This window comes from Phoenix dactylifera, chromosome 9 (genome assembly GCF_051530095.1).
Source record: "Phoenix dactylifera cultivar Ajwa chromosome 9, Ajwa_hap1_PhDact_Kaust_v1.1, whole genome shotgun sequence".
NCBI lineage: Eukaryota > Viridiplantae > Streptophyta > Magnoliopsida > Arecales > Arecaceae > Phoenix > Phoenix dactylifera.
The window spans coordinates 21,097,808-21,168,428 of NC_143198.1; the positions used below are offsets into that span (position 1 = coordinate 21,097,808).

At 39.9% G+C, this 70,621-nt stretch overlaps 3 protein-coding genes and 2 long non-coding RNA genes across 7 annotated transcripts in view; all 5 read left to right on the plus strand.

Moving 5' to 3' along the window:
* Positions 1-88, plus strand: part of LOC148702509 (uncharacterized) — a 3,618-nt gene extending 3,530 nt beyond the window's left edge. Inside the window, exon 2 of the long non-coding RNA XR_015968828.2 lies at positions 1-88. This exon is cut by the window's left edge and continues 291 nt beyond it. This is a non-coding gene — a long non-coding RNA (uncharacterized LOC148702509).
* A 6,184-nt stretch (positions 89-6,272) lies between these two features.
* On the plus strand, positions 6,273-15,535 carry LOC148702510 (uncharacterized). The gene is made up of 2 exons (XR_016396454.1): positions 6,273-14,981; positions 15,082-15,535. It is a non-coding gene; the product is annotated as an uncharacterized LOC148702510 (long non-coding RNA).
* A 2,189-nt stretch (positions 15,536-17,724) lies between these two features.
* LOC103717136 (zinc finger CCCH domain-containing protein 55-like) lies at positions 17,725-32,725 on the plus strand. 2 transcript variants are annotated; one of them, XM_088704387.2, is made up of 6 exons: positions 17,725-17,882; positions 18,147-18,258; positions 28,413-28,450; positions 29,001-29,824; positions 30,005-32,153; positions 32,258-32,725. In XM_088704387.2, exons 4-6 carry the CDS (start codon positions 29,076-29,078, stop codon positions 32,285-32,287), a joined length of 2,928 nt encoding a protein of 975 aa, XP_088560513.2. In that variant the 5' UTR covers positions 17,725-17,882; positions 18,147-18,258; positions 28,413-28,450; positions 29,001-29,075; the 3' UTR covers positions 32,288-32,725. The 2 variants fall into 2 exon arrangements, with proteins under 2 accessions (XP_088560513.2, XP_008803631.4); XM_008805409.6 differs by lacking the exon at positions 28,413-28,450 and having other exon boundaries at positions 28,955-29,824.
* Positions 32,726-33,987: 1,262 nt separating this feature from the next.
* On the plus strand, positions 33,988-38,047 carry LOC103717137 (purple acid phosphatase 18-like). Its single transcript, XM_008805412.5, has 5 exons — positions 33,988-34,268; positions 35,635-36,303; positions 36,941-37,129; positions 37,204-37,292; positions 37,433-38,047. The coding sequence occupies exons 1-5, from the start codon at positions 34,113-34,115 to the stop codon at positions 37,650-37,652; spliced, it is 1,323 nt and encodes a 440-aa protein (XP_008803634.3). The 5' UTR covers positions 33,988-34,112; the 3' UTR covers positions 37,653-38,047.
* Positions 38,048-44,347: 6,300 nt separating this feature from the next.
* Positions 44,348-49,506, plus strand: LOC103717138 (protein FATTY ACID EXPORT 5-like). Of its 2 annotated transcripts, none has more exons than XM_039131863.3 (3): positions 44,348-44,764; positions 47,721-47,808; positions 47,902-49,210. In XM_039131863.3, exons 1-3 carry the CDS (start codon positions 44,566-44,568, stop codon positions 48,029-48,031), a joined length of 417 nt encoding a protein of 138 aa, XP_038987791.3. In that variant the 5' UTR covers positions 44,348-44,565; the 3' UTR covers positions 48,032-49,210. The 2 variants fall into 2 exon arrangements, with proteins under 2 accessions (XP_038987791.3, XP_008803636.3); XM_008805414.6 differs by lacking the exon at positions 47,902-49,210 and adding an exon at positions 49,217-49,506 and having other exon boundaries at positions 44,355-44,764.
* The last annotated feature ends 21,115 nt before the right edge of the window (positions 49,507-70,621 follow it).

Genomic DNA, 70,621 nt, shown 5'->3' on the forward strand with positions numbered 1-70,621 from the left:
AATGCTACAATAATTTGACCTTTTCTTGGAGTTTTGATTCATATTTTATATGTATTCACCTGAATCATAGCAAAAAATTATGCTTCATGAGTTATGTTTGTGATTTTTCCTAATTTAAGGTTTCTAAAATTAAGGTTTTTTTGTCCAAATCTTTCTACTGTGTTTACGATTCTTCATGAGTTATGTATGTGTTTATTTTGCTTCTTTTGCATGCATTTCAAGTGGTATTGCATGTGATTATTGCATTAGGGAAGTTGTAAAATATTGAATGAGAGGGCATTGTTGGTACTGCAGGCACTATGGCCTCATATAATATTGAATTAGTGCTTTGCCCACACTTAAACAAACAATTGTTTATCCCATTCCTTGGCAGTTGTTTATCCCATTCTTTGGCTAAGACAAACAATGTGCATTGTAAATGTATTGCTTTGTAGTTATGTCAGATCCTGATGTGGTCTTTTTCTGAGTGTATTATGGAGGAAAATTTATTGACAAGTCTCGTAAATGGTGCACTGATGGAAGGATAGAATTTCATTATGATTTCGAAAGAGATCTTGTATCATATTTTGAGATAGAGGGTATTGTAAAAAAATTTTAGGTATGTAATGGGGGATCGGCTGTATTACTTGTTGCCACACAAGCCAATTCTAATTGGTGTTAGGCCTATTAGGGATGATAAGGACTGCATGGAGATGCTAGCATATCATGAAGGTAGGAAGTGAATTGATATCTATGTAAAGTCCAGTTAGTCTATTGATCAAAGTCAAGTAGAGGGTTCTGCTATTATTGGGAATCCTAGCATACCTAATAGGGACTTGCATGAGAAGCTGGTAGGTTACAGTCAGAAGGTTTAAGTGACAATGAAGCTGATAATGAAGAAGAAGAAGCTGAGAAGGAAGAAAAAGATATTGAGAAGGAAGAAGAACAAGTAAGTGACAAGGATGCTGAAAAGATGTTTAGATTCTGGCTGATGAAGATAGTGAGGTTGAGTGTTAATCGGGGAGTGAGGAATTTGATGACTGGGATATCATTGAAGAATCAAGTGAGAATGAGGACTTATTTGATGCAGGAGCTAAGTTTATAGCTGGACCACTTTCAATTAGTCCTAAGTGTAGGTCATGGAGTCAAGGAACATAAGAGTGGGAGACCTACGGTCGGTGAAGATAAGGGTAAAGAACCCAGGTAAGAAGTAGGAGATAATGTTATGGAAGCCCCAAGTGATGAGTTGTGCACTCCATGACCTTCATATTGTGATGCTCTAGGGGACGCGGGGCTATTGAGTTTGATTCAAGAACCGTGGATGATCCTCGGTTATGTGTAAAGATGTTGTTCAAAGATGCTTATCAGTTCAGGGAAGCGCTGAAAAATTTCACTATCAAGGATGGTAGGGATATAGTATTCATAAAGAATGAGAGAACAAAAGTAACTGTTGAGTACGAGCAGAAATATGGGTGGAGGCTTCATACTTTCAAAGTTACTGTAGAGATGTCCTTCCAGATTAAAACATTTCAAAATGTTTATAACTGTGGAAGAAGTTTCATGAACAAATATGTCACAGCAAAATAGTTGAGCAAGAAATATATGGAGAACCTGACCTCTGATTTTGATTAAAAAATCAAGGCTTTCAAGAACCAAGTTAGGAGACTCGAGAGAGTATCATGTACATGTGACAATGCATATGATTTATAGAGCAACAAAGTAAGCTGTAGAAGATGTGCATGGAGATAACAGGGAGCAGTGTACTAGAGTTTGGGACTATGCTGGGACTTTAAGAAAGCATAATCCTAACAACTGGGTAAAGGTAGGTGAAGAGAGACCTGAGAGGACATTGCATACTAGAGTTCAAAGATTGTTCATATATCTTGAAACACAAAAGTAGGGATTTCAAGGAGGGTGTAGCCTTTTATAAGTTTGGATGGATGCTTCATAAAAATAAATTTGGTGGGTAGATCCTAAATGCAGTGGAAAAGGATGACAACAATAATTTCTTCCCTCTAGCATATGCAATTGTTGAAGTTGAGACAAGAAGCTCATGGGAGTTTTTTCTAGAGTGCTTATTGGATTACATTGGCCCAATGGAGCAGCATGGATGAGTTTTCATGTCAGATAGACAAAAGGTATGCATTATTTTTCTAGTATTTGGTGTTTATTGCATCAATGTCTTCTAACTTCTCCTGTTATTTTGCTTGATTTGAAAGAGGCTTTTGATAGTATGGTTCCTGCAACAGAACAGAGAATATGCATGCGGTATTTGTTGTCAACTTTAAGAATAGGGGGCATAGAGGCAAGGCTTTGAAAGATGACCTGTGGGAGGCAGCATATGCATACATAGAATTTGATTTTAACAAGGTTATAGAGAAGCTGAAAATGAAATCTGAGTCAGCTTATGACTATGTGGCTGACATAAGGAGACTTGAGCAAGATACACATTCAGCCTAAGGAGCAAAGTAGATCTATTAGTGTACAACCTATTGTCAAATGATCTGAATACCTTTCAATGGAGGGTTCCTCTCATTAAATAGAAAATCTTTTCCTTAATTACAGCCTACTATCAATCTTCTCTCAATCAAAATCTCCCTAAACAAGGAAACTATATACAGTTGTTGCCTATATATGGATATACACTATATAAGGAAACTATATACACACCCACACCAACACACACATAGCTGTACAACACACACACAACTGTACATTGTACACACTGGCATCCCCCCTCAAATTGATGCTGGCTAATCAAGAAGCATCAATTTGTCAACCATGAACTGATGCCGGTGACGTGGCAGAGCCTTGGTAAACACATCAGACGTCTGAAGGTCAGTGGAAATGTGAGGGAGGGTAATCACATGTTGATCAAGTGCTTCACGAATGGAATGATAATCTACTTCAATCTGCTTGGTGCGTTCATGAAAGACCAGATTGGCAGCAATTTGAATAGCACTTGTGTTGTCAGCATGAAGTGGAGTAGGGGTAAGTTGAGGAATACCAAGTTTGCCCAACAGACCCTGAAGCCACACAATCTCAGAGTATGCTGATGACATAGCACGATACTCAGACTCGGTAGAGGACTTCGATACTCGATCTTGCTTCTTACTCTTCCAAGAAATAAGAGCATCGTCAAGAAACATGCACCAACCAGTAACGAACGATGAGTATCCGAACAACCAGCCCAATCAGCGTCACTAAAACCCATCAACTGTAGAGAAGACCTCGTAGGAAAGAATAACCCTCGACCAGAAATACCCTTTAGATAACGAAGAATACATCTCACCGTGGCCAAGTGGGAATGTCGAGGTGCCTGCATAAATCGACTAACCTGCTGGACTGCAAAGGAGATATCAGGCCTGGTAATCATCAAATAATTCAAACTCCCTACTAGCTGCCTATATAGGGATGGATCAGATAATAGCTCACCCTCCTGATGTAGCTTCAAATTTACCTCCATAGTTGTAAGGACCGAGTTTCTTGACTGAAGACCAGCCAAAGTAATAATCTCCTGGGTATACTTATGCTGATGCAAAACCGTACCAATCGGAGCAAGTTGCACTTCAAGGCCAAGAAAATATTGCAGCGGACCAAAATCTTTCATATGAAAGAAAATCTTGAGGTGCTGCTACAGCTGCTCAATCAACTGAGAATCAGACCCTGTAATGACGATATCATCCACATATACAAAAAGCACAACAATCCCAGTAGCAGTCTTTCTAAGAAAGAGAGGAATCAAACTGACTCTGAGTAAAATCAAAATCAAGAAGAGTGGTATGAAACTTCTCAAACCATGCACACGGTGCCTGCTTTAACCCGTACAGAGACCGCTTCAACCGACAAACCTCAGAGGAGTGAGTGAACATGCCTGGAGGAGGAGTCATGTAGATCTCTTCCTTTAGATCCCTATATAAAAATGCATTCTTCACATCCATCTGTCGAAGAGACCATCCTTTCGAGGCAGCGATGGCCACGATGGTTCGCATGGTAGTCATCTTAGCCACGGGTGCAAAGGTCTCCTCATAATCAAGACCATACTCCTGTCGATTCCTAAGTGCCACCAGACGTGCTTTATACCTTTCTATGGAACCATCAGGCCGCAACTTGATTGTATATACCCATTTGCATCCAACAAGCTTCACCCCATCGGGACACGGTACAATATCCCAGGTGTGGTTGTCCTGAAGTGCGAGGACCCGTGCGGGCGTGTGTTTAGTCCACATCGGTTATTCGCTGGGTAGATCTTGGGTACTTATACAGGATCAAGGAACCAAATAATACCTTCCGGCTAGCCATTTTGGGTGAGGTCCTGGGTTGTTACAAATGGTATCAGAGCGAATCCGGCCCATAACTTATGTGGACTAGGGGACACTGCAGCACGGATCTATTGGGGTTGATCACGAGCCAATCGTGATGTTTGTGATTAGATTTGAATAGATTTGAATCCTTAGCCTGACGAGGACGTCAGGGCTTGAACGGGGAGAGTATGTGAGGACCCGTGCGGGCGTGTGTTTAGTCCCACATCGGTTATTCGCTGGGTAGATCCTGGATATTTATACAGGATCAAGGAACCCAAATAGTACCTTCCGGCTAGCCATTTTGGGTGAGGTCCTGGGTTGTTACATGAAGAGCCTAAAGCTCTTCTTGCATAGCTCGCTGCGAACATGCTTGAGTAGAAGCCTGAGAGTAAGACGAAGCCACAAAAGTAGTATCCAGAGTTGCCTGAAGCGTTGTATGAGAGAAACCATACCTATCTGGAGGGCGAGTGACACGAGTTGACCGTCGAGGTTCAGGCGCGACTGGATCAGGCGTTGGTTCAGTGTCAGGAAGAGGCATTAGGGATAGTGGGCGACGTCTCTGATACACAACCCCTAGCTTAACGGAAGTGGAATCATGAGTGACACGAGACTGAAAGAAATATTGGTTTTCAAAGAAAACCACATTTCGAGAGACACAAAGCTTGTTAGCAGCCGCATCATAACACACAAACCCTTTATGTGCATTACTGTACCCTAGAAATGCACACCGAGCAGCTTGAGCAGCAAGCTTAGGACGTTCAGTGGGTGGCAAGCGAACAAAACAAACACAACCAAATGTGTTGAGAGAGTGATACTCGGGAGCAACACCAAACAAACAAGAATACGGAGAATCATAGTGTAAAATCTGTAAGGGCAAACGATTAATCAAATAAACAGCCGTAGACAAGGCTTCTACCCAAAATTTAGTAGGCACAGAAGATTCAATCAACAAGGTACAACATCCAAAAAATGACGATTCTTACACTCTGCTACCCCATTCTGTTGGGAAGTGTAAGAACAAGAATGTTGGGAAAGTATACCCTTCATTTTTAGATAAGCCTGAAAGTCATTGGACATATATCCCCCCCCCCCCCCCCCCCCCCCCCCCGAGTGTAAGATCTTGATACAAGTAGAAAATTGTGTCTCAACAAAAGCAACGAAAGCTTGAAAAGTAGAAAATACTTCAGCTTCAGAGCGAAGAAAATATACCCAAGTGAAACGACTATAGTCATCAATGAATGTCACGAAATACTTGTACTGAGCATGTGAAATGACCGGACTCACACCCCACACATCAGTATGAATAATCTCAAAACATGTGGAAGCACGACTACCATGCAGAGGAAAAGGTAAAGCTTTGCTCTTACCAAGTTTACCCAAATAACCATGTTTCATAAGATGAGTCAAAACAACAGAATTGGGATGTCCCAATTTCTTATGCCAGACATTACTATCATTAGCTACAGCAGTACAAGCTAAAGAAACAGTACTAGGAATAGAAAACTGGAGGGGAAATAGACGTCCCACTTTAGACCCCTTCGCGATCACCTTTCCTGACACTTGATCCTGCACAAGACAACCACCACGACCAAAGCAAATGTCACAATTATTCTTCTACCAATTGTCCAACAGAAATCAAATTCGTAGATAAATCCGGTGACACAAATACATTGCTAAAGGAAGGCCCCAGATTTCCAACTGCAGTGATTGGAAGAGTACTGCCATTGGCTATCTGAATATGCTGCTTACCTTCATATTTACAAACGTCATGTAAGGCGGCCATACTATACCAGTCATATGATTCGAAGCAGCAGAGTCAATCAACCAAGGAGAGGTGAGTAGTTTTCCCTTACCTTGCAGTCCAAGGGCAGAGAAAGTGGACACAATCATCTGTTGTACCATCTCGGGTGTGAGAGTAGGTGAATGACTGCTTATAGATGGCTGGTCACTAGCAGGGACGGACTGGACAGCAGCTGACAAAGGCTGGACAGCAGCGTGGAAGGTTGAGCCTGTCGATTCTGAGGCCGCACACTGCAGTCCTTAATGATATGCCCCTCCTTTTTGCAATAATTGCAGAACTTCTTGCTGCAATTCTTTGCAATATGCCCAAACTCCTTACAACTGTAGCACTGTGTCTGTGACTTGAATTTTCCTCTTCCTTGAGCGGCATATGCCACGTTAACCATCTCAGAAGTCGGTGTTGCTTGTGTCATCCCAAGCTGTGTGGCTAGACGCTGCCCTTCTCCTAATAATTCTCCCAAGCATACATCCAAAGATGGAACAGGATTGCGATTTAGCAAACCAGCCCATGCAATCTCAAATTCTGGTCTTAGCTTCATCAAGAATTGATCTTTTTGACTCTCAGCATGGACTACTTGTAGTGCTGCTAGTGCTTTCTTGGGAACCTTAGAATGAACTATCCCAGAATATTCGCTCCACAAATTAAGGAATCCAGCATAGAATTGTTCAATAGAGAGATCACCTTGACTGTAGTTAGCAATTTCTAACTCCAACTGAAACCTCCGGGCATTATTATTTTGATTATAAACACGCCTGAGATAATCCCACATCTCCTTAGCGGTAGTGAATGATTGAAGATTATTCACCATATGTGGCTCAATTGAACCCAGCAACCAAGACACAATTCGTGCATCCTTGCTCTCCCATTGGTCAAGCTCCTTTGACTCAGTGGGAGCCTTTAGATGAGTCATCTAAATGACTCTACAATTCCTTTCCCTTCACAAACATCTTGAATTGAGTGTGGAGTAATTTTTTCCATTAAAACGAACAATAGAATTTTCTCCGGACATTATAAAGCAAAATGGAAGAAAAGGGCTGAAAAGTTTCAAAAGAAAATATTGACCTGAGAAAACCCGAAGCATTTCAAGAGAAGAAGAATTCATATCTTAATAACCAGGTCAAGCCGAAACTTGCTTCTGCAGACCAGTTCTGAGAATCTCCAAGAGATCTTGCTGCCGAGAATACTCCAAACTGCCGAGAACTTCAACCTCCAGAATAGCCGAGATTGGCTAGCACAGCCACTAGAATCAAAGCTGACCAGAAAGTAGAACAAAATTCAAGAGCCCGAGGGCTTTACCGAGAGATTGAGACCGAGAAATCCTTAGGATTAGAGGGGAGGCTCTGATACCATGTCAAATGATCTGAATACCTCTCAATGGAGGGTTCCTCTCATTAAATAGAAAATCCTTTCCTTAATTACAGCCTACTTTCAATCTTCTATCAATCAAAATCTCCCTAAACAAGGAAACTATATACAGCTGTTGCCTATCTATGGATATACACTATATAAGGAAACTATATACACAACCACACCAACACACACACAGCTGTACACTGTACACACTGACACCTATGAGAGTATTTTAATTCTTATATATTGGAGGCAAGGGAAAAGCCAATCCTCACAGTGGTAAAGTAGATTAAAACCGTCCTTAGGCAGAGGTTTCAAATGAAAAGAGATGGGAGTAAGAACATTTAATGGAAAATCACTCCAAGTGCACAGAAGAGGCTTGAAGAGGAGAAAACAGCCTAAATTATATGTTTGCCTACATATACTGAAAATTTGGTGTACCAAGTGAGTTGTGGCAATAGGTTTTTTTTTGCGTCGACTTAAACAATTGGTCTTGTGGTTGTTGCATGTGGGAACTCACTGGAATCCATTGTAAGCATACAATTGCTGCAATATATGCATCAAAGCAGCAGCTTGAGATGCACATTAGCTATTATTATAGGAAGGAGGACTATATAAAGTCTTATGAGCCTATGATATATCCTATTCCTAGTGCGGAATAATAGGTGAAAACAAATTTTGAACCTCTTGATCGTCCTACAGTAAAGAAGCAACCCAGATGGCCTAAAAAGAGTAGAAAGAGAGGTCCTAGAGAGCCTAAAATTGTCACGCCCCGAACCCAGCACCCGGGTCCGGTACACGACCGGCCGCATGAGCCCTAGAGCAGTGCCCTAAAGATCATGCAAGGCCTATGATTAACAAAAATCCAACAAATCCACAACTAATTTAGTAATTCAAATAGACAAATCCGACATGTCCAGATAATCAATTTGTTCATTTACAAAAGCTTTCAAATGTTCATCGACATCAAAGAAGGATAAACAAACTACTAGCTAATGACTCTGATATTTGCACTCTGCGCCCATTCCATCAAAATCTATGCATCCTGCAACTCTGGTAAAGAAAAAGAAGAAGAGGAGGTGAGCTTTACAGCCCAGTAAGAATCCCTACACATCCATACCAACACAATAATAATATGAATTTTGAAAACCACGACAAATCAATGCACATATCATAAAATCATATACCGGTTATCAAAAGCTCGAATAATCCGTATAAATATGCAAGTCAAATGTCAACAAAAATCTAGCCACTCAAGTGTGATACGTCATACGATATCTCAAAATCTTCAATGAATGTTTTCAATGCTTTTTCTTTCCATTCTCTATTAACTTGATCCAGATCAATTATCTTTCCGACTTTGGGCTACATCCCGGTCACGTTTCCGGCCCGTGACGGGGCAATCGATAGTATCACATTTCCAGCCTGTGATGGGGCAATCGATAGTATCACATTCCAGCCTGTGACGGGGCAATCGATAGTATCACATTTCCAGCCTGTGATGGGGCAATCAATAATATCACATTTCCAGCCTGTGATGGAGCAATCAATAATAACGAGATAAGCCCAAAGTTCCTGTTCATTTAATCAATTCGCAAACACACATCAATCCCTTTTTCCACTTTATTTCCGATCTAGACTAACCATGGTCATGTTTTCGGCCCGTGACAGGGCAATCAATATAACATGGTTAGTCCATACCACCACATCCATAAATCCAATTATGCAGGTATAGATTATACACATCCATGCATCCATCATAATACCAATCACAAGCCAACACGATCAAAATATAATTTAATATAAAACTATTTTTGCTTTGTCTGGATCATAGCATATCAACATATATGGTGCAAAAATATTTATATCATGCAGGATTGGCGTACAAGGATTCTTACCTCTTTGCTGACAACGAGACAGACCAATCATTTGCCTACATCGCGATCTACGAATCGGAGTACATAAAACCCTACTCAACGACCCTTTGTCCAAAAGATTGCTCCCCTACAGAACCAAATCAACATCAAAATATATCCGAGGTATCCTACAACCCAGAACCCTCTATTGATCATCTAAAGGGTCCACTAGTATCTAACACCCCAGGACTATCCAGCTATCCTCTAGCCATGATCTCTCTGGATCAAGCTAGAGAAAGAAAACCTCAACTAGAAGATAGAGAAACTAGAGAGAGAAATAATCCAAGTAGAGAGAAAGTCTAGAGAGAGGAACTAATAAACAAGAGAGAGAACCTAGGAGAGAGGAGAGAGGAGAGAGAAAACTCTTCCTCCTCAAAACAAGGGGAACCAATCCATCTTCCTCTCTTCTCGGATCAGGGTGGCACAGCCACCAAGGTGCCCATCCTCGGCGACGACGGCCGGCCAGTGACGGCCATCAACTGCGGCACCACCGACGACGGTGGTCGGCCGGCACAAGAAAAAAAAGAGATGAAGAACCCAAAAAGATGGAGGATGATCTACAGCAAGTCGGTCTAGATCTTGGCCGGCCCGCTGAGTAGCTGCCACCCAATCTTAGGGGTCCTCGACAGCCGCAAAACCCAGCCAAACCCGGCAGCCGGTGGCGGTGGAACAAGGAAGAAAAGGAGCCAAGCAGAGTACTCTATTTTTGGATGAATCCAGGTGACCAGCCGGCTCAAACCCAAGAAAGGACAATGTATATACATAGAAAAGAAGAAGAGGAAGGAAAGCGACGCTCACCTCAATCCGGCGACGTTCCAGCGAAGTTTTCGGTGACGAATCAGAGGGGAGAACTCGGAGAGGAAAAGCTTGGGACCGGTGGCGACTTTCGGCGGTTCAAGGGGCGAAAATCAGAGTAGAGGGAGGGGATTTATATAGGCAAGATCTCCGAGTTCGAATCGAACTCGGAGATCCCTCAGGAATCCCTCCTCCATCGGAATCGGGGAGGAAGAAGACCCTAGCCGGGGTCTTCCGCCCTGATTGCCCCCGTGCCAAGCACGGGCCAAGTTTGGGCCTGGCCCATTCGGGCCGGCCCACGATCCTTTTTTTTCCGGGGTATTACATACTGCTCCTTAAAAAAATTTCGTCCTCGAAATTAACTTACTTAAAGTCTCAAACTTTAAAAATATACATCCATCATATCATCCCTGAGATCTCAAATAGTCTCCCTCTCGGAGTACCTACTCACAAGATTTTGACATACAAAAATCACAGCATCTCAAAACTTGATCCTTTCTATTTACCATACGTAGTAAGTTCTTTTGATCTCCTTCAAAAGAATTCCAAACTCCCAACCTTGAATTAAAATGCCATAATTATATCCCAAAGAAATTAATTTCTCTTGATTCTACATAGAGATCATAATTGGCTTAACTGAAATAGGAGAAATCTTTAGTATCAAATGCTCTTAATATTCTATAATCATTTTTCTTTTCTTAACTTTGCCTGTGATTAAATGATCAACCTTTGTCCTAGAAAAACCGCAAACCTGTTCAAATAGGTATATTAACAATGTCAGAGCTAGGAGTCGAAGAACTATGTTAAATCATTCCAGGCCCAAGCTTAATCACAGAGCTATCAATCCATTAACGCTAAATTTGAGATGTCCCAAAATTCTTCTTAGAACTATCAAAAATAGGAGAGCCCATAACTACTTCCAGTAGGCAAAGAATCAACGACATTCCCCTCTACTAGAAAACTAACTCAAGTCTTCCATAATAATACCTTTCAGATCAAGGTATTATTTTTTTTTTCTAATTGGTTTCAAAATAAATCAACCACTACACTCCGCTGCGCACTCTGATCTAACTCATCAAATTCTCTAAAGTCACAAAATGATTTCTGACCAAAGTATCACTTTGCATCGAGACTAAGAAAATCCAAATTTTAAATTTTCAAGTAGAACTAGAGCAAAACCTCTAAATCCTTTTGTCCTCGATTTATATAGAGTATACTTACCATAACTAACCTCCAATCCTTTAGTCAAGTTTAAGGTCACTACGTGATCTCCACAACCTTCTTAGAATCCAAAATATCTAGGTTTAATTTAAAGGGGGTAATTCTTGCATTCCCTTAGCAATTTAATTAGAAAATCTACATTGATTTTCCTTCCAATAGAATTTACTTCAAATTCAATGGGTTAGAACTGTTGAGCCAATATCATTAGGAATTAACTCTATCAACCTCCAAATCCTTCTTCACCAAAATCCTTAATGTCTATGATCAATGCTACACATAATAACTCACATAAGCATCTCAAAACCGAAATCTCTACTTAATATTGTATTTTACAATGACAAAGATTTCTGGTTAGATCATAAACCTAGACTTGAGTTCAAGTTAACACATCCAATAGTCTCCAACAATTATAAGAAAAATTCAGTAGCCCAATCCAAATATACAAATTCAAATAATTAGAATACTCCACCAATTTGCATACTATATGGCCTTAAGAATTTAATCCACTAATTGAAATACGCCAATTTACAATATTCAAACATGTCGATTCCAAATATAATCCCCATACAGATTTAATCTCGAAAAACATTATGCACTAATACTACGAAAAATCTTTCTTAGCCCACTCCAATAATACGGAAGATGTATGTATAAATCACACTCTAATAATTAGTAGCAAAACCAAAGTACGATCATATCACAACCCATATCAAGTTTGAACTTCCAAGTCATTTAAATAATATCTGAACATGGTATAACCGGTATGCCATTGTTAACCTTCCTACACTTATCTTAGGTCAAACCTCTTTTTTCATGATCAAAGACAATTTATACTTTCCTTCCACACTTATCGAAAACCAAACCCGATGCATACATTTTATCACAATGCCCAGTGATCTTACACCTTAAGCACTGAATTTAATTGTCATGTCCCAAGTGATCATAGCCTTAAGCTATGATATATTTCTGTCACGATCCCTAATGATCTTAAACATATGCTCAGATTTCAATTTGTTACAATTTTCAATGATCTTAAACCTCAAACTCTGATGCCACTAAGGCCAGTCCCTGGTGGTCTTAAACCTTAGATTATAATATTATTCTTGTTACAATCTCAAGTGATTATAAACCAAATCTCTGATAGTTTTTCTATCATAATTTCCTACTCACACTCACCTGAACCTAAACCTTAGAATACCTTAACCTGGCTCTGATACCACTCTATCATGCCCCGAACCCACAACCCGGGTCCGGTACGCGACCGGCCGCATGAGCCCTAGAGCAGTGCCCTAAAGATCATGCAAGGCCTATGATTAACAAAAATCTAACAAATCCATAACTAATTTAGTAATTCAAATAGACAAATCCGACATGTCCAGATAATTAATTTAGTTCATTTACAAAAGCTTTCAAATGTTCATCGACATCAAAGAAGGATAAACAAACTACTAGCTAATGACTCTGATATTTGCACTCTGCGCCCATCCCATCAAAATCTATGCATCCTGCAACTCTGGTAAAGAAAAAGAAGAGGGGGTGAGCTTTACAGCCCAGTAAGAATCCCTACACATCCATACCAACACAATAATAATATGAATTTTGAAAACCACGACAAATCAATGCACATATCATAAAATCATATACCGGTTATCAAAAGCTCGAATAATCAGTATAAATATGCAAGTCAAATGTCAACAAAAATCTAGCCACTCAAGTGTGATACGTCATACGATATCTCAAAATCTTCAATTAATGTTTTCAATGCTTTTTCTTTTCATTCTCTATTAACTTGATCCGGATCAATTATCTTTTCGACTTTGGGCTACATCCCGGTCACATTTTCGACCCGTGACGGGGTAATCGATAGTATCACATTTCCAGCCTGTGACGGGGCAATCGATAGTATCACATTTCCAGCCTATGACAGGGCAATCAATAATATCACATTTCCAGCCTGTGATGGGGCAATCAATAATAACGAGATAAGCCCAAAGTTTCTGTTCATTTAATCAATTCGCAAACACACATCAATCCCTTTTTGCACTTTATTTCCGACCTAGACTAACCATGGTCACGTTTTCGGCCCGTGATAGGGCAATCAATATAACATGGTTAGTCCATACCACCACATCCATAAATTCAATTATGCAGGTACAGATTATACACATACATGCATTCATCATAATACCAATCACAAGCCAACACGATCAAAATATAATTTAATATAAAACTATTTTTGCTTTGTCTGGATTATAGCATATCAATATATATGGTGCAAAAATATTTATATCATGCAGGATTGGCGTACAAGGATTCTTACCTCTTTGCTGACAACGAGACAGACCAATCACCTACCTACACCGCGATCTACGAATCGGAGTACATGAAACCCTACTCAACGACCCTTTGTCCAAAAGATTGCTCCCCTACAGAACCAAATCAACATCAAAATATATCTGAGGTATCCTACAACCCAGAACCCTCTATTAATCATCTAAAGGGTCCACTAGTATCTAACACCCCAGGACTATCTAGCTATCCTCTAGCCATGATCTCTCTGGATCAAGCTAGAGAAAGAAAACCTCAACTAGAAAAGAGAGAAACTAGAGAGAGAAATAATCCAAGTAGAGAGAAAGTCTAGAAAGAGAGGAACTAATAACAAGAAAGAGAACCTAGGAGAGAGGAGAGAGGAGAGAGGAGAGAGAAAACTCTTCCTCCTCAAAATAGGGGGAACCGATCCATCTCCCTCTTTTCTCGGATCAGGGTGGCACAGCCACCAAGGTGCCCATCCTCGGCGACGACGGCCGGTTAGTGACGACCATCAACTGCGGCACCACCGGCGATGGTGGTCGGCCGGCACAAGAAAAAAAAAGAGATGAAGAACCCAAAAAGATGGAGGATGATCCACGGCAAGTTGGTCTAGATCTTGGCCGGCCCGCTGACTAGCTGCCACCCAATCTTAGGGGTCCTCGACGGCCGCAAAACCCAGCCAAACCCGGCAGCCGGTGGCGGTGGAACAAGGAAGAAAAGGGGCCAAGCAGAGTACTCTATTTTTGGATGAATCCAGGTGACCAGCCGGCTCAAACCCAAGAAAGGACAATGTATAGACATAGAAAAAGAAGAAGAAGAAGGAAAGCGACGCTCACCTCAATCCGGCGACGTTCCAGCGACGTTTCCGATGATGAATCAGAGGGGAGAACTCGGAGAGGAAAAGCTTGGGACCGGCGGCGACTTTCGGCGGCTCAAGGGGCGAAAATCAGAGGAGAGGGAGGAGATTTATATAGGCAAGATCTCCGAGTTCGAATCGAACTCGGAGATCCCTCAGGAATCCCTCCTCCGTCGGAATCGGGGAGAAAGAAGACCCCAGCCGGGGTCTTCCGCCCTGATTGCCCCCGTGCCAAGCACGGGTCAAGTTTGGGCCTGGCCCATTCGGCCCACGAGCCTTTTTTTTTCCAGGGTATTACAAAAATATAGGCTGGGGTTAGACTGAGGTATCATTCTCTGAGGTGCTCAAATTGTATGCAGTCTAGGCAAAGTTACAAGACCTGAAAGAAGCGAAGAAGACTTGACCTAAAAAATTGAAAGAGCAAGAAGAGAAAAGAAAGGGATGTAGATGTATGTCAGAGGTTATGTTCTTTATTTGTGATTTATAAGACGTTTATTTGTTATGTATCCTGTTATTTATTTGTATTTATGCAAATGTGTCATGTGGCAGGTAATAGGTGGAAGTACTAACAATTCTGGTCCCATGTATGTTGAAAATAGTAGCTGGTTTGGCATTGTGTATTAGGTGGGAGCTAAACATTATGTATCAGCTTGTTAATTATTAAACAATCACAAACAAGCTTTCACTTTGTTTTGTAGGAACTTGAGATCGAAAGGAGATCCAACCTTTTTTTAGAAGTGGTGGTCACATGAGAAATAGTATTGCACCAAGTCAACACCAGGGGGTCACCCAGACATCCTATCAAGTCAAGACAACACTGTACCAACTCAAGACTTCACTGCACATGGTTCTGAAAGAAGACAGTGATTGTTACTGTTGAGAGGTTGCTAGGGGTTCTAAACATGGTCTAAGAGATTGCTAGGGGTTCTAAATATCTTTTGATTGCAATTGAGTTTTGAACATGGTTCTGATTGTGATTGAGAGGTTCTAAAAGTTCTGAACATAATCTAAATGTCTTGTGAATGTAAATATTATCATTTCCATTTATGGATCTGAACATAATGTTATTCCTTCTAATGTCTTGTGAATAGATGTCTTGAACAATTAGTGGCGTGTATAGATCTGAATATTTCTCTGTCTATTGAAAAATTCAATGCATATTGGTTCAAAGAAAGCAGAAATGAGTTTGTTCATGTATGGATACAGTGTGTCATATGACTGTAAATGTGATACACAATGTAATAGGCGTCACTTTATTTTGTGATAAACAAAGAAAAATGTGCATTGAATTGATTGTATTGGAACTGTATTTGTTTAGGTTAACAGATATGAGTCTGTTCATCCATTGAACTGAGTTTGTTTAGTGAAAGCAGAAATAAAAGCATATTGGTTCTATTAGTAGATGTGTAAAGTGATTCTTATATGTAGCCGTTAGCTGGATTGATTTTCATGTATGGAACTGAGTAATGGTAGCTAGATTGAACAGCAAGCTATTTACAATCAGCAAACTGTAATGCCTTGAACTAATTAGTAGGTCTTGAAAGCTATTTTCAATCAGCTGGGGCTTGTAATGATAGATATTCAGTTAACAGATTGCCTTTTAAGCATCAATCCAACAATGAAAGGGTGTTTATATGCCCTTTTAGCCTCAACATGGATTGTTGTTTTTGTCCTTTGGAACAGATTGTCTCAACATGGATTTATATGCTTTGTGTTATAGATGACTTGTAAATAAATTGGCTTCGTTAACAGACTGGCTTTGCAATAAATTGGCTTTGTAACAGACTGGCTCTGTAATAAATTGGCTTTGTAACAAGCTGACTTTATAAATAGACATCAGTCTAATTACAATATAGGAAGAACAAGATTACAATTTAAACACCAGCAACAAATCCATTGTCATTAACAGGTTTCACAATAAGTCAATACATTCTCATGGTAAGTAAGGTTGAGAAACAGATGCATTAGGCTTATATGCTAAGAAAATCACAATAATTGTGATCATCCAAGATAAGGCTACAAATCGAATACATTTTCCTCTCTCTCTCTCTCGCTTCGTTTCTTCAAGACAGATTACATTTTAGCTCAGCAAGATGAATTTCAGGCAGAAATTTTTCTCATTCTACACTTTCCTTTTCAATCTGAAGTTCTTTCTCATGCTCCAACTTCTCAATTCTTTCCCGCAATTTGCTAATTATCTTGAGTGTATGTCCACCCTACTCTGGATCCAACTATTGAAGTAGTTGCAACGTCCATCAACCTGTAACAAAAATAATTATGTCTTGAATCTCCTTTATTTTCCCACAGCCACAGAAAATGAACTTAACCAATTTTCTTACATTAAAATTAGGGCACACCCAAAACCTCCTTTCCAAATTGACATTCGACCATGATATCTCTACCACGACTACAAGATGGCAAGATGGCAACAATATACCCTTAGACCTCCAATGCCAAGGCTAGGTAAGTCCCTTTGCCAAATTTTAGAGTTTGAAGAGTTGTCTTCCATCTAAGGGCTCGTTTGGTTCGCGGGAAGCTTTTTCTTTCCTAGGAATATAATTTTTGGGAAGAAGATTCGTAGGAAGAGAATGCTTGGGAATATACTTCTGGCATGTTTGGTTAAACATGGAAAAGTGATAGATTTTCAGAATACTTATGTTTGGTTGACCATCTACTTTCCTGGAAAAGTTGTGTAATTCCTATTATATCCTTAATAAAAATTAGGTCTTTAATGCCTCTTTAATGCTGAAGGGTCTTTTTGGGAAAAAATAAAGATGGAGTGATTCCCGCTTCATGAGAAAATAATTTTTTCATGTTTCTCATGGAAAAGACTTTTTTATAAAATGTGGAAATCATATGTCCATGGAAATACAACTTTTCTATGCTTGGAGTTTAAAATTTGTCACGCCTTTCATTGGAATTCAGAGGATTAAAAGAGCACTCAGGTAAGGCTCAAGCATGCAGCCTCGCCAACACGTAGGTCTGGATGTCATGGTGCGGCTCTTGGCCGAGCCGGTCACAAAGGTAGGTATAAAATTTCACCGCTTTTTCGTTTGGGAAAATGTTGACATATGGCGACGGCAATAATAATCCGCTAAAAAGCTAGGCGGCAGAGGCATAGCAGACTCCCGCCACCTGATTAAGATCGGACGGTCAATGTTTTAATCAAGAAATTTAGGGTAGCGCCGTATCATAAGGTATTAAGTTCTCTCAAATATCCCGTGGCCTCTTCCCCCTCCGAAAAAACAAGAAAAGCAGGAAACCTCTTTTCACCACTCTCTCTCGGTCTCTCGATTTCTGGGGCGGCCTGAGAGGAAGAACTGTGTTTTCGAAGCGTTTGAGATAGAGAGGTAAGCGGTGTTTGCATTTCTCTTATCTCAGTCGAAGAAATTCCATTTTTCTTGAGCTTCTAACCGGTCATTTCTTCAATTAAATCTTGTCTTTATTTATTTTTCTTAAATTTCTTCGATCACTGTTTCATTGGTTGACGAGCAGATTTCGTTTGCTTCTATTTGGTGTTTTTGTGGATGATTTATGGGAAAACTGTGTGGAAATCTTGTAACTGAAGTGACGTACTTGTGGGATTTTCAATGAATCTTGAGTTTTGCCCGCAGGTGGGAGATTAAGAGGGCTTAGGGTTTTTCTTTTCTGTACGAGTTCGTGTTAAAAGGCTGCTGCTCGACATTGCTAGTGTTTGGTCTTGGGCGACTGTAAAGATCATTCAAGGTTAGTTTTATTTTTTCATTTTTTTCCTTTTATTTCGTTTCTGTTCTTGTATGCTGTTTATTGGATTCTTCTTCTTTTTTTCCCCTCGTTCTTAGCAAGTTCCATTTGATTGTGTAAATATGTGCTCTTTTTTGGGATTTATGATATAGGGTTCATTGAGTGCTTGTTTTATATAATTAGTGCAAACTTTGTAGATAGATTTCTGAAGTTTCTTGTCAGACAGCAACTTATTGTGCACATATTTCTCCTTATTCATTAAAACTTACCATTGTTTGATGGAAACACACAGATAGTTGTTCAATTTCACCTAAAATGGGAAGGTGTGCTTATCCCATTTCGTAAGTATAAATAGAACTGAATGTTTCTTAAGATATTTATTTTATTCAAACCCTTTATGTCATGTAAAACCATAATTTTCTGAAAGTAACTTAGAAGTGTATGACATGCTTCCAAGAATCCTTAAAATGTCCTTGCTACCAATTCAAAAGTCGGAAACATATCTGACACTCAGAACAAGATCCTAAATTCTGGCGAAGACTATTCATTTTGGTCACTTTGAATCAGTTTCAGTGCAAGTTGATCCAGAAGTGATCTTAGTTCTGTGCTTTTAGTTGGTTTCTGTTGCAATTGGTCAGTTTTTCAAATTTTTAAATGAACTTTAACGGAACCTTAATCTGATCAATGCCCATTGTTTCATTCAAATTAATTAAACCTAGCTGAAACCCCATTACTTATGGCGCTACTTTTGGATTGGGTTTGACCAAGAAGCAATACAGCACAATTGTAGTATTTTTGTTTCAACCCACACTTAAACCCTAGATAGCGTTTATATTGATGATATCTTGAAGAATGCTATTTTGAGGTAAAAGCTAAATGCCATTAGAACAGTCAAATGGTCCAAAACCAACTATTTTGATGGAAATAATATAAGGCTATACTATCAAATGCAAATTCAGCCCAAGCTCTCTCAATTAAATTTGAAAGTGCAATTTATATTGAAAGCTTTATGAGATGGTACTATATCTTTGAGCATACACGTTCCCTTTTGGCTTTTCTCATGTTGACAAATTCTTTTGGAAATGGTAATTTGATATTATTTGAATGGTTTGGATATAGTAATTAGATATAGTAAAAAGGTTAATACATTTCTAACTTTGCTTGTTTCCGTATACTTTTAAGGACTCGTTTGGTTCATGGGAAGAATTTTACGTCATTGGATTCTTTTTCTTGGAAAGCGGATGGTTGGGTATATGAAATCTGAGAAAGTAGTTTTTGCATATTTGGTTGACCATAGAAATGTTATATAGGAAACATACTTTTCATAGTAACTTATGTTTGATTAAGCTTTTACTTTTCTGAAAGAATTGTGCAAAATATCTATTATGCCCTTAATAAAGTTTCATAAAATACCTGTAAAACATCACATCCATCTATATTTAGTAGCTATTTTTAAATATTTTTAGATATATAAAAATATTGAAAAATATTTTTAGATATTTAAAAATAGGTATTAAAAATATTTATTGGGTTGAGTTTTTAATTCTAACAATTTTTAATAATTAGAGAACTTTTTATATTATGGTAATTTTTAATAGTTATTAATATATTTTTATATTAAAATTACCACAACTTGTTTATATTTGTCAATTTTTAATGGTATACGTTAATAGTATAAGATTAACTATTAAAATGGCTATTAAGAAGATCATGATGGCTTAAGGGCATTTTTGGTAAAAAAAATACCACAATTTTCAGACCATGGAAAAGTGGCTTTTCTATGTCCCACATGGGTTTTTCTTTCTCATGAAATATGGAAAACTTATTTTCAAAAGCTACTTTTCTATCTCTTTCCTTTGAAAGGTTCAACTAAATATGAGGTATTTTTTCATTTTCCTATTGACCATACTTTCCCCCCTCCTTCCCACAAACTAAATGAGTCCTAAGTATCAAAGTGCTAGGCAAGAGTATATTCAACTCAAATGGGGAAAGTTATGCACTAGCATGAAGCTCTTGTGATGCTTGGATTTATATCACATTTAACTAAACAAAGATGACCAATTTGCTATAGGAAGGTTTTTAACCTGCCACTTGTGATTGATTATATGATTTAAATTTCAAAACCTTCGTAAGGAAGGAAATTTATGATGAACTTTTGTATGGTTTCTTTTAGGTTTAGAATAAGCAATTGGTGTCTTGACATCAGTCTTCATTCTTTCTCGGAGCAATTTACAACGGATTGGCTTTTGCTGTCTCAGGCAATTCAAAATATTACTTTGAATCATTGTTTTTTGTACCAACTTGTACTGCCCGATATCGGGCATGCTATACTAAACTTGATAAGGTATCAATTTTGTACAAGGGCTCAACATAGTAACATGTGCTATACAGCTGTTTATTTTCCTCCAGTAGTGAACCATGTGTTGCCTTGGGTATTGTGCCGTACTGACCCAATCCATAACAATAAGCTACTAGTAAGGGGTCTGCTACCTCAAAAAGACAAGACATTACTAGATGAGATATATTCCACCATGTGCTACTTTAGCATCCATATGTAGATTCTCCAATAATATACATTACCTTGCTTTAGCCCAACAAGATATGGGAGCAGATTACAAAGAATTACTTTAATTACTAGGCATTTACTTATACAGTAGTAATTTATTAAGAAGCATACATTTACATAGTGATGAAAATGATTTATTGTTGCAGGATGATTGGTGATGCAAGCTTGTTTGAGATGCATATTATTTTTTTGTTGGCTTGACGGAAACAATCATAAACTTGATGAGGAGTCTTAACTTTGATGTTGTTGGTCAAAGAAAAGTGGCTGCCCTTTGGATGATGCCAGATAACCAACTTTGCCCCTCACCTCAAAATATCAATCTATCATGAAGGAGAAGGACAACGGCAATATATCGGATTGCTTATCTAAAAAGCAACAACCAAGTTATTTGAGCCTAATCGAATGTTCTTACCCTAGATGTACTTGTGAAGCTTGAAGATGTTAATACACATGATTTAGTGCGTTACTACGAGATGGTTGTAGGCCTAAATTTATATGATTGAATTATGAGGAGAAAAACATTACAGATCTCCCTTTTGTCATTTCTAGATTAAGGTTATCCATTTTGATGCATTGTATGTGATGTATCTCATAGGCGATGAAGGATCTATATTGTTTAATGTTGTAAATTTATGGATTATGTGCCCCCATTTTAGCTCTACTGTTTTCCCCCTTTTTTTATTTGCCTTCTTTGTATCCATTTCATCCACAAATGTGTGCAAAACTATTCCCTTCACAAATTTTCACAATTTAATTGTTTAATGCAAGAGGATGGCAGATATTGTTGAATATAGTCTATGTTACTTGGATCCTCCATTTTTTATTTTTGGAAGTGTCAATGCATTTGGACACTTGGACATGACACAACATGTTTTGTGCTTATGTCCATGAAAAATGCTGATGTTCAGTTTGTTTTTTGAAATAATATGTACGGACTCTTGGTTTTATATGAGGGACACTTTAAAACATTATTATGTTTTCTGATATGAAGTTATAATAGCCTTTTATAATTTAGATATTTTCAGTCTTAATTTAAGCAAGACTTTAACTAAAATATACCTAAGAAGAAAGTGATAACTCAACTGAAATTAATGAAAAAAATTACTTACCATAACTTTGTAGTATGTAAGACTTGGGAGTTTTTGCTGATCACAAGAGGAGAATTTGGGATCCTCTTCCATCCCATCCTCACCTCCTCATCTTCATCTATCGCATAGGCGCTCGAGTTGGATTTTTGGAACTGGTAACTCTCTCTTTCTAATTTATGGTTGAAGGCTTTGGAGCTTCGGGCCTTTTGGAGATGTATTCTTCTTTTGGATTCGGTTTCTTTCTTTTTTTCCAATTAGAACACCAAGATTTGTTTTGCTTTTACAAAAATTTTGTAGTCTCTCAAATTCTACTTTCTCATGTTTAGGGTTTTAGGGATTTGGGAGTTTGTGCTTTTATAAGGATAGATTTTAGGTCATGAAAGCCTAGCTCAAGGTCCGCAGTATCGGAATCGGCACCGGCCGATGGTACAGTACAGTATGATACCATGCTGTGCCGTTCCGGCATATACTAACAAAGAGAAACCAGAAAGGAAAGGGGAGAGGGAGAAGGAGAGAGAGGAAGGGAGGGAGAGAGAGAGACAGCAGAAGGGAGGGAGGGAGAGGTTAAGAGAGGGCTTTCTAGCTCCCTCACCTCCAGCACCGTGTAATAGGGGTATGGAGCCCTTTTCTCATTTAGAGAGAGGAAAAGAGAGAGGTAGGGAGGGAGAGGGAGAGAAAGGGAGGGAGAGAGAGGGAGATGGAGGGGGAGAGAGAGAGAGGCTGAGAGAGGGAGAGAGAAGGCTTTCAAGCCTCCTCTCCTCCGACACTGCATAAAGGAGATGGAGCTCTTGTTCCATTTTGAAGCAGGGGCTCCGCCCCTGTTACACCGCGGCTGGAAGAGAGGAGGCTTGAAAGCCCTCTCCTTGCCTTCCTCCATCCCCCTCTGCCTCCCTCCCCCCTCTCTCTTCCTCTCTCTCTCCTTCTCCCTCTCGCCCTCTCTCACCAGATTTCTCGAACCAGAGGGTGGAACTATGCCAGACCACCCTTAGTATGTTGGCCTAGCTTCTGTATCCATGATTGTAGATTATTGTACTTGCGCCACTTTCTTTCTCTCTACATTTTCATATGTTTGCAAAAATATATGCATATATAAATTCTTTTTTTGTTTTTTTATTTATTGTATCACTATTTCTGTTTTTATGTATTTTTCAAAGTTTATTTAATATTATATTTTTAAGTTATTTTGATTTTCTATTTTTTGTTCATTTTTTCTTCTCTACTTCTACCATGAATTGTGTGTGGCATTTTTCTAGTATCACAACATTTTATAGTATTTTATATCGTTTGAAGTCATTGGGTATGGTGTTCTTGTGTTGAAAGTTTGAAGTCATAATATATTTCAAGATCATAACATAGTCAATTAAAATACTAAAGAAGGATTTAAGTGCTAACTTTGTCTTACCAAAATAAAAGAATGATTAAAAATGTTAAAGAGTCCCTTTTCAATTAAAAGAATTAGAGAAAGGAATTTATGTGGTGCCAAGCTAACCTAGATCTGGTATGAGTACTAGCTTGGCACAGTGTGCCAGTCGGCACTCAAAACCTTGAACCTTGACATTAAAGAATTATGGTGCACATCAATTTTAGTCTAATATGTTATTTAATTGTTTATAATTATCTAATTATCCAATACATGACTATGTAAAAAATTATAGGAATAAAATGTACAAATATAAACCTGATATGGATGTGAACTTAGCATGACTGTTACCATCACACAATGTACCAATGTATAAATTTTAGTCTAGAAGTTTGAAAATAAGGCCAAGATATAGCTTATCTATCAGTTAATAAGTTTTGAGCTTAAATCTCACAGTCCGATCTCAAATGTTACAGAACATTTTGACGGAGCTAGCGATCATGGGCAGGTGGGCATGTGGTGGTATCGGCATTGTAGACTCTTTTATCTTCTTTCCACTCCATTTTCATTTTTTTCTTGAAATTTTGGAACCAAAGTGCTTCTTATATTTTTAAAAAATTACAATAGAAACTTTTTTTTCTCAAAAAAGTGCTTTGTAAAGATTAGATTTATTACTTGTGAGTAGGCAAAGCAGCAATTCTAGACGATTGATTTTTTAGATGTTGAATAAAAAATAATTTTGTTTCTACCCCATGTGAAATTCTGATTAAATTCAAATGTAGAAATCATGTTTTTCTTTTTTTCCCCCTATTTTATTCTTTGATTACATTTGGCCATTAACACATATTTGAGAATAATATGTTTGCCATGTTGTCTTGCTTACATGTCCTCTGTTTACCATGTTGACTTGCCTACTTATCCTTTTTCATTGAACTGTATTATTATGTATTACAACATTTTTTCTTCTTAGTGTATATGTTTGGATTGATTCAATTTAGATTGGATTTTGGCAATTGAAAAGGAAAATATTAATACACCTTATTTGGCATATAGTTACTTGTTGGAGAGGTTAAAAATTTCAAATTCAAGAAATTTGTTGAGATGATGCTTATGCCCGAAATGGAAATAAATGGGCACATCAATATGTATTCATTGTTCACTTTCAATTTACAGTGGATTGATCTTTGCCTCTCATGAAAGACTAGATGAACATATGCCTCCACAAATGGACTTTACCATTGTTCAATAGATTATTCAATGTTTGTATATAACTTTGTGCTAGCATGGTATGCTAAATCGGCTCGTACCGGCCGGACTGGTCCGGTACAATAGTGGAAAACGGTACCGGCCCGTATCGGCTTCTGTACTGGCTTCCGTACTGGCTGGTACCGGCCAGGTCAATATTTTTGGGCTTTTGGAGGCTGAATTAGTGGTACCGGTTCGAACCGGTCCGGTGGCCGACTGGTACCAAATCGGTCCAGTGGCCGATCGGTACGCCTACCGGTAACGGTTCAGCAATCCTCGTGTGCTAGAAAGTTGCCATGATTAACTCAATGAAACCATGGGTGCAGAAAAGAGAGGGTAAGCTCATTACATTAAAAAAAAAGATGTCGGAATGCCCATAATATAAAATAAACAATTGAGCATGATCGCCAAATGAATTGAATGTTTCATGTTTGGTTCAGGAAGAGATTATAGAAGTTATGAAATTAATGGTAAGATAATCTACGTTCATTAAATGATTTAAGAGATAATCAAAAATAGAGGATCTTGAGTACTATTCGAAATTTGGGAGTATTATATAGAGCATCAATTCTGGATTTTTCTGTTAACCAGAGTTATTGGACATTCTTTAGTCAATATTCTATCTTTTTTCTAAGCCTTGGTTATTAAGAAATTGCTTAATTTGCATTGTTTACATCTTTTATGATTTTTTACCCTTGCACTTCTTTCATTGGTGTATGTAGTTAATCATTTCATGGATCATCCGATAGACACCTCAATGCATGAACATGGACTATAGCAATAATTGGTAGATGACGTAGAATAATGAATGTTTCATATGAACCATGATAATAAAACCAAATCAATATAAATGCACGTTTCTTTCATATGATTGGTTAACGGAGGAGCTAAATGTTACAATATTGATTCATCATTGTCATCCTTGTGGATTTGATCATGTAGAAAATTAGAATTTTCTTTTAAAATTTTGTTTTCTTTATCATTTTACAATTGTATTTTTTCTTGTATATTCAATTATCTTTCCTCTTTGTACTTGCTTTATATTTTTTTGATGAATCTTAACCATGGTTTGCCGTACTAGGTCCGATAGGTGTACCAGTCGCCTACTGGACCGGTACGGTTCTGGTTCGTTCCGAAACCGGCCGGTACGAACCGACCAGCTCTTCCCTGCTGGAGCTGGGGAAGAAGAAGAGAAGAAGAGAGAGCGCGGGGAAGAGAGGGAGGGAGGAGACCCATCGTCGCCATCGGAGAGCCGCGGAGAGGCGGCGGAGGCCGGGGGGCGGCGGAGCCCGCCGGAGGGGGGGCGGAAGAACCCGCGGGGGTGCGGCGGAGGCCGAGGCTGCGGCCGTGGCTTTTTAATTTGAAAATTTTAAGTGAAGTTGGCACCGCGGCCTTGGCCTCCGCCGCACCCCCGCGGGTTCCCCCGTGCCCTCCATGGGCTCCGCCCCCCACCCCTCCGGCCTCTGCCGCTCCTTCGCGGCTCTTCGATGGCGGCCATGTGTCTCCTCCCTCCCTCTCTTCCCCGTGCTCTCTCTCCTTCTCTTCATCTCCAGTACAGAACTGGCCCGTACCGGTTTTCATTGCTCCAGCGTACCGGTTACAGGCTGGACCGGTTCGAATCGGCCGGTACGGGCCGGTTCGTCAGACACTCTTAACATCATTTCATGCACCCTAAAATTTTGGTATTCGGAATATGATGCAAAAGAAAAACTTGATAAGATGTGGAACAACATTATCATTGATGTGTATTCCTAGACCAGTTGTATCTGAACATGAACTTTGAAGGCTGATGTGGTCAGCCGCTTGCATGATTTATTTTGAGAAAGGTTAGCTGGGGGATATAACATGCTAGCATTGTCTCTTTCTATATAAGAAGATATATCTAAATCAGTTAATTGCTATGCTTGGAATTTGCAATGGCTTGCTAGAGGGATTTGGGCTTTTTGTCAACATTTGCTGTTGTCTTGAACACCTAAGTTGAAATCTGACACATTGCAACACTGATAACTGGTTGTTATTTTTTTTTTTCTTTCAGATAACATTTCAATGATATGATAACACCTTTCAGTTTAAACTAGTTTACAATTAGGTAGTTAGACCACAACTTAGTGAAGCTCTACCATTCTAGCTATCTTTAATAGTAACTTTTCGTGGCCATTGGCGGCCATCTTGAACACCTATCTAATGCCAAGCTCTTGTTTAGGATTTTTTATGAACAATTGTCTTTACTGATGAAGACTTTCTGTTTGAGATAAATTCTTAGGAACTTGTAGCTATAATATGAATATATATAGCTGATTTTGGGACTGTGAACATTATGACTAACTTGTTTTTTTCCCTATCTGCAAAACTGTCTCTGAACATCTGATGATTGTTTAAAGAAGAAGGAGCTCCATTCTTGTCTCTCTCTCTCTATATAAGAAGATATATCTAAATCAGTTAATTGCTATGCTTGGAATTTGCAATCGCTTGCTAGAGGGATTAGGGCTTTTTGTCAACATTTGCTGTTGTCTTGAGCACCTAAGTTGAAATCTGACACATTGCAAGGCTGATAACTGGTTGCTATTTTTTTTTCTTTCAGATAACATTTCAATGATATGATAACACCTTTGAGTTTAAACTAGTTTACAATTAGGTAATTAGACCACAACTTAGTGAAGCTCTACCATTCTAGCTATCTTTAATAGTAACTTTTCGTGGCCATTGGCGGCCATCTTGAACACCTATCTAATGCCAAGCTCTTGTTTAGTATTTTTTATGAACAATTGTCTTTACTGATGAAGACTTTCTGTTTGAGATAAATTCTTAGGAACTTGTAGCTATAATATGAATATATATAGCTGATTTTGGGACTGTGAACATTATGACTAACTTGTTTTTTTCCCTATCTGCAAAACTGTCTCTGAACATCTGATGATTGTTTAAAGAACAAGGAGCTCCATTCTTGTCTCTTTCTATATAAGAAGATATATCTAAATCAGTTAATTGCTATGCTTGGAATTTGCAATGGCTTGCTAGAGGGATTAGGGCTTTTTGTCAACATTTGCTGTTGTCTTGAACACCTAAGTTGAAATCTGACACATTGCAACACTGATAACTGGTTGTTATTTTTTTTTTATTTCAGATAACATTTGAATGATATGATAACACCTTTCAGTTTAAACTAGTTTACAATCAGGAAGTTAGACCACAACTCAGTGAAGCTCTACCATTCCAGCTATCTTTAATAGTAACTTTTCGTGGCCGTTGGCGATGATCTTGAACACCTATGCCAGGCTCTTGTTTAGTATTTTTTTATGAACAATTGTCTTTACTGATGATCACTTTCTGTTTGAGATAAATACTTAGGAACTTGTAGCTATAATGGGCTCGTTTGGTTCGCGGGAAAAGAAGGGGGGAAAGTGTGATCAACGAGAAAGTAATGAGATTCCTCTTGTTTGGTTGGAGTTTTCAAACGAGAGAGATGAGAAAGTTATATTCCCATGGGAATATGATTCCCACATTTCATGGGAAAGTCTTTTCCGTGAGAAACATGGGAAAGTTACTTTCCTATGAGGCAGGAATGACTCCATCTTTATTTTTTTCCTAAAAAGGCCCTTCAGCATTAAAGAGGCATTAAAGACTTAATTTTTATTAAGGGTATAATAGGAATTATACAACTTTTCCAGGAAAGTGGATGGTCAACCAAACATAAGCACTCTGAAAATCTGTCACTTTCCTATGTTTAACCAAACATGCCAAAAGTACATTCCTAAGCATTCTCTTTCTAGGAATTTTCTTCCCAGGAATCAGATTCCTAGGAGGAAAAATGCTTCCCGCGAACCAAACGAGCCCAATATTATAGCTGATTTTGGGACTATGAACATTATGACTAACTTGTTTTTTCCCTATCTGCAAGACTGTCTCTGAACATCTGATGATTGTTTAAAGAACAAGGAGTTCCATTCTTGTCTCTTTCTATATAAGAAGATATATCTAAATCAGTTAATTGCTATGCATGGAATTTGCAATGGCTTGCTAGAGGGATTAGGGCTTTTTGTCAACATTTGCTGTTGTCTTGAACACCTAAGTTGAAATCTGACACATTGCAACACTGATAACTGGTTGTTATTTTTTTTTATTTCAGATAACATTTGAATGATATGATAACACCTTTCAGTTTAAACTAGTTTACAATCAGGTAGTTAGACCACAACTTAGTGAAGCTCTACCATTCCAGCTATCTTTAATAGTAACTTTTCGTGGCCGTTGGCGACGATCTCAAACACCTATCTAATGCCAAGCTCTTGTTTAGTATTTTTTTATGAACAATTGTCTTTACTGATGATCACTTTCTGTTTGAGATAAATACTTAGGAACTTGTAGCTATAATATGAATATATATAGCTGATTTTGGGACTGTGAACATTATGACTAACTTGTTTTTTCCCAATCTGCAAGACTGTCTCTGAACATCTGATGATTGTTTAAAGAACAAGGAGTTCCATTCTTGCAAGTTCTTCAACTAAGATTGCTCTGACATAAGCAGAAGACTACTGCTGCTGCTTGTGAAGGAAATTCAATGACTGAAAATTTTAGGAGGCGTAAAACTAGATGGGAGATGGCAGATGCTCATTTTCCAAATAAAGTTAGAAAAGACAATGCTCTGCCTGCAAAAGCAGTTCTTTCTCATGATAGAGAATCAAAATCAAGTTGGAGTTCCTTTAAATACAACCATAGTCAATTTTCAAAGTGGTCTGAAATGGAAGGAGGCAATACCCAAATCCATGGAGATGATTTTGAAGCATGCCAATTTGCACCATGGTCTAAAAGACCCCGATCTCCAAAGTGGTCTGATATGGAAGCTGACCATAAAGAAGGCTCTAAGAATTCTTCCTGGGAACCTGTATCTGGAAACCAGTCTACAAGGGGAGATGATAATGTAAGTAGGGACACTGCTGGTTGGGGAACAACTGTAGATCAAACTGATCCTGATGCATGGAAGCAACACAAAGAAGGCTTGAAGAATTCTTCCTGGGAACCTGTATCTGGAATCCAATCCACAAGAGGAGATGATAATGTAAGCCGGGATACTGCTAGTTGTGGTACAACTCTAGATCAGGCTGGTCCTGAAGCATGGAAGCAATGCAAAGAAAGCTTCAAGAATTCTTCCTGGGAACCTGTATCTGGAAGCCAGTCTGCTAGAGCAGATGATAATGTTATCAGGGATGCTGCTGGTTGGGGTACAGCTCTAGATCAGACTGGTCCTGATGCATGGAAGCAACACAACCATAGTGTTTCACCAGATAATGGTTGGAACAGGTCGTACAGGTAACCACCATCTGCTGCTTAAAAAGTTGCTTAAATGTTCTGGCACCTAATTCATTTTATCGTCAATGAAGAAAAAGAGAAAAATAGGGCAACTTGCTCACTGTCCATTTATAAAATTCATTGGCTTTTCCCCCCCCTGGTTGTTTGACTGGTTTTTAATGCTTTGGATACAAAATGTAGGAGTAGAAGCAGAAGCCCTTTCAAAGGATTAAGACATGCTTCTGAGAGCAGGAATAATAGAGGTAGAAAGGGAGGAAGATCTGCTGCACCTTGTAGAGATTTTGTAGCAGCCAGGCATAGGAGAAGTGGCCAATGCAGATACCTTCATGAAGATGGTAGTCCAAGACACACTGGTAGGTATCATAACAATGATGCAACTGAGATCAGGAAAAGTAGATCTGAGAGGGGAAGGTACTCAGTGCATGACAACAAGGAGGACATCAGAGATTCATTGGATCAAAGCAATTATTCAAGGAACAGGTTTTCTCGGAGGCATGAAAGTGATGGCAGTGGTGAGGAGAGGCATGAGGTGTATAAAACTAGCAGGTCTGCTGGCCTCTGTCATGACTTTGCAAGGGGTAGATGCCACAGAGGTTCAATGTGCAGATATCTTCATCATGATGCTTTCTCTGGTGGTGGACCTTTCAGGAAAGATAATCCCCGGGAGAGGACATTTGATAGAAGAGACGCGGATGCGTCTTCCTTCAGGCAAAATCTTGAGCCTCGCAGGGTTACAGATGTACCTTGCAAGTATTTTGCCAAAGGCCACTGCCGTCATGGTGAAGACTGCAAGTTTTCTCATCAGGTTCTACCACAATCTCATTCAAAAGAGAGGAGAGATGATGATACGTGGAATACTGGTACGGAATCTGACAAAAGTCCGGTATGGAATGGACCAAAGTGGGGTGAATGTGATGAAACTGCTACTTCATGGGATGGTCCAAAATGGGGTGATCAGGCAGCCACTTCATGGAATGGTTCGAAATGGGGCGATGTTGCCGAGATGCATGCACCCAACTCCTCTCAGTGGATGAGTGACAGTAATGGCGCAGGAGATGCTGCTCCTCACTCCATGGGTATAAAAGATTACACAATTAAATCTCAGCATCCTCCATCATCAGAACCTGAGAAGAATAACCATCAAAGCTTACTGAAGGAGGTGATTGAGAAAGCTTTACCCTCCCAAGTGCAGAATATGACTAAGGAAGTGCCGGGGAAAGATCAAAATTTTCCAAGTGTTACTACAGAAACAGTGGTTGGTGCTTGTGTCCAGCGGCATCCTAGCATCATGGAAGAGGTGCTTTGTGGTGATGGTGAGGAAAGTGAGAATGTAAATGCCAATGGTGAGAAATCCCAGGCAGACATGAAAATTTCAGCTAACAATCTGCAGGCTGTGGTTTCTGTCCATAACCAGTGTTTTGGTGAGAGTTGGCAAAGCCACCCATTAGCCCCTCAGCCTCCAGATGCACAAAACATCAGCCAAAATGAGCAGAACCAGCAAGTCCTTCCTCAATTACCTTCAAATACTAATCTCACCGGGCAAAATCTGCAGTGTCTTCTTCCTCATAATGGACAGAGCCAAAATCTGGCTGAAAAGAGTCAGCACTATCTATCTCTTTCTCCTCATATTTCCCCGAGCCAACAGGTTGATGCTTCAAATGGGCAGAACCAGAACTCACCTATTGTACCACTATCTGCTGAGCCAAATCAGGCCTCTGTTTCACAGCAGCAGTCTCCTCCTACATCTGATGGCATGAAATCTGTGACACCAGACACTGACAACCTGCCCCCTGTCTCCAAACCAATATCTTTTGAAATAAAAGATCCTACAATGGAGACATTACAAGATACTCTAAATAACTCGTTTTCATTACCTGTTACTGACCGACCTAATGAGGGCAATCTGAACAACAGTGCTGACTTGGAAGAAAAGCTGCATTGTGGAAAGCATGAGTTGAAGCATGTTGAGCCAGATGGGGATGATAGCAAGAAAGTAAGTGATACAGAAATTGGCCAGAGCAAGAAAGAAGAGGAAATTGCCCAGTCAAAGGGTGTGAATGCATATGCTCATACTCATGGGGAGGGTAAGAGAAGCAGGGATGATAAGGGGTTGCGGATGTTCAAATTTGCTCTTGTGGAATACGTGAAGGATATATTGAAGCCCACCTGGAAAGAAGGTCGTCTGACTAAAGAAGCTCACAAAACCATAGTGAAGAAAGTCATTGAAAAAGTGACCAGTACCTTGCAGGACCCTAATATCCCTTGGACACAAGAAAGAATTGATATGTATTTGTCATACTCTAAAGTGAAGCTCAACAATCTTGTACAGGTTCTTATTTAGGGCTTTAATTTTTGTGTCTTTTTTCTGGAACTCTGCTTGAATACTTTGACAGAAAGGCTTGGCTAATACTTTTTCACTCTTTATGACTGCAGGCATATGTACAAAAATATGGGAAGAGCTGAGCCAATGCTTGACAGCCCTTATGCTTATTATCTGCTCATTCTATATCAATATGATAACCCTTTTCCCCACCTCCAGTTTTGGATTTTTGTAAATTAGAGATTATTTTTGGGAGCATTTTGTTGTTTATCTTACAGGATAGTGCGGTCCTTCGTTTCTGGTATGTAACAGAAATCTGCTGATGCAGCCTATATTTCAGTCATGCTACTTTGGATGTTTATTGCTGCTTGAATCGTTAGATTTCAACAGATGATAGCATTCTGGACAGGTTAAGTTTACAGCTTGTTACCTGGCACTGGGTGTTTGGTTTGAGATGCTTCCAATACACCATGTTGTAATTGGTTGTTACTTCTATCTACATTCTAGCCCATGATTGGTTGATATTTCCTTCATGGAATATCAGAAATATGCTTTAGTTTATTGGAGTTCTTTCTCCCTCATTACAGTCTTTTGGAATATCAAACTGCCTGGTTATCAAGAAGGTGCTATTGGTTTTGTATTGTTTGATATATTTCTCATTGTTAGCAGCTCGTTTTTGTAGATCAGGTTTTGATTTTCTATTACACGAGTCAAACAATCAACAATTTTTCAAGTCATCAAGGGAAAAGTGTTCATCTATAATCCTCCATCCCAAAGTGTCTGAATGGTAAATATTCTTCAGGATTCATGAGGCTTCGCAATTACGCCTCTCTTTTCCCGTGGATTTTCGCTGTAATTCTGCATCAAAACTATTCTTCCCAGGCTATGGTCGACAAAGATTCTCTTGCATATCAGTGGAGCAGTTTGCCCAGTACTTTGAGACATCCGCAAGCGATGGCAATCCTTCCCTTATGATCTTATTGTAGCATTGGGCAAGTGTGCTTCTTGGGGTTTCAAAAGGAAGGAGCATCTGATATATTGCAGAGTACATCTACCCGCAATTGAGGGGCAATATCATCTTTTCCGTTACGCCTAAATATCCTTTAAGGGCGCACTGCGGAATTCAAAAAAGACATTTTAAAAAAAATTAAATTACAAAAATTCCTCTAAATTTTTTGATTATTATATTTATATTTAATAATTTATAAAATCTAAATTTATTCAGTCAACGGAACTAAGATAGTTTTTCTCATATAAAAGTTCAAAGTGCTTTTTTTTTTTCTTTTTTTTTTCTTTTTTTTTTTTTTGCTTAGGAAATGGGGGAGGGGGAAGGAGAGGAAATCTTATCCGCGTAGCAACCTTTACTGGGCCCTCCTTTCACTAGGAAATGTTCGATGCAGGTAGAAAATTTGCTCGTACCCTTCCCGAACCATGGGTTACTTTACATGTGAGTACGTCATCCCAGCGCCACCTTAGTGCCAATTGGACTAGATGGTGCTCCCACCAAGTGTATCTAGGTAGGGAGCATCTGGTCTCATATTTAATCGACGCTCGCGCATTTCGAACCTGAATCGCACCGATGAAAGCAAAGCCTTGTTCCAACTGCGCTCCCACCTTAGTGGCAGCAGGTTAAATTGCTTTTGAGTGGAAAAAAGAGTAAATAGAGGATATACATAATTTTTTATATTTTTAAATGAAAAGTATGTGAACGAAAATTATTTTGATTATTTTTAAAATTTTTCAGATGTAGCATTTAGATTCTATTTAAAATTAACAATTTGATTAATATTTTATTAAATTATAGAATAAAATGTTGGATAAAAATAAAGTATGGCTTTGTAATTTACTTAAAAGAGAGAGACGAGAGGGAAGTGCTCGCCTGGGGTCCTCATGAGATGAGTTCCCGATCTTTTTCTTGGATGAAAATATCCTGAGACGAAAGCGAGGAAAAATAATTTAATCAGGAAAATGGAGCTACGATTGATGTTAATGGCGGTTCTGCTCTTCATCTCGTCGGTAGGTACTGGAATTGGAGATGGAATAGGTGAGGATTACGTCCGGCCCAAGCCCCGGAAAGCCCTAACCTTTCCATGGAAGCGGAGGCAGTCTTCGGAGCCCCAACAGGTGAGTGCTTGATCCCCTTCCGCGGATAATTTAAGAGAAGTTTGCTTGTTTGAGGTTTGGATCTTGGTCTGATCCTATTCTGGAATGTCACTCGTCGGATCTGTTGCTCTCGTTGTTTCTAATTTGCGGCATCAGGTCGCTGCCTGATGGTTTTAGCGTGTTTTTTTTGCCTTTTCTGGCTCCTTTTAAAATGTTCCGATGGAAACCCAAATCGATTCTGCTGCTGTTAATCCAGAAACTGCTTTAAAACTCGAAATTTCCAGTCTTCCACTGTACCGAGTGCCGATTTTTATTTATTTATTTATTTTTTTTACGATGGGAATATCTCGGCAGAAAACCAAGTTAATTTCGGTGGCAATTTGTTCAGAAAGTACTCGGTGTAAGCCGTCAAGCTACCCAAATGGTCATTCCTTAGTTGTTGGTCTCTGTGCTGGGATCTGATCGCATTTTTTTGGAGATTTAGGTAATGTTAAAATCATATGATTGATTAGGATCATGATTGATTTGTGATTGATTGTGCCAAACTTAGTTGGCCTTGCCTAATTTCACCTTGATTGATTTGTGATTAATTATGCCAAACTTAGTCGGCCTTACCAAACTTTGTTAGCCTCATAAAGGCTGCTCCTGTACATTATAACAGATGGGGGCAGAAATACAATTATTTTCTCTTATTCTTTTTTTTCAACAGGTAACATATTCAGTTGCAGGTGAAGCATTGAGACTGAGTGGTTGCTGAAGTCATCTTGTCTATTTAGCTTCTCAATTTGACATGGCTACCTCTTGCTATTTTAACTGTGATTCCCATGTTCATGCTAAATTCACTGAAAATGAATATCATTTTAGCAAGGAGTAGTGTGATGTTGTCTATGGGTTTAGCATCCCATTGTAAACCCCCCCCCCCCCCCCCCCCCCCCCCCAAAAAAAAAAAAAAAAAAAAACCAAAAAATTGCATCTGCTTCACAAATTGATAAAATCTAAAGGGTTAATAAGTGTAATGCCGTATGTCTTACTTTTCAAGTTGGGAATATGCATGAATGTGCATGGTTGCTATACTTAAGCATGATATAAGGTAATGCCCTTGACTTTTGTGCACCGAACCTAATTATTATTATTATTATTTTCTGAAAACAGGCCACAGAATCTATATAAGGTTTGAGGATATCAATGTGCTAAGCTCCATCAATATGATCTCCTGGATTGTGCATTTCATTCATTTTGTGTTTTATGTTAGAAAAAAAGGGAAAGTAATCATGTTTTCAGTAGGATCAAAATGTCCTTTTCAATTCTCTTAAAATCATTCAACTGTCAGATTGTCTTGGAGAAAAATGTTATTTCAACGGCAATCCTTTTCTTTTTATTTTTGCAGGTTCACATTTCTTTGGCTGGGGAAAAACACATGAGAATATCATGGATCACTGATGATGAATCTTCTCCTTCTATTGTTAAATATGGAACTTCACCTGGAGAGTATGCATATTCTTCTCAAGGAGAAAGCACATCCTACAATTACTTATTCTATAGTTCAGGGAAGATACACCATGTTGTCATTGGACCTCTTGAAGATGGCACAGTTTATTATTATCAGTGTGGAGGACAAGATCCAGAATTCTATCTTAAGACCCCACCCTCTCAATTTCCAATAACTTTTGCTGTAGTTGGCGATCTTGGTCAGACAGGGTGGACAACAGCAACTTTAGACCACATTGCTCAGTGCAAGTATGATGTGCAACTTGTTCCAGGGGATCTCTCATATGCCGATTACCAGCAGCATCTGTGGGATTCTTTTGGTGAACTGCTGCAGCCACTTGCTAGTGCTAGACCATGGATGGTAACAGAAGGAAATCATGAGAAGGAGAAAATATTATTGTTTGAAGCTGGATTTCAAGCATATAATGCCCGGTGGAAGATGCCTTATGCAGAGAGTGGATCCGCATCAAACCTGTATTACTCTTTTGAAGTAGCAGGAGTTCATGTTATTATGCTTGGTTCTTATACAGAGTATGATAAGAACTCAGATCAGTATGCCTGGCTTAAGGTTAGTCTATTTTGTTGTTTCTTTAAAGCTTATCTATCCTTCTTAGTTAACTTTTCTCATGGTAGGTTCATTTCTAGTGGCAGCCTGGGAAACGTGGACAGTTGAAAGCAAGTTTGCCAATTCTTTGGAACAAAGATCAAACCAACTTTAGAGAATGACCATGTAATTTAGGCATGAACATATAACTCGTCATTGGAATTAAAGTTTGAAAATATAATAGCATCTGTCTCCCTTCTCCCTCAGTTTCTGGCAATAGTGTACTAAGGGCATAATCTTTCATAAGAATTAGCTAAAAGGATTATTGATTCCTCATCTTATGGCTTATATGCTGAAACTATCGTTTCAATTAAGCTCTATCTGAAAATTAAAAAGCTACTATATTCCATTTTATCCAGAGTGCATGTTTCCCCCAGTAAATACTTCCTTGCCCCAGAATCAATATCCTTACTTCACCTTGTGGAACAATTAGTTTTTCTTTGGTTTTATCAGATTTAGGACTTGAATTTCCTTTTTAAAAAATTATTTTTGCCTTTCTATGATTTTTCCTAATTCAACTGCATAGAAATTCAAAGAAAAGAAAATGATCTAGTATTTTAATTTGGATGAAGAGAGCATCCATTTGTATTTGATGTTACAGGCTGATCTTGCTAAGGTAGACAGAGAAAAGACACCATGGTTGCTCGTGTTATTGCATGCACCATGGTATAACAGCAACTGGGCTCATCAAGGTGAAGGGGATGGCATGATGGCTGCAATCGAACCATTGCTTTATGCTGCTGGCGTAGATATTCTTCTTGCTGGACATGTGCATGCATATGAACGTTCGGTATGCATGACTGGTGACTCTTTACTTCACTCATGTTCAAACTAAAAGTCTCTCCTTGCACTTCACACTTTCAGGAACGTGTTTACAATGGCGGCTTAGACCCTTGCGGAGCTGTACACATAACGATTGGAGATGGAGGTAACAGGGAGGGTCTGGCTCAAAGGTACATCATTTCCTCTAGCATGGCGCATATGCTTAATTGCATTTCTAGAACTTGCAACCTTCGTATTTATGCTGCAATTACCGAGCATTTCAAAATATATCTTCTGCAGTATAGTTACTGAATTCCTTTGAGCTCATCAGGTATCTTCACCCAAAGCCGGAGTGGTCAGCTTTCCGTGAAGCAAGTTTCGGTCATGGTGAGCTGAAGATCATAAATTCAACCCATGCTTTTTGGAGTTGGCACAGGAACGATGATGATGAAATGGTAAAATCAGATCGAGTCTGGATCACCTCATTAGCAAGTTCTGGATGCTTTGCCGATACGAAGCCGGAGCACAGGAGGATTCTGATGGCTCCTTAAGTCAGGAACTTGAAGCAATTCCACCCCAAGGATCTGCTATCCCAGATAATGTATAGTCATATAAATATGATGTGCCTGGTGTTCTGCAACATGATGAGATGCCTGAGGAAAGGGGTTTCAGCTAACTCAACAAGGATTATGTCCCAGAAGCGCTTCCGGCACCAGTAAGTCCTACCAAATATCATTTGTAGTTCCAGCACTAACATGTACAAAGCCCTTTGACTTGATGCTGATGGGAGTATGAAATGCAGCAGTAGCGGGGTTGGAGCCTGTACTTGTTTGCATAAGCTCTAATTTCTTAGCTAATGCAAGAACTCTCAGAGTTAGATGCAGCAGAGAAGAAACTAAAATATTGAAAATAGAAATTTTGGTTATCCCATTGCAGAACCAAGAAACGAAATCATCTTGTGATTTCAAAAATCATGGAAGGTCATTATTGTGACAATTTTGTCCTGCATCGAGACAGAGATGAGCATCTTCCCCGAACCCAAATGGAGATGACAATACAACCTGCTTAGTGATCTGTAGCCCAGGAACTAGGACAACATCATCCTTTATATTCGTTTCCAAAACTGAACCATTGGTTGTTTGGGATGATAGAAAATATGGGGTGACAGAAGATATTCTGAGTTCAGCTTTCTCAGAAGGATTACAAAGATTGCTGCCTTCGCCGTTGGTGTAACAATCAAGAACCCTGCGCATAAATCATCATTAACAACAATCTGAGTTGCCAAAAAAAGTTCTAACTTCCCCCTGATCCCATCTTCTCCTGGCAGTTTTTTGATCAGAGATGGCCTGCATTCTCGATCAGATTCCAGTAGGCCAATCAAAAAACTGGGCATGGAAATTTACATCGGTAACAGGGATCATAGCAAGGTTTTTAAGCTTTAATTTGGCGATTTTAGCAATTGTAGAGGAATGGAGAGGATGATTCTTCTTCAGGCTATGCTAGAGGATCGCGAGAATGATTAGAGTTAGGAATGGGGGCAAAGGCTAGTGGATTTTCAGTAGTTAAGGCTAAAGGGCCTCCATGAAGGCCCCTGGGGATGGGGTTAGGGCTTGAGGAAGGGAATGGATATTTGGATGGAATAGGGACAGAGGAAGGAGAGAGAGTGCTGCTGACTGCCGGAAGCTTGGTCCCCATCTGGAATCGGCCAGCATGGGTGCGTTTCACGCTATAACGAAACCCTAATTTGGAGCAATTAGGGGCAAAATCTTTATAAGGTGATAAAAAAATCCTAGAATTTAGGGGCGACTTCGGTACTAGAGAAACCGGCTGTTGGATTAGTGGGACTGTCGTAAAAAAATCCTACATCATAGTATTATTACATCCATCCGGTGGAAGAATTCTGATAATGGTTTAATAGTGATTGATAAGGTCATACATATCAGAAGACCGTTCAAGAGCACAATTGAGTCCTAGTTGTCGGATAATGCAAGGATCAACTACAACAAAATTCGTATGTGGGAAGCACTTGATTGATCTAATATAATGAAATAATTGATATATAGGATTTGATCCTATCAATCAATTATGCATTTAAAATTTTAGTTTTTATATCTGCAATTTTCTTGAACAATAGTTTTTTATATGTGCAATTGATAAATAAGTTCTTGTAAATTGCTGATTTATCCTATTTTTTCTAATTAACAGCAAATATAAAAAGAAGTGCATATATTAGCAAGGTTTATTCAACAAATATCCTTTTCTACTGCACCATCAAGTTGCACGCCATGGGGCAATTACTTTATCCTATATTATTGCACTGCACATACTAAAAATATAGATGCATAGGGTCAATCCATTCAAGTGTTCTCTTGATTCTTACGAACTAAATTATTTTTGTACACTATTTATCTTAGCTAAGCCCATTTATTTAATTTTTTGATTTAGACTGATCACTAGACTCAATCTAGGCCACTTTAGTTCAGGAGTGAGATTTGCCATATTAGAAAGTTGAATCATGTATCAAACTTCTAGAGGCCATAACTTGGTAATACGGCACCGAATTGAGATATTTTTTTTCAAAAAATTGGATAACTTTTCGAGATCTGCAATATAGTAGCAATCAGAGCCATAGTTCATCTTTTGGATCTTGAAATGAGTCAATCAAATTTTAAATTTTTTATTTGGAAAAAATTTTAATGAGTATATTTTCCAATCCGAGAAGAATTAGGCAGAACAAAGGCTAAGTTGATGCATGACTCGAGATCTACCTTATACAGCATTTTAACTTTTTTTGCATTACTTTTACTAGTTGTGTCTATTTTTGAAAAACTTAATCTTATTCAAACTAAAAACAGAAATATAATATGAATTGTGCAAAAGTGAACCTCACTAATATTATATGGAGCTATGTATCTCAATTTATGATTCATCAATAAATCAAAGAAAGAAAAGAAGACTTAGACCTTACGTTCGTCAAATTCTGTATTTTTCCTAAATCCAATCGAATCAATTTTTCTGAAAAAAATAAAGAGCTTGCAAAAGTTCGATTCCATTTTCTCCATGGGTAAAGAAGTAATATGTTCCCATGGTACATTCTTAATTACCAATTCTCCTAAGATATATCAATATATATATACACATAAATATTTTATATATATATATATATATATATATATATATATATATATATATATATATATATATATACCTCAATTGAAGTTTACTTTTATCATATTAATTTGATCATGTGCAACCATGCTAACGAAAATTGGATGGTTCTATCCTTCTATGAATTACAACCATCTCTTTGTAGAGTTTAATTGTTGATATATGTTTCTTGAATTTATAAAGAGTTGTGTAGCTTGCAGATTGGAAGATGAAATCAAGAAGAGAATATTGGCTATCACCATGAATTCGGATTCTCTCAAGTTCGGGGACTATCTCTGAACATGATGGTATGGTTCTACCATCATGGCTGTCAATGAATTACATAACGAAGAGATGGAATGGTAGCACTTTCAATACATGGAACTCGATACATTACGGCAGTAGTGCAATACATGGACGGTCATGGTTGGAAAATGGACCATCAAGTCTAGTCCTCCAACTTGAAGAGAATCCAAACTCTATCACAATAGAGGCATGAGAAATGCTGTTTGATTCATGATGTCTAGCATAGTCATGCTGTAAGCGACAGCCTATATACACTTTTGGAAGCCGGACCGTCAAGTTTGTGCCTAAACTTGAGAGCTCGAACTCTCACAATTGAGACATGAGCAAACGAGGTTTGATTCATAATCATGTTGTTGACCTCGAAACACTTTACTTTTTGTATATTTATAATATATATATTTAAAAAATAACAATGAACTTTTCTTTGATTTTTTTAAAAATAAAATTACTAATTGAGACATCTCCAGAATAAAAGGTTTAAATTTGTCTTTCCTGGAATCCCATCACTCATCTGATACCAGTGGTTTTTGAGGCCTGGGGCACTTTTATTTTATATTTTTTTCCCTTAAAGATGGTGGTGCTTAAAAGGGGAAAAAGGTGTAAAAAAAGTATAGGTGCTTGTGAGTGATAAAAAGATTTTCAGTCAAGGTTTAGATGATATTTTTATCGGGAAAAAAATAGAAAAAAAAAGTCTTCTCCGGCTACAGTCTCTGGTCTCTACCGTCCACCTAGGGATGGCAAAATATGACCCAATCCACCAATCCAACCCATGTTCGACCCGCCATAAACAGGTTTGGATTTAGCCTAAACAGGTTCAGATCGTAAACAGGTTGACCCGTTTAACCTATTTATTAATTGGGCCGGATACAGGTTTTAGATGTCTGACCTGTTTAACTCGTATAACCTGTTTAATATATGGGCCTCATTGGGCCTGATTCCATCCCAAATAAAATAGATGGAGGCTAACAATTCCAAGATCCAATGACTCGAAGCCGGAGATGAGATCACCAGATGAGATCCAACGGCTCTTTCCTTCTTTCCCTCCTCCATCTCTCCCTTTCTTCCCTCGGCTGCCAAGCCGCCAAAGGTCTCCCTCCGGCCGTCGCCCCTCCGGCTGTCTCCTCAGATCTGAACTTTTCGTGGGATTTGACCTTGGTCCCCTTAGATTCGGCGAACAAATGAGCCGAGGAGGTTGGTGAGGAGGAACTCGATGATGTCGAGGAGAAGCAGAAGATCCGGGGACACCAGGCCTTCGATGATGCTGAGGAGGTTGATGAGGAGGGACTCGACGATGACGACAGCGCCGCCGGCATCGGGGTCGGAGAAGGGGGCCAAGGGTCGGAGAATTTCATCGAGATCCTGGGGGTCATCGGAGGAGCGGAGGAGGGAGTGGTGGCCGCGGAGGGAGACACGCAGGTTGACGGCCCCAGGCTTGCCGCGGTTGGGGTCATGGGACCTTCCGACTTCCGAGGCGGTCCACCACCTAGTTTCTAGAAATCAGTTTACCTAACATTCAGAGTTTTTTTTTTTCAAAGTTTTAACCGTCAATACAAATACCATTTTTTTTCCTTTTAATATGATTATATTGAAAGGTTGCAACCATGACCCACATTTTTGCAGACTTTCCATCCCATGCAATCTTAAAGCCAACTTTGACGGCTCTATGGTTGGCAGCGGCAGTAGGAATAAAGTGGGATTTGTGATTGAACGCCTAAATTTCAAGTTTGTAGTTGCCGACGGAAGTTAGATCTTTAATATCTTAGTTCTTAAGGAGAGCTGACGGCGACTTGGACATGTATAGGTTTTGAGGGCTGACCTCATAGCCACTGAGGGTGGTTTAGCCATCGCGATTAGGTTGATTCAGAGAGGAACAATGGATGCACAGCCCCTTCTACACCGTATGCGAATGGATTTTGAGAGAGCATGTATCCTTGAGCCCTAAGCATGTCTACCCGGAGGGCTACAGATTGGGTTGTCGTTATTTTGGAAAAAAACAAAAAAAACTGTTGTTGGGGTTGACCTTTCGATTATTTTATTTTCTAAATTTATTATATTTATTCATGCGACATAGGTACGAATATGATCCATCTATTTTATGAAAAAAAATGTTTTACTATCATACTATCATCAGGAATCAATGCTCCGTCCTGATCAAAATTTGACAGCTCTGATATGAAGACTTCGGCCCTGTTTGGGGGAGCTGTTGGCAGTAGAGCTGTTGGAAGTAGAGCTGTTGGAAGTAGAGCTGTCTGAAGTAGAGCTGTTATAAAAAGCTGTTTGCTGTTTGGTAACTACATTCGTAAAGTGCTGTGGTACTTTGTTTTGTGTTTGGTAAACAAACTGAGAAAGTACTTTTGTATGACAAAATTACCATAAAGGACATTGCATAGTATTATACAACAAAATGTAATAAAACATAACATATATTAATACATAAATATACAATATAATATAATATTTTTGTAATATAAAATAATATTATTATAATATAGCATAATAGTAATATAATTATTAGAGTAAATTAATATTTGGTAATATAACATAATATTAAATTATTTAACATAACATATTAATGTATTATGATATAATGTAATATATATTATATTTATAGTATAATACAATAATAAAGGTATAAAATATTATAATTATTAGTATAAATTAATTTCTCATAATATAACATAATATTAAATTATTTAAAATAACATAATAATATATTATAATGTAATGTAATATAATATAATATTTATAGTATAATACAATAATAAAGGTATAAAATATTATAATTATTAGTGTAAATAATTAATAATATTGAAATATATTTATTTATTATCTTATTTATTCATTCATTCATTCATTTATATAAATATTTATTTATTTATTTATTCATTTTTTATTTTTAAAATTATCTTTTCTTCTCTTTTTTCCTTTCCCTTTCTTCTTTTTTTTCTTTTTCCTTTTCTTTTCTTTTTTTCTTCTCTTCTTCTCCTTCCTTCCTCTCCCCCATTCTCCTTTCTTCTCCTCCCGCGCAGCCGGCGGCGCTGGAAGAGGGCCAGGCTGCTGCGGCCGCGGGAGGGGGCCGGGCCGGGGCCGCCGGCGGCTGTGGGACGGGGCCGGGCCGTGGCCGGCAGTGCCCGCGGCAGTCTCGGCGGCCGCGGCTGGCCACCTGGGAAATGCTCTCCTCCCGCGAGGCCGACAGCGCCGGGCCGTGGCGGACGCGGGAGGGGGGCGGGTTGTGACCGCCGGCGGCCGCAGGAAGGGGGAGGACGCCCCCTTCTTCTTCCTGTTCTTCGGCCCCTCCCCATCGTGGGAAGGAGGAGGGCGCCGGGCCTTTCCGTGACAGGGGCATCATCGCCGGCGGCGGCCGCGGGAAGGGGAAGACCACTCGTCTTCCTCTTCTTCGGCACCTCCCCACCATGGGGGCAGGGGAGAGGGAGGGGGTGCGACAGCGGGGCAGTGGAAGAGGGTACGGCGGCGGGGGAGAGGGAGTGGGGTTGGGTGGGAGAGGAAGAGACGGTGAGAGAGAGGTTTTTGGGAGGAAATTTTTTTTTTAAATGGGGGTATTTTGGTCAAAAATACAGCTTTGCGAAAAAGCTGAAAACAGCGTTTTCGGAAAGCTCCAAATTGGAGCTTCCCTCCAAAAGCTGTTTTCAGTTTCCCGCAAAAGCTGAAACAGCTTTTTGGAAAATTTACCAAATACCATTTTTTAGCTAAAAGTACTTTTGGAGGGCCAGAAAGTGCTTTTTGGCCCTCCAAAAGCTCCCCAAACAGGGCCGAAGGTTCCTCTCTACGGCCCTGGCGGGTGGAGGCCACACTTTCCCCAGCCGTGCCGCTCTCCTGGACCCCGTCCCACCGCTAACTCCCGTTTCTTTCATTCCTCTCTTTTCTTTTCCCCAAGACAACCCTTTGGAGATCGCCAAAGACTCCTCTCTCTTCTTTCCTTTGCTCTCGGGAAGAAAGTTGAAGTTGAAGCTGAAGCTTTGTTGTTGGGGACTTCGCAGAGGAGACGAGGAGATGCACGACTTCTGCTTCACGATCCCGTACGGGCTCCTGATCCTGGTGGGAGGGCTCGTGGGCTACGCGCGGAGGGGAAGCACCGCCTCGCTGGCCGGCGGCGCTGGCTCCGGCCTCCTCCTCCTCCTCGCCGGCTTCGTCAGCCTTAAGGCCTTCGAGAAGCGCCGCAACTCCTCCCTCGCCCTGATCCTTGAGACAGGTGTGCAACTACTCTCAATTGATTCGTCCAGCCTTTTACAATCTCCTCGATCCATTTCCCTTCGTTTGATTTCTTTTGGCCATCGGATTCTATTGCATTTTTTTGTTGATATCTATGCTATAGATATGTTTTTTATTTTGCTGAATTATGTTTACTTCGTATTGAGGAAGCGATCGATCAATAGATTTGTGAGCCAAATAATAGATGGTTCTCTATTTTCTTCTATCTCCTTCTTTATTCTATTCAAAATATGATAAATGGCAAGGTCTAGTTACAGTGCAATTGGTCTACGAGATTAGGACTCACTGTTTTCCTTTTTATAACACCTTTTCTCTAATATAGCAGCTTTTCGTAATAAAGAATGGATGATGTTTCTAAGGAGTCATATGCTCAAGGAGGAAATAGAAGCTATCATGTGAAGTTTAGATAGATTCATATGACTTGAAAGTTCTCGTCTGCGTGTCTAATTGAGCTATCTTAATACTATCTTATAATGTTTTTTTTTTCATTCAGAAAGAAAAGTTTAGCATATTTATGAGAGATGTTGGCTAGGTGATGTGTTTTGCAATTCAGGTGGTAGGTCACAGTTTCTGGATTAAGCTGTTTATTATAAGTAAAGCACTGACATTTTAATACATGCTACTTCTCCAGTTTACTAGCTACTTCCTAGTTCATTTTTATCTCCTCTGATAAATGATAACCACTAAGGAGGTGATTTTATGTCATACGGATGATTGGAAATGGGAATTCATTTGGTCATTAACAGTGAAGATTTTAACCCTTTCTTGATTTAATAATGCAATTTCTGTTCTCTGGCAAGCAAGGGAAGGATAGGAGACACAAGGTGTGAAATTGCAATCTAAAAGGTAGTTTAGTGGGAAGTGTTAGTGCTGGTTGCAATGGTGCAGACTTATCAATGATAATTTATGGAATACTAATTGAAGTTTTATCTAGATACAATTGACTTTTGGATAGATCTCTAGAGGGCATTTTTTAAGAAGGGCGATATAAAAAAACTAAGAGGGTCTTGTATCACAGGCTGCTTCGTGTTTATCTTGAGTGGCATAAAAGGGTGAAAGTGATGACAAGGTCGAAAATCCCAAAAGTTTGTGCGGATGCATGACCATAGTCATGATGAAATGGAGATTTCCAGCATTGAAGGCTTTATAATGGCCAGAAAACTCACATTATCACTGTACCTGAATCAATTTCTATGTGTTAACTTGAGCAATTGCTGATCCTGGATTCTGGTTAATCCTGTATACATATCTGAAGCCTTGGACTATGGGTGGTGTACACTTCTCTGATGGTACATAGGGTTGAATTTGGGAAGTTGGGATATGCTCAAAAATATTTTTAGCTTGGTTGAGGTAGTTTTGAGGGTGAACATGAGAAAATTCGACTAGAGAGAATATCTGAGTTGGTGTTTTTTTGGTGAATATCCAAAGTCCATGGTGATTATTAACAAAATATACTTAGGTACACAAACTGGATTCTTATTTGTCACTCATGATTAAGTTATCTCTGCTGTCTGCGAAGGGGTCTTGTTGTATCATGAAGTGATCACATTAATATAAAGAGGACAGTTTTAAATAGATAATGCTTTTTCCCCATTTTTCATAGGCACATTGTCAATGGAAATGATTCTATATATTGCATCACTTTTGACTTTGATTGTGAATCTACGAACTCTATTTGAGAATTGTTTGTTGGCTTCCTAAGTTTGCAGTAGCATAGATACTTATTATGTTGCCCCTTTTGCTTTAGGATCTCTCTTCCAGCCAACAGTAGATAATTGCTCTGAAAATCTGAAAATTGTGATGCACATTGGTGCTCACTGCATATGGTATCCATGTTGAGTTGATTTTGCAATCGGAATTTTGGAACAAATGTCTCGCTAATAGAGCCAAGGTCTTCATTTTAAGCTTCAGTTAGAGCAAGTCTCCAGTATATGTGGCTCAAAATTTGACAAAGATTGTAGCTTCCTTAGGATCCATCTTTGTAACCGTAGTAGGGTCAAAGGCTTCTGTAATTTGAAAAGACTTGAAACATGTAATGATTGTCATTGTATTCTGTGTTTCTTCTTCATTCAAACTACTGAAAATGAATACCACTTTGTCAAAAGACTTGGGATACACCGAACTTGAAACTAGTGGCTGGAGATCCTGTTTACATTTATTCAGCATCATCCCTCCAACTTCCAAAAGAGATGATGTCATGTGAACAGGACTTGGCTAACAACTGTTAGCAGAGTTGGTTGGCACCTTTCCCATAGAGGCTTGCCCTTCAGGAGGTCCGGGGTCAAATCCTTGGTATTGCTCAAAAAAAAAAAAAAAAAAAAAAACACAGCGAACATGACTTAAATCCGATGGTGGGCACCCCTCTTCTAAAGATTTGCTCTTGGGGGAGGTTCAGTATTCCAACAATGGTGGTGGCACATTACTGCCATCTCTCTCTCTCTCAAGGTGCGGTGATAGCTCTATGTAACTTTTATATTACAAAGTATTCAAATATTTTGTTTTTGTTATTCTCAGTAGCATCTGAACTAGGAATTAGATAATCTTGCTTAGTTTAAGAGTTCATTGAACAACCTTGAAAAGCAGTAACATAGCTGTCTTACTTTTCACTCTGAACTGACAAAAGCATTTCCTTCAGATATCAGAAGCATTCTTTTATTGTCAATGAGAGGACTTGATTGGAAAAAACAACAAGAAGTTATATTTTTGCTTTTCTTTTTTAATCTTGTTTTAAATGCTCTGGTTGTTATAAATTTTTTTCTGTTATTTTTTTGATAATTGCCTTCTTGGACTAATATTGATTGACTCATCTAATTTGTTGGTGGTACTAAATCAAGAAAAAGAATTTTATTACTTATTTTTCTTTTTTTCCCCATCTACCTACTATTTTCTCCTTTCCATTGTTTGACATTATCTTCTTGCTACTGTCTGCAACACAGTTTGTGCCCTTATATTAGCATATGTTATGGGGCAAAGATACCTTGAAACATTCAAGATAATGCCAGCTGGGGTAGTTGCTGCTCTCAGGTTTGCCCAGTTGAATATCTAGTCAATTTGCTATTGATATCCATCATATTTTGCATGTTAGTTTCCATCCTCAATAAACTGTTCCATAATCAGGTGTCTCATAGGTGCTATCCACTGGTCGGGCTCTGCTACCACTTATTTGAATAATTATATACGTATGCACACGTGCACATATTGGCTAACGGATTATATCCTCTTTTATAACACTTATGTAAGACATTGATATATGGGAAACACACATTGACATAAAAAAAAAAATCCATAGAGAATTACTGAGATTTAGATTCTCAAGCTACGTATGCATGGGGTTTCTCTTTGAAAATTGATTATTGAATATTTCATACTTAATAGTAAAACTAGGCAGAGAATGTATGGCTGTTGACGGTATTGTCATTGTAAAGGTTGGTGTCAAATAGAAGTTTTGGAGGTGCATTTTGGTTAACTTAATAATGTAGGAGTCTTCTGTAATTAAAAATATATATGGAGAATATGGTCAAATAAAAAATAATGTCTTTTTACACAGACATGCTCCTATAAACATCAAATGGTGAAACATCTTAGGACTTTCCTAGCAACTTAAGATTTAAGTTTGGTGTTTTCTCAAGAAAACGATTTGTGCTTCGTGTCAACCCCCTCACTGTCTCAGTGTTGAGATGGTAACTTAGAAGTTACTAACTAGAATTAATGGTCTTGTTGAATCCATATAAGGAGCTGCAAATGTTTGATGTGGAGTAAACTAGAATCTTTTTCCTTTCTCTTTTTAGTTTTCCTTCCTTCATACGTTGGTTCTTTCTTTCTTTTTTCTTGGTTAACGGGAAACCAATAAAACAAATACTGCAGGATCTGTTGAAACATTATAGTTAATAGTTGACATTCACTGATTCAACCTATAAAATCTTGTTCTGAGAAACTAATGATTCTGCAAATTTAAAACTATCCTGAGATGCTACTGTGAAACTGGAACATAAATTAATGTATCCCTGCTTCTTAACTTTGGGCAAGCTTACCCTTTCCTGGCATCAAACTAAATTAAACTTGACATCAAACTACAGTACTACAGAAATTGATTCATGTACCTGACACTAATGAAGAAGTCAAAATTAAGCAGAATTTTGTTTGAAATTCTTTTCCTGTGAGCTAAGAAACGGCAACCAGTTTTCACGGAGCAAGCCTACTTGTTCGTCTCCACACTTTAATTTACTGTTGGCCTTCTCCTGACAGGTGTATCTTTTGCTTCATAAACTTTTGGATAAGCATGAAAAATATAGTTTTAGTTTTTTTGAAGGGTTATTTGTTCTCCTTTTTTTTCTGTTAGCATCATGTGATCATGCTTTATGTTTCATGTTGTGTTAATAACACAATTTGTCGCATTTATATGTCACATCCTGAACATTGTGTTCCCTTGCAGTGCACTTATGTCTGGATTCTACCTTTACAAGATTGCAACTGGTGGCAACCATATCCCATCCAAGGCAGAGTAAACTTGTCAGTTGAAATTTCAAACCAACAACGTGCTTTAGGGAAAGTAACATGTAACGTGAATCAGGTTCTTGGTTTGTAAGTTTTCTCAGTTGTATTCCTTGCTGAAGGATAGTCATTTCTTAATGGCATGCATACTTTAAAAAGCATGTGCTTGGTGTTTGTCTTGAAAGAAAATGAAAGTTCACTAATGCATAGGTAGTCCCATTAGATTGTTTATATTGTCATTTTGATGATTGCATTAAAATGAACATCCTCTTAAGGTAGATGCTGTTTTTCATCACGACTAAAAGAAAACAGTATGAGATAACTTTACCATTTCAGTGCTTTATTTTGCAAAGATGTGGTCTTGATACCATCGAAGGCAATCCTTCATTGTCTCTTGATCTCTACAACTGATGCCTCTGCTTGTGGAATGTCATCCTTATTGCAAAGGTTGCTTTCGTTGATCTTTGGATTCACTACTGCTTGGCTTCTTTTAGTGTTTTTTCTCATGCTGATGAGAACTGCATCAATCCATTGTCAAATTGCCAGCTTTTGGTCTGCCTTTCTTTCTATGCCCATTTTTACCCTGAATCACATTTTTTATCTCTCAGTTGAGTATGGATGATCTTAAGCAGGCAATGATTTCTGAAACCAAAGCTGGCTTTCATTTCTTTTTTATTTCTTTACATTTGAACTTGGCATCCATTTCTATCTATTCAGTGAACCTTTAAGCTTTTGGACTGCAGCAATTTAGAAAATCCATCTTCCAGATGGTGATCTTTCAGTATCTTATGCAATTGTGGGATATTCATTATGATTCCTTCAACTCAGCTGGGGGAAGGAGATTGGGGAAGGGAGGAGGGATTGGAGAGGCAATGAACATGTTCATAACGTCTTCCAAATATTGGAAGTCATCATAAATGGATTGTATATTTGTGATATTTCACATGTTAATGTTTTTTTAATAGTTCAGCTTTAATGCTGACTTTCAGTTATTCCTTTAACAGGGCAGTTCCTGCTGATTCTTACATTCATGAACAGGATTTTTCATGATTGTCCATAGCTCAGCATCATTGGTGGTGCAGTAAATGGCTTCTGAATTGTTAGACCATACCAAGTCTGCTTGCATTATTTTAATTTAATTTGGTGCGTCCTATGGGTTTAACAGAGCTAGCTACCTGAAATCTAAGGCCCTGTTTGGGGGAGCTTTTGGAGGGCCAAAAAGCACTTTCTGGCTCTCCAAAAGTACTTTTAGCTAAAAAATGGTGTTTGGTAAATTTTCCAAAAAGCTGTTTCAGCTTTTGCGGGAAGCTGAAAACAGCTTTTGGAGGGAAGCTCCAATTTGGAGCTTTCCGAAAACGCTGTTTTCAGCTTTTTCGCAAAGCTGTATTTTTGACCAAAATACCCCCATTTAAAAAAAAAATTTCCTCCCAAAAACCTCTCTCTCACCGTCTCTTCCTCTCCCACCCAACCCCACTCCCTCTCCCCCGCCGCCGTACCCTCTTCCACTGCCCCGCTGTCGCACCCCCTCCCTCTCCCCCGCCCCCATGGTGGGGAGGTGCCGAAGAAGAGGAAGACGAGTGGTCTTCCCCTTCCCGCGGCCGCCGCCGGCGATGATGCCCCTGTCACGGAAAGGCCCGGCGCCCTCCTCCTTCCCACGATGGGGAGGGGCCGAAGAACAGGAAGAAGGGGGCGTCCTCCCCCTTCCTGCGGCCGCCGGCGGTCACAACCCGCCCCCCTCCCGCGTCCGCCACGGCCCGGCGCTGTCGGCCTCGCGGGAGGAGAGCATTTCCCAGGTGGCCAGCCGCGGCCGCCGAGACTGCCGCGGGCACTGCCGGCCACGGCCCGGCCCCGTCCCACAGCCGCCGGCGGCCCCGGCCCGACCCCCTCCCGCGGCCGCAGCAGCCTGGCCCTCTTCCAGCGCCGCTGGCTGCGCGGGAGGAGAAGAAAGGAGAACGGGGGAGAGGAAGGAAGGAGAAGAAGAGAAGAAAAAAAGAAAAGAAAAGGAAAAAGAAAAAAAAGAAGAAAGGGAAAGGAAAAAAGAGAAGAAAAAATAATTTTAAAAATAAAAAATGAATAAATAAATAAATAAATATTTATATAAATGAATGAATGAATGAATAAATAAGATAATAAATAAATATATTTCAATATTATTAATTATTTACACTAATAATTATAATATTTTATACCTTTATTATTGTATTATACTATAAATATTATATTATATTACATTACATTATAATACATTATTATGTTATTTTAAATAATTTAATATTATGTTATATTATGAGAAATTAATTTATACTAATAATTATAATATTTTATACCTTTATTATTGTATTATACTATAAATATAATATATATTACATTATATCATAATACATTAATATGTTATGTTAAATAATTTAATATTATGTTATATTACCAAATATTAATTTACTCTAATAATTATATTACTATTATGCTATATTATAATAATATTATTTTATATTACAAAAATATTATATTATATTGTATATTTATGTATTAATATATGTTATGTTTTATTACATTTTGTTGTATAATACTATGCAATGTCCTTTATGGTAATTTTGTCATACAAAAGTACTTTCTCAGTTTGTTTACCAAACACAAAACAAAGTACCACAGCACTTTACGAATGTAGTTACCAAACAGCAAACAGCTTTTTATAACAGCTCTACTTCAGACAGCTCTACTTCCAACAGCTCTACTTCCAACAGCTCTACTGCAACAGCTCCCCCAAACAGGGCCTAAGTCTTCACCCTTTGCACCTCACATTCTCCACCCCGCCATGCATCTCATCCTTGCGGGAGTACATATGGCGGTGTGATTCTTCTTGAGTACCATGTGGTCAGTCAAATCTTCTAGCTCAATTTTACCATGGCTTGCTAACTCTACCAGAGATAACTACTCTTAGGTGATCTAATGCTACTAAGAGAACTGGATTCATTTTATGAGAAGTCATGACAGTGTTGGTGCTGCATGCATTGTATCATTTCTTTGCAAGTTATGGATGGCAGGCTTGCAAGTTTTGAACATATCCACTGAGCTAATACATATCTTAGTTTAGAATGTTTGATACCAAATTCCTAGGAACCATGTACGACTTTCTCTTTCCCTTGTTCATCCACGTCTTATTGTTACTGAGCAATCGGAATTGGCAACTTATTATCTGCTGGATAACCCATTCAGAGTTCAGGCTCTATTTGGTGAAACTAGCTTTGTTGATAGAATCCTTGATCATGACTTCATTATTTCATTGATTATACATAGCCGATGCCCCTCGGGGCTTCTCAATCTTTCTGGATAAATTTAAGGGGGTCTCTCTTGCCAGTTGGAAGGCAAACCTGGTTTCCTCGAGCTCACGGACAGGTTTGCAACTTTGTATGACCAACCTAGATTTTATCCTTGTTCCCGAGGCATCGCAATGAGAAATTATACCCTAGCTCCAGTCTACCAGCTCAGCTGTAGACCAGGCCTATAGAGGCCCACCATACGGAGCTACATAATTGAGGGTAGTATTTTCATATGCCTTGTTCTGGGCATGTAAAGGCCCCCATTTGGGTTTGGGCCGGCCTCTGAGCAAAGGCGGCCCAAACGTGAGAAAGGGGGAGGGAGTCTCCCGATTGAAATGCCCTCCCTCCCCTGTTTCAAAATGCCTTCCCCTCCTCCCGAATCCACCGGAAGGGAAGTTATAGGGTGATAAAACCCTATAAAATCAGGCCAAGGATCTCCTCCCTCCCTTCCTAGGGCATCAACCGAGAGCCTCCCACAAACCAAAAAAAAAAAAAAAGGAGAAGGGAGATTGGGTTTTACCTTGCCGCGGGAGGAATCGAAGCGGTCGCCGTCGATTCGGCCGGGAGGATCTCGTCGGAGGCAAGGTGAGTCGTCCCTCCTCCTTTCTCAACCTCTGGATCCTTGTTCCTCTTGAATCCGGCCGGCGAGCCGTTGGATTTGGAGACAAGAAGCCCCGTTTGTCAACCGTCGGCGAGTCGTTGGTTTCTCCTTCCGTTCGACCGCCGTCATCGGGGATGGCGTGCGGTCGACCGTCGCCGGGCGTGGTGCATGGCTGGCACCACGTTGGGGGCCGTCGACCGGTGGGGTCGCCGGCCACAGGTGGCCACTGCCACCGAACCTGCCACGAGGAGAATAGAAAGAATGAGAGGGAGAGAGAGGGGGGGAGAGCCACTCGTCTTTAACCTTCTCTTTCTCTCTCTAGTTGGGTTCCGGGGAGTTCATTGCTTTGAGGACTCTACATAGTCTTGGAATGCTAGATTTTAGAGGACCTTTTAGAGGATTAAAAAGGGGTCCTGGATTATCATATCTCTTGAGTAAATTTTAATGATGATTCAATTCTGTAGGAGAACAATCTATTGGATGAGAGGACGCTGAGCAGAGGCCTGCGCATTGCGGTTCATAGATCGCCGTGAGGGCGGGTGATTAGTTGTCTGAGTTTTCAATAAAGTGTAAGAATCCTTGTACGCCAATCTTGCATGATATAAATATTTTTACATCATATATGTTTGATATGCTATGATCCAGACAATGCAGAAATAGTTTTATATTAAATTATATTTTGATTGTGTTGGCTTATGATTGGTACTATGGTGGATGCATGTATGCGCATAACCTACACCTGCATATTTGGAATTATAAATGGGGTTCCTATGATATGATGGCATTAAATCGTATTTTGGTTATATTTGTTTGTAATTGATATTATGACGGATACAATCCTGAGCATAATTTATATTTAAATAATTGGACTAATAGATATGGTGGATGGACTAATCATGTTATATTGATTGCCGTGTCACGGGCCAGAAACGTGACCTTGGTTAGTCTAGGCTGGATATAAGATGGAAAAAGGAATTGATGTGTGTGTGTGAATTGATTAAATGAACAGGGACTTTGGGCTTATCTCGTTATTATTGATTGCCCCATCACAGGCTGGAAATGTGATACTATCGATTGCCCTGTCACAGGCTGGAAATGTGATACTATCGATTGCCCCATCACAGGCTGGAAATGTGACACTATCAATTGCCCCATCACAGGCCGAAAATGTGATACTATCGATTGCCCCGTCACGGACCGGAAACGTGACCGGGATGTAGCCCAAAGTTGGAAAAATAATTGATCCGGATCAAGTTAATAGAGAATGGAAAGAAAAAGCATTGAAAACATTAATTGAAGATTTTGAGATATCGTATGACGTATCACACTTGAGTGGCTGGACTTTTATTGACATTTGACTTGCATATTCATACTGATTATTCGAGCTTTCGATAGCCGGTATATGATTTTATGATATGTGCATTGGTTTGTCGTGGTTTCCAAATTAATATTATTATTGTGTTGGTATGGATGTGTAGGGATTCTTACTGGGCTGTAAAGCTCACCCCCTCTTCTTTTTTTTTCTTTACCAGAGTTGCAGGATGCATAGGTTTGGATGGGATGGGCGCAGAGTGCAAGTACCAGAGTCATTAGTTAGTTAGTTTGTTTATCCTTCTTTGATGTTGATGAACATTTGAAGAGTTTACTTTTAGTGGCAACAGAGTATTATCTCCGCCAAAAGTAATCTCAGCCATACAGGCCAAGCGACTCCTTCGGAAAGGTGATGAAGGATTCTTAGCCATAGTAATGGGCACCCAGCTGGAAGAACTCAAACTAGAAGACATTCCTATTGTGAGGAAATTTCCAGATGTCTTCACAGAGGATTTGCCAGGATTACCTCCTGATAGAGAGGTTGAATTCTCTATTGATTTGATTCCTGGCACTGGACCGATTTCTAAGGCCCCATACCGGATGGCTCCAGCTGAATTAAAAGTGCTAAAGGAACAACTACAGGAGCTGTTGGACAAGGGTTTCATCAGGCCTAGTGTTTCTTCTTGGGGTGCTCCTGTACTATTTGTGAAAAAGAAAGATGGCAGTTTCCGGCTTTGCATAGATTATCGAGAAATAAATGGAGTAACAGTGCGGAACAAATACCCTTTACCGAGAATTGATGATTTGTTCGATTAGCTGCAAGGGGCACAAATCTTCTTAAAACGTGATCTACGCTCCGGATATCACCAGTTGAGAATAAAGGCTGAAGACATACCAAAGACAGCATTCAGAACTAGATATGGACACTATGAGTTTTTAGTTATGCACTTCGGGTTAACAAATGCACCAGTAGCCTTTATGGATCTTATGAATCGGGTGTTCAAACCCTACCTGGATCAATTTGTGGTAGTATTTATTGATGACATTCTAGTCTATTCAAAAAGTCCACAAGAGCATGAGGAGCATTTGAGGATAGTATTACAAACTCTTAGAGAAAACAAGCTTTATGGCAAGTTGCAGAAATGTGAGTTCTGGTTAAACAGTATCACCTTTCTCGGGCACGTGATCTCCAAGGATGGCATCTCTGTCGACCCAAAGAAAGTAGAGGCAGTAGTTGATTGGAGTAGACCTACTAATGTGTCCGAGGTGCGCAGCTTTTTGGGAATGGCGGGATACTATCGGAGATTCGTTGAGGGATTCTCTCATATTGCCATGCCTCTATCTCGTCTAACCCAAAAGCAAGTGAAATTTGAATGGAAGGAGGATTGTGAGCAGAGTTTTCAGAAGTTGAAAAGACGATTAGTGACAGCTCCGATATTGGCCCTTCCATCTGGAACAGGAGGCTTCAGCATCTATAGTGATGCATCACGCAAGGGCCTCGGCTGTGTTCTTATGTAGAATGAGAAGGTGATAGCCTATGCTTCTAGACAATTGAAACCATATGAGCTGAATTACCCTACTCATGATTTGGAGTTAGCTGCTGTGATCTTTGCTTTAAAAATATGGAGATACTATTTATATGGTGAACATTGTGAAATTTTTACGGACCACAAAAGTTTGAAGTATATCTATACTCAAAAGGAGCTGAATTTGAGGCAAAGGAGATGGTTAGAGCTATTACAGGATTATGATCTAACTATCAATTACCATCCGGAAAAAGCAAATGTTGTGGCCGATGCTCTAAGCAGGAAATCTTCAAGTAAATTAGCGGCTCTGATCACTACACAAAGAAACATTTTGTTGGACCTAGAGAGATATGAGATTGAAGTACGACTGCATGATCCTCAGGTACGACTTGCTAATCTTATGGTACAGCCTACCTTGATTGAGAGAATTAAGTCATCTCAAAAAGAGGATTCAGAATTACAGAGGGTAAGGAGAACAGTAGAATCTGGTGTCCAAAGCGAATTTCATGTGCATGAAGATGGTTCCTTAAGATTCGGTAGCAGATTGTGCGTCCCTAAGGTTCCAGAGTTAAGAAATGAAATTTTAGAGGAGGCTCATAGCTCGGCTTATACAATGCATCCAGGAGGCACAAAAATATATCAGAATTTAAAGAAACATTTTTGGTGAAGTGGTATGAAAAAGGATATTGCTCAATTGTAGCTCAGTGTCTAGTATGTCAGCGGGTAAAAGCAGAACATCAGAGACCTGCGGGACCATTACAGTCTCTACTCATTCCTCAATGGAAGTGGGAGCATATCACCATGGACTTTGTGACTAGCTTGCCAAAAACCCTACGAGGTAATGATGCTGTGTGGGTAATTGTTGACCGGCTAACCAAATCAGCACATTTTTTGCCTTTCAGAGTTGGTTTCTCCTTAGAGAGATTGGCAGGTTTATATATAGAGCATATTGTGAAGTTGCATGGGGTCCCAGTTACCATTGTGTCAGATAGAGACAGTAGATTTGTATCACAGTTTTGGAAGAGTCTTCATAAGGCTCTTGGAACCAAATTGAGCTTTAGCACAGCTTTTCACCCCCAAACCGATGGACAGTCAGAAAAAACCATCCAGATTTTGGAAGACATGTTGAGAGCCTGTGTAATGGATCTAGGAGGAGCGTGGGATGGCCACTTATCACTAATAGAGTTTGCCTACAATAATAGCTATCAATCAAGTATACAAATGGCTCCTTTTGAGGCGTTGTATGGCCGGAAGTGCCGATCTCCTATTTGTTGGGATGACGTGGGCGAGAGAAATTGTTAGGCCCAGAGATAGTACAACAGACTGTTGATAAGGTGCAAGTGATCAGAGAACGACTTCATACAGCTCAGAGTCGCCAGAAGAGTTATGCTGATAATAGAAGGAGAGAACTGGAATTTCAAATTGGAGATCATGTTTTCTTGAGAGTGTCACCCACAAAAGGTGTGATGAGATTTGGGGTTCGTGGCAAATTGAGCCCTAGGTATGTTGGTCCGTTTAAGATTTTGGACAAGGTTGGGGAGGTGGCGTATCGCTGGCTTTACCACCGGCTTTATCCGGTGTGCACAATTTTTTTCATGTGTCAATGTTGAAGAAATATGTCCCAGATCCGAGTTATATGGTAGCATATGAGCCATTACATCTTCAGGAGGATTTGACCTATGAGGAGTTTCCGGTACTGTGGAGTGATTGATCATAACCCTATTTGATTTTGATGAGATCAAAGCATTTGAGTATATCTTATGTTTACTAATGAATTCAATCTAGTGTTTCAGTGAAAATCTTATAAATTTATGGTTAAGTACGTCTAGATTTGGTTCAAGATATTTTGGATAAGTTAAGAAGTCAAGTTGAACCAAAGTCTGAGACCCGAGTCGACTCCGGAATATTACGAGTCGACTCCAGGCGTATCAGAAGCACTGGCACAGGCTCGAGTCGACTCCGGAACGTTATGAGTCGACTCCGACTGAGAACAGACAGATGAACAGAAAGACTCAATTCAAAACCTGTCGGCGAGTCGACTCCTGAAGAGCGCGAGTCGACTCTGATGTTTGCCGAGTCGACTCCTGAGTAGTATGAGTCGACTCCAGGGAATTACAGACAAAAAGTCAGAGAGCAATTCTCGACCCTGAGAGCCGAGTCGACTCCGGAGGAACGCGAGTCGACTCCGATGGTTGGCAGGTCGACTCCAAAGAAAGCGAGAGTCGACTCTCAGTGGTATACAAGGCAAAAGTCAGAGAGTAGTTTTCGGACACTGAGATCCGAGTCGACTCCCGCAATGCCCGAGTCGACTCCGAGACAGCGCGACCCCGAAAAGACAGAAGACCGAATTGTTGTCTCTGAGACGCGAGTCGACTCCAAGACAGCTCGAGTCGACTCCAAGGCAGCGCTACACCAAAAAGACAGAAGGCTGTGTTTCGGAAACTGAGAACCGAGTCGACTCCGGAACAGCTCGAGTCGACTCCAAGACTGGACGAGCCAAAAGACAGAAGATCGGGAGTTCGGGCTCTGAGCGCCGAGTCGACTCCCAGTATTTCCGAGTCGACTCGAGTGGGCCAAGTTGAAGAATAGCTCTGTGGATTTCTGGGATGAGCCGACTCCAAAAATGCCAGGTCAGCTCCAAGTTTTTGGCGAGTCGACTCCGGGTTAAGTCGAGTCGACTCCCAGTCGAGAAGCTCACTTTAATTCAAATCCGGAACAGTTGCCGAGCTGACTCCAGAAAAGCATGAGTCGACTCCCGCTACAGCCGAGTCGACTCCAGATCGCGCGAGTCGACTCCGACCCCAACGGACACATTGTTAGGATGTGCAGAGTGTGCAGAACGGCTAGTAAAGTGAGTCTAACGGCTAGTTTCCGTGGGAAATGGCTTAATTAGCCACAGAGGACTGTAGCAAAGCAGAGAAGCAACATTCCACTCAAAGAAAACAAGAATCCTTCATCTGCAAACAATTTTTCAACGGAAAAGAAGGAAGAGCACCATTAACTCCATTCAACCGACTCTTCCCAGCATTAAAGAAGTCTCCTCCAGCCTTCAAGTCTTCCAGACATTCAAGAGGAGACAGAAAGTTCAAGAAGCCCTTCTCTACTCCAACTCAAACGTGTTTGAGGGCTCTAAACTTCTCTCTTATTTATATCGCTGTATATCTGCTTTTTAGAAGCTCTATTTTTCTGTTTGTCTTTGTTCTTTCCATTTGGTCTTTACTTGATTCAATCAGGGGATTGAATCAAGGGTGTATAGGTTTGTTGGTGAGCCTAGGTTGAAACCAACGGTGTAAGGGTTCGATTGTGATCCCGGGAAAACAATCGGGGTGGTTCTAGTCGGTGAGCCTGGAAAAACCGACCGAGTTCGTTGTGACCTCGTAAAACAACAAGTTTGGTTGTGAGCTTGTAAAACAACCGGCTGTAATCCGAGGGGTTATAGTGAATTTCCAAGTGAGGCTTGGGGAGTGGACGTAGGAGCAAGGGTTAGCTCCGAACCACTATAAAATCCTTGTGTTTGTGATTGTTTGTGTATCTCTCTTACTTTCATTGCATTCACAACACATAGCATCTAATTAATCAACTTGCAAAAAGTGTTAATTAGTATTTCGCAAATCAAATAATTGTAATAATTATTTTAAAACCCAATTCACCCCCCCTCTTGGGTTGTTTATCTGGGCAACAAGTGGTATCAGATCAGGAACTCTTTTACCCAAAGAGTAAAAGATCAAAATGACAACCCCATTTGGATCTTCCCACATTGAGGGCCAATCCACCCAAAGACCCCCATTCTTTAATGGATCCGACTACTCATATTGGAAGGCTAGGATGAGAATATTTATCCAAGCCCAAGACTATGAGATGTGGACCATTATATTAAATGGACCATCCATCTATGTAGAGGGTGTCACTGTACCCAAACTTGAAAAGGATTGGGATGACCATGACATGAGGAAGGCACAACTCAATGCCAAAGCAATGAATGTGCTTTACTGTGCATTAGATAGGAATGAATTCAATAGGGTCTCTACTTGCAATTCTGCAAAAGAGATTTGGGATAGACTTGAAGTGACCCATGAGGGCACAAATCAAGTCAAAGAATCCAAAATAAATATATTGGTTCATAAGTATGAACTATTTAAGATGGATTCTAATGAAACAATCACTTGCATGTTCACTAGATTTACTGACATTGTCAATGGCCTAAAAAGCCTTGGCAAAAATTATACTAACAGTGAGCTTGTCAGGAAGATTCTTCGCTGTCTACCAAGGTCATGGGAAGCCAAAGTGACAGCGATCCAAGAAGCCAAGGACTTGAACAAGCTTCCACTTGAGGAGCTTCTTGGATCTCTAATGACGCACGAGCTCACCATGAAACAACATAATGAAGAGGAGTCCTCTCACAAGAAAAAGGTAATAGCATTAAAATCGGTTTCTACTAACAAAGACTTGTCTTGCAGCAGTAGCAGTGAAGAGGAAGATAATAAGGGAGATGATGATGAGGCTCTCCTTGTAAGAAAATTCAGAAGATTCATCAACCGGAAGAAATCTTCACATCAAAGGAGAGGCCCCTCAAGTTCCTATCACAAGGATAAAGGTAAGGAAAGGGAAAATGAGGGGATCGGATGTTATGAGTGTAAGAAGCCGGGGCACTTCAGAGCTGAGTGTCCTTTGCTGAAGAAGGGGAGCAAGCACAAGAAAAAGAAAGTCCTCGTCTCCACCCTATCGGACTCCGATACATCTTCATCATCATCGGATGAGGAGCAAGAAGAAAAGGCCAACATTTGTTTTATGGCTAACGACAATGAGGTAATATCCGGAACACATTTAGATTTTACTTTCGATGAATTATATGATGCTTTCAATGAATTAATGGATGAATACAAGACAATAAACCTTAAAAACAAAGAATTAAAAGTAACTAACCAAACACATCTCCGTAAGTATGATACATTAGTTAAGGATAAAGATGTTCTTATTAAAGAAAATGCAGAACTTAAAACAAGCAACCAAATCTTGATACAAAAGAATAATACCTTAACTAAAGATAATGAAAGGCTGAACAAAGAAATATTAGAACTTAAAAACAATAAATATATCTTAAATGAGAGTCTCACAAAAGAACTAAATGATCTAAAAACAGAAAAACAAAAATTGACACTAGATCTTGAAAAATACAAGCCTTTTGTAGAACGATTTACATATAGCTCAGAAAAATTAGAGATGATACTTAGTAGTCAACGAGCTGTATTCAATAGAGCTGGTTTAGGGTATAAACCTAACAATAGGCAAAAACTCCTTAGTAATTTCTTTGTTAAAGTAGGAGAAAACAAAACTAAGAAAATAACATGTTTTTGCTGTGGAACATTAGGACACAAAGCAAATGTATGTGATTTTAGAAAAGAAAAAACCAAAAAAAAAATTAAAAGGGTTTGGGTTCCAAAAAGAACCAACATTACTAACCATGAAGGACCCAAGAAAACTTGGGTACCTAAAACTGTATGATTTGCTTGTGTAGGAGTGTCTTGCAGCCAAGGACAACAAAAATTGTTGGTACTTAGATAGTGGCTGCTCAAGACACATGACGGGTGACAAGGATCAATTCTTCACCCTTGAAGCTAAGAAGGGAGGTGCTGTGACGTTTGGAGACAATAACCAAGGTCACATCATTGGTATAGGTAAGGTACAAATTATTCCTTCAACCTTTATTGATAATGTTCGATATGTTGATGGTCTTAAGCATAATTTACTTAGCATTAGTCAATTGTGTGATAGAGGTTTTGATGTTTTGTTCAAACCATCACTATGCATCATAACCAACTCAAGTGACAATAGTTTAGTTTTTAAAGGAATAAGACGTGGGAATGTGTATGTTGTAGACCTTGAGGATCTTGCCAAACATAACCCATGTTTAGTTGTTAATGAAACTAAGGATAATGATGCTAGTTGGTTATGGCACCGTAAGTTAGGGCATGCAAGCATGGACACAATATCTAAACTAGTTAAAAGAGATTCCGTGATAGGTTTGCCAAAACTAAAGTTTGAAAAGAATAAAATATGTGAAGCTTGTCAATATGGCAAACAATCAAGGAACTCCTTTAAATCCATAAAGTGTGTCTCTACCTCTAGACCTCTACAACTACTACACATGGATCTATTCGGACCAACTAGAACCACAAGTCTAGGTGGAAATAAATTTGGTCTAGTTATTGTAGATAATTTTTCTAGATACACTTGGGTCATGTTCTTAGCTCATAAAGATCAAGCATTTTCAGTGTTTAAGAAATTTCATAAGGAAGTAACCAATGCTAGAGATACTTCAGTCATAGCTATTAGAAGTGACCATGGTACCGAATTTGAAAATCATTTATTTGATGAGTTTTGTAGTAAAAAGGGGATAACTCATAATTTTTCTGCATCTAGGACACCACAACAAAATGGAGTTGTGGAGAGGAAAAATAGAACTCTAGAGGAAATGGCTAGAACTATGTTGTGTGAAAGTAACCTCCCTAAGTACTTTTGGAGAGAAGCCATCAATACTTCATGTCATATATTAAATAGAGTTTTATTGAGACCCATTATAAAGAAAACACCTTATGAACTTTGGAAAAACAGAAAACCAAAGGTAAATTACTTTCATGTTTTTGGATGTAGGTGTTTTGTTCATAATAATGGGAAAGATAATCTAGGAAAATTTGACTCTAAATCTGATGAGGGTATATTCTTGGGGTACTCTACAACTAGTAAAGCCTATAGAGTCTTTAATAAAAGAACCCTAGTTATAGAAGAATCCATACATGTTGTTTTTGATGATTCTAGTGATACCTCATCTAGTAAGAGAGTTAATCTTGATGATGATGCTGAAATTCTTGAAGAAAAGATAGATGAGATGACGTTACAAGATGATTATCAAAAATTAATTGGAGGTGCATCATCAAGCCAAGAGGCTATTATGGATCATGGGCTGACTAAGGCTTGGAGGTTTGCTCACGGGCATCCTAAGGAATTAATTCTAGATGATCCATCTCAACCTGTTAGGACTAGAGCATCTCTTAGGAACTTAAACAATTATCTAGCTTTCGTCTCACATTTTGAGCCCAAACACATAGAAGAAGCTGAAAAAGATGTAAATTGGATAAATGCAATGCAAGAAGAATTAAACCAATTTACTAGAAACAAGGTATGGAATCTAGTTGAAAGACCTTCTGAATATTCAATCATAGGTACCAAATGGATATATAAAAACAAACTTGATGAAAATGGAATTGTAATAAGGAATAAGGCTAGACTAGTAGCAAAGGGGTATAATCAAGAAGAAGGTATAGATTTTGATGAAACTTTTGCACCTGTAGCTAGACTCGAGGCAATTAGATTATTATTAGCATTTGCATGCTCTAAGGATTTCAAATTATTTCAAATGGATGTAAAAAGTACATTTTTAAATGGGTATATTAATGAGGAGGTGTATGTAGAACAACCTCCTGGTTTTGAAAATCATCAATACCCTAATCATGTGTATAAACTGAACAAAGCACTTTATGGTTTGAAACAAGCACCTAGAGCATGGTATGAGAGGCTTAGCAAATTCTTACTAGAACATGAGTTCTCTAGGGGAAATGTAGATACAACATTGTTTCTAAAGAAGAAAAACAAAGATATGTTATTAGTGCAGATTTATGTTGATGATATTATTTTCGGTGCTACTAACAATCGTCTCTGCGAAGAATTTGCTGACTTGATGCAGAGTGAGTTTGAGATGAGCATGATGGGAGAGCTGAACTATTTCCTCGGGCTTCAAATCAAACAATCTGAAGAAGGCATCTTCATCAATCAAGCCAAATACATCAAGGAGATCCTTAAGAAGTTTGATATGGAGGGAAACAAGTCAATCAGCACACCCATGAGCTCATCATGCAAATTAGATCAAGATGAATCAGGTAAATCTGTAGATCAAAAGTTATATAGAGGTATGATAGGATCTTTATTGTATCTCACTGCAAGTAGACCTGATATCATGTTTAGTGTTTGCATGTGTGCTAGATATCAGTCTAATCCTAAGGAATCTCATCTAATTGCAGTCAAGAGAATCTTTAAATACCTAATAGGAACAAAAAATATAGGTCTATGGTATTCTAAAGAATCCAGTCTGAACTTAATAGGATACACAGATTCAGACTTTGCTGGATGTAAACTTGATAGAAAAAGCACCAGCGGGTCATGTCAATTTCTAGGAGAAAACTTAATCTCATGGTTTAGCAAGAAACAAAACTCGGTTGCATTATCTACTGCTGAAGCTGAATATGTTGCAGCTGGGAGTTGTTGTGCTCAAATCATGTGGATCAAACAACAATTGGAAGATTATGGCATTAAACAAGATAAAATTTCCATTAATTGTGATAATACAAGTGCCATTAATCTAACTAAAAATCCAATTCAGTATTCAAGAACTAAACATATTGAGATAAGACATCACTTCATAAGAGATCATGTAATGAATGGTGATGTGACACTTCAATTTGTTTGCACTGATGATCAATTAGCTGATATCTTCACAAAACCCTTGAGTGAAGAGAGATTTAGTGTGCTTAGGAGAGGATTAGGAGTAATTGATCCATCCTAGTGATATTCTCTTCTAGCTCATTGATTTTGATGATTAGATTGTGCTAAATATAGTGTTTCTTATCTATGATCATCAAATCAGATCATAACTTAGTGATTTTCCCTCATTCGGCACGAAAATAGCATGATTTTTAGGTGCGTGCCAGAGTTCGAGACGACTCGAGTAAGTTTCAGAGTCGGCTCGTAAGGGGGAGTCGACTCGCACATAGTCGGGAGTCGACTCGAGGTCAATAGGCGCATAAGGGGAGTCGACTCGCGCATATTTTGGAGTCGACTCGAGGTCGAGTCGACTCGAGACTTATAGGAGTCGACTCGCGGTCGGGATCCGAGTTTTTAACCCTAATCCTAGCGTTTAATCAACACTTCTATTCACCGCCGCCACTGTTCACAAACCCTAGAGCCGACTCCGACAACGTCTCCGACCGTCCTTAGGGCTTTTCCGTCGACCTTCTTCCGTCCCTTAGGTGTTTTCCTCATCCCTAGGTCAACCATGCCCCGTAAGTCAGTTGTCCCGAGCCGGAAGAGGCCCCAACCCGCGACCGGTGCCGAGCAACGTTCCAAAGCTCGGAACGATCCCGTGAGGCCACAACCTCCGGCTCGTTCCCCGCCGAGGGCGGTTCCCTCGCGACCGTGCGCCGGGAAGGCGGTCTCCACCGGGAGATACGTCAACTTTGACTATCTCTCCCGGGAGGGCTTCACCATAGGAGAGAGGTTGAGGGCCCAGGGTTTAGAGTTCTTTTGTTCCTTAGATCTTCCCACTTACCCAGGTCTAGTTAGGGAGTTCTATGGAACAGTTCATAGGGGCAATGGGGGGATAGAGGGAACCGTAGCGGGTGTCCCATTATTTATTTCGGAGGATTTCATAGCTCAAATCCTCCACCTTCCCCAAGTAGGGGTATCTCCTACACACCCCGAGGATAGGACTGAGGCCCTTACGGCCATTTTAGGGAGTCCACCCCAGTCCCCCTTAGATGAGGTGTCTGCTAGCTCACTTCCTGTTGAGATGCGGCTCCTCCTGAGCATCATTTCTCGGTCATTATTCCCTAAGACCGGCCGATTTGATTTTGTGTCTGAGAGGGACCTAGCCCTCATGTACTACATTCTCCAGGACACCCCTATCAACTTCCCCAAGATGATCTATAGATATCTATGTGAGCCACTAGACAGACCTAGGCTCACCCTCCCTTATGGGATGATGTACACTCTTATCTTTAGGGAGTCCGAGATTCCTATTCCTGAGGGGGAACCCTCTCGCGCATTGCGATGGACAGATCGCATGGGTGAGGGAACCCTACACAGGATGGGGTTTCGTAAGGTAGAGGAAACTTGGGTCAGGAAACCATCTTCCTCCACACCTACTACCAGACATTCCCCCAGTCCAGACCCTGATTCAGACTTCCCTACCTTTCCCTCCACCTCAGCTCCCACCACCTTAGCCGGACCCTCCTCCTCAGCTCCACCTACTCAGCCCATGGAGGTTCGGATTTCTCCTGAGCAGCTCCGGGAGTTGCGGCAGGAGATTGTCAGAGATCTTCGGGACGATCTTCTGAGGGAGCTCAGAGGTCCAGCCACTGCCCCCTCTTCTGCGTTGGTTCCCTCCCTATCAGCCGTGACCGAGATGACGGCTCATCTGAGGGAGGAGATCTTCAACGTCAGGAGCCTGATACAAGCCCAGTTCTCCAACATGAGCGATGTCACGAGCAACACAAGACAGATGCGAGATGACATCCGACACGATATGGGCACTACTAGTCAGGGGGCCGAGCGCTTGGCTAATGTCTTGATTGCCAAGCTGGACACACTCCAGCAGACTCTGACCGAGCTATCCATGACGCACAGTAGGGCCACCTCGGTCATTATCACCCAGCCAGGGAACGTCACGGATGGAGTCGGTCTCCTCATGGAGCAGTCCAGACTGAGAGGAGGAGCCACATCCTCGAGAAGACCCTAGCTGATTTTGTTTACTTTGACTTGTATTTACTGCTTTACTTATTGTATTCACAAATGTACTTACATATACATCAATACAATGAGTAGACAAATTTCTTCAAAATTGTGCACATTGATCTCTGCTTGCGTGTGTGTTCTACTCACTTCCTTTTTGATACGATGACAAAAAGGGGGAGAATATATTTAATAGATATGTAAAAGGAAAAAGAAAATCAATAAAAAGGAAAATTTTTAAAACACACAATAATTTGTTCTAAGTGGATTCAATACCTCGAGGCTCATTATCTCTCTGTTGGGGCTCCTAATGGAGTAATCTCCAGAATCTATTCAAGGGATATTCGGAGATTAGTTGAATCCTACTCAAGAACAAATTGACAGATTTTCCCTCTAAAAATCAAAAATTTAAGTTCAAAAGCTTCGATGCATTAAAAGAAAATTCAGAGAATCAAAACAAGTTGAATGCATATGTTGAGGGGGAGAATCTGAATTTTTAAGAAAGCAAAATCATTAAATATATATAAGCCAAACAATTGATTGCATGACATGAAGGCTTATATAATTCCAAATGAAAGGGGGAGCTTTAACTCCAAAATTTATTGTTTCACACCTTTCAAGTTTGGATAAATTAAATAACCAGACACTTGAATTCATTTCAAAAATTTTATCATAAATTTCCTTGTTTGTTGTGCAATTCACTGTACATATACTCAATGTTTTGTCATCATCAAAAAGGGGGAGATTGTGGAGTGATTGATCATAACCCTATTTGATTTTGATGAGATCAAAGCATTTGAGTATATCTTATGTTTACTAATGAATTCAATCTAGTGTTTCAGTGAAAATCTTATAAATTTATGGTTAAGTGCGTCTAGACTTGGTTCAAGATATTTTGGATAAGTTAAGAAGTCAAGTTGAACCAAAGTCTGAGACCCGAGTCGACTCCGGGATATTACGAGTCGACTCCAGGCGTATCAGAAGCACTGGCACAGGCTCGAGTCGACTCCGGAACGTTATGAGTCGACTCCGACTGAGAACAGACAGATGAACAGAAAGACTCAATTCAAAACCTGTCGGCGAGTCGACTCCTGAAGAGCGCGAGTCGACTCTGATGTTTGCCGAGTCGACTCCTGAGTAGTATGAGTCGACTCCAGGGAATTACAGACAAAAAGTCAGAGAGCAATGCTCGACCCTGAGAGCCGAGTCGACTCCGGAGGAACGCGAGTCGACTCCGATGGTTGGCAGGTCGACTCCAAAGAAAGCGAGAGTCGACTCTCAGTGGTATACAAGGCAAAAGTCAGAGAGCAGTTTTCAGACACTGAGATCCGAGTCGACTCCCGCAATGCCCGAGTCGACTCCGAGACAGCGCGACCCCAAAAAGACAGAAGACCGAATTGTTGTCTCTGAGACGCGAGTCGACTCCAAGACAGCTCGAGTCGACTCCAAGGCAGCGCTACACCAAAAAGACAGAAGGCTGTGTTTCGAAAACTGAGAACCGAGTCGACTCCGGAACAGCTCGAGTCGACTCCAAGACTGGACGAGCCAAAAGACAGAAGATCGGGAGTTCGGGCTCTGAGCGCCGAGTCGACTCCCAGTATTTCCGAGTCGACTCGAGTGGGCCAAGTTGAAGAATAGCTCTGTGGATTTCTGGGATGAGCCGACTCCAAAAATGCCAGATCAGCTCCAAGTTTTTGGCGAGTCGACTCCGGGTTAAGTCGAGTCGACTCCCAGTCGAGAAGCTCACTTTAATTCAAATCCGGAACAGTTGCCGAGCCGACTCCAGAAAAGCATGAGTCGACTCCCGCTACAGCCGAGTCGACTCCAGATCGCGCGAGTCGACTCCGACCCCAACGGACATATTGTCAGGATGTGCAGAGTGTGCAGAACGGCTAGTAAAGTGAGTCTAACGGCTAGTTTCCGTGGGGAATGGCTTAAATAGCCACAGAGGACTGTAGCAAAGCAGAGAAGCAACATTCCACTCAAAGAAAACAAGAATCCTTCATCTGCAAACAATTTTTCAACGGAAAAGAAGGAAGAGCACCATTAACTCCATTCAACCGACTCTTCCCAGCATTAAAGAAGTCTCCTCCAGCCTTCAAGTCTTCCAGACATTCAAGAGGAGACAGAAAGTTCAAGAAGCCCTTCTCTACTCCAACTCAAACGTGTTTGAGGGCTCTAAACTTCTCTCTTATTTATATCGCTGTATATCTGCTTTTTAGAAGCTCTATTTTTCTGTTTGTCTTTGTTCTTTCCATTTGGTCTTTACTTGATTCAATCAGGGGATTGAATCAAGGGTGTATAGGTTTGTTGGTGAACCTAGGTTGAAACCAACGGTGTAAGGGTTCGATTGTGATCCCGGAAAAACAATCGGGGTGGTTCTAGTCGGTGAGCCTGAGAAAACCGACCGAGTTCGTTGTGACCTCGTAAAACAACAAGTTTGGTTGTGAGCTTGTAAAACAACCGGCTGTAATCCGAGGGGTTATAATGAATTCCCAAGTGAGGCTTGGGGAGTGGACGTAGGAGCAAGGGTTAGCTCCGAACCACTATAAAATCCTTGTGTTTGTGATTGTTTGTGTATCTCTCTTACTTTCATTGCATTCACAGCACATAGCATCTAATTAATCAACTTGCAAAAAGTGTTAATTAGTATTTCGCAAATCAAATAATTGTAATAATTATTTTAAAACCCAATTCACCCCCCCTCTTGGGTTGTTTATCTGGGCAACAGGTACGAATTGTGGACAGAAAAGATTAGGTACTATGACACCGAACCATTCTTTTTGTAAAGGTACAATGGAATAATCATACGGAAAGAGAGGCTACTTAGGAGCTCGAAGAAGAGATGAAAGTTAAGTATCTGCAGCTTTTTGAAACCTCAGGTATGTCAATTTCGAGGACGAATTTTTTTTTTTTAGGGGGGGGGAGAATGTAAAGGCCCCTATTTGGGTTTGGGCCGGCCTCTGAGCAAGGGCGGCCCAAACGTGAGAAAGGGGGAGGGAGTCTCCCGATTGAAATGCCCTCCCTCCTCTGTTTCAAAATGCCTTCCCTTCCTCCCGAATCCACCGGAAGGGAAGTTATAGGGTGATAAAACCCTATAAAATTAGGCCAAGGATCTCCTCCCTCCCTTCCTAGGGCATCAACCGAGAGCCTCCCACAAACCCAAAAAAAAAGGGAGAAGGGAGAGTGGGTTTTACCTTGCCGCGGGAGGAATCGAAGCGGTCGCCATCGATCCGGCCGGGAGGATCTCGCCGGAGGCAAGGTGAGTCGTCCCTCCTCCTTTCTCAACCTCTGGATCCTTGTTCCTCTTGAATCCGGCTGGCGAGCCGTTGGATTTGGAGACAAGAAGCCCCGGTTGCCGACTGTCGGCGAGCCGTTGGTTTCTCCTTCCGTTCGACCGTCGTCATCGGGGGTGGCGCGCGGCCGACCGTCGCCGGGCGTGGTGCATGGCCGGCACCACGTTGGGGGCCGTCGACCGGTGGGGTCGCCGGCCACAGGTGGCCACTGCCACCGAACCTGCCACGAGGAGAATAGAAAGAATGAGAGGGAGAGAGAGGGGGGGAGAGCCGCTCGTCTTTAGCCTTCTCTTTCTCTCTCTAGTTGGGTTCCGGGGAGTTCATTGCTTTGAGGACTCTACATAGTCTTGGAATGCTAGATTTTAGAGGACCCTTTAGAGGATTAAAAAGGGGTCCTAGATTATCATATCTATTGAGTAAATTTTAATGATGATTCAATTCTGTAGGGGAACAATCGATTGGACGAGAGGACGCTGAGCAGATGCCTGCGCATTGCGGTTCATAGATCGCCGTGAGGGCGGGTGATTAGTTGTCTGAGTTTTCAATAAAGTGTAAGAATCCTTGTACGCCAATTCTGCATGATATAAATATTTTTACATCATATATGTTTGATATGCTATGATCCAGACAATGCAGAAATAGTTTTATATTAAATTATATTTTGATCGTGTTGGCTTATGATTGGTACTATGGTGGATGCATGTATGCGCATAACCTACACCTGCATATTTGGAA

Bases quoted from the DNA above. Each gene is read 5' to 3' on its own strand.
- LOC103717136 (XM_088704387.2), top strand. From the start codon at position 29,076: ATGACTGAAAATTTTAGGAGGCGTAAAACTAGATGGGAGATGGCAGAT. The intron at 29,825-30,004 runs GTAACCACCATC...TACAAAATGTAG, and splicing joins GGTTGGAACAGGTCGTACAG to GAGTAGAAGCAGAAGCCCTT. The intron at 32,154-32,257 runs GTTCTTATTTAG...TTATGACTGCAG, and splicing joins AGCTCAACAATCTTGTACAG to GCATATGTACAAAAATATGG.
- LOC103717137 (XM_008805412.5), top strand. From the start codon at position 34,113: ATGGAGCTACGATTGATGTTAATGGCGGTTCTGCTCTTCATCTCGTCG. The intron at 34,269-35,634 runs GTGAGTGCTTGA...TTATTTTTGCAG, and splicing joins AGTCTTCGGAGCCCCAACAG to GTTCACATTTCTTTGGCTGG. The intron at 37,293-37,432 runs GTACATCATTTC...TGAGCTCATCAG, and splicing joins AGGGAGGGTCTGGCTCAAAG to GTATCTTCACCCAAAGCCGG.
- LOC103717138 (XM_039131863.3), top strand. From the start codon at position 44,566: ATGCACGACTTCTGCTTCACGATCCCGTACGGGCTCCTGATCCTGGTG. The intron at 44,765-47,720 runs GTGTGCAACTAC...TCTGCAACACAG, and splicing joins CGCCCTGATCCTTGAGACAG to TTTGTGCCCTTATATTAGCA. The intron at 47,809-47,901 runs GTTTGCCCAGTT...TTCCATAATCAG, and splicing joins GGGGTAGTTGCTGCTCTCAG to GTGTCTCATAGGTGCTATCC.